Source organism: Bubalus bubalis, chromosome 2 (assembly GCF_019923935.1).
Source record: "Bubalus bubalis isolate 160015118507 breed Murrah chromosome 2, NDDB_SH_1, whole genome shotgun sequence".
In the NCBI taxonomy this organism is placed as follows: domain Eukaryota; kingdom Metazoa; phylum Chordata; class Mammalia; order Artiodactyla; family Bovidae; genus Bubalus; species Bubalus bubalis.
In genome coordinates, this window is record NC_059158.1 from 1,702,167 (window position 1) to 1,767,749 (window position 65,583).

Below are 65,583 nucleotides of genomic sequence, written 5' to 3' on the forward strand. Positions count from 1 at the left end.
ACAGATTACCTGGTGCGTCCCCGTCCTCATCCAGGGAGCAGAAATCGGGAGCTGACGCAGGACCCGGAGCGGGGCTGCCAGCCTGCAGGCCCTGCGGCTTCGCGCCCTTTCCTCGGGCTCACCTGCTTGTTTCTCCCACGTCGCTATCTAGGACTGACGCTGCTTTCTGTTGAAGAACTGGGGATCTCTCAGCTCTCATCCCTTCCCACCATGCACAGAAAGGCCCTGAACCCTCGCGCACTCCCTCCCCTCCCCACAGTGTCCTGTTCTGGACCGAACGCCCTCCGTGGCGGGGCTGTTGACCTCTGAGGCCGGGCCCTGGAGGTGGAAGTGGGCACATCCCAAGCCTTGTCCTGAGTGGGGTGAGCAGGCCCTGGGCCTGGGCACGGGGCCCTGGATTCGGGCTTTGGCACAGGTGGAGATCCCATAGGAGGAGGCCTGGGCGTCCGGGGGTTTGTCTTTGAGGCTTTCATGCTTCTTTGTACGGGATATACTTGTCTTTTATCTCAAGGCTGGGGTCTTTCTCTCTCTTTACATAATGTTCAACTTGTGTAACTGTGCTTTTGGATTGATCATTTTGAATGATTCTTGTTATAAAATCGTACCTATAGGCCCCAAACACACCGAACAACCTAGAAATGGGAGCAAAAGCCAACAGCTCCTTCCCGACCCTCCCAGGCCGTGTCCCAACACACTGTCTGTGTCAGCAGCGGGACTCAGCCGTGTTCACGTGTTAGAAGTCCACACGGGGGTCTGAGGCCCTGAGGAAACCGAGTTTTGTGCGTGTACCTGTTTGCTCGTGCAAGCAGAGCGTCAGTGCTAACAACAGTTAAGAGCAGAGTGAGACGTGGTCGACCTGTGGCCTGAATTTGTGTGACACTGATTTTAAATCCATCCTTTCAGCCTCGCCACCATGGATGTGCTGTCAGAAGCAAACGGCACCTTTGCCTTGACCCTTCTGAAAAAGCTGGGTGAAGACAACTCGAAAAATGTGTTTATCTCGCCCCTAAGCATCTCCTCTGCCCTGGCCATGGTCCTCATGGGGGCCAGGGGCAACACCGCAGCCCAGATGTGCCAGGTACATTCGGGAGGCTGGTTCTGGGCGGCGGCCAATGCTCTTTCTTTGGCCCGTGAGCCGGTGTCCGTGATCTGAATCCCAAAGACCTCGCTCGACAGACAGGCCTCGCTCTCCTGTAGTCAGGGCGTACTGCACTTGTGCGTTTTTATCTGTTTTTTTTTTTTTTTCAGACACTTTCTCTAAACAAGAGCAGTGGGGGAGGTGAAGATGTTCACCAGGGTTTCCAGAACCTTCTCAGCGAAGTTAATAGGACGGACACACAGTACTTGCTCAGAACCGCCAACAGGCTTTTTGGAGAGAAGACTTACGATTTCCTCTCGGTAAGTCATACTCCCGATTGCCCGAAGCAGATAGAGACCGAGGTCGTGTGGAGACGGGAGGCGGGCCTTGTGATGCAGACAGGCCTTGTGGGCTGAGACCCACACTGAGGGCGGGGTGTGGGACCCCAGTCACGACCTCACGCTTCCTGGAACCATTTGGTCATTGCCTGTAGGACCATATATATACGTTAGTATACTGTGTCAGTGTTTTTCTTTCTGGCTTACTTCACTCTGTATAATAGGCTCCAGTTTCATTCCCCTCATTAGAACTGATTCAAATGTATTCTTTTTAATGGCTGAGTAATACTCTATTGTGTATATGTACCATAGCTTTCTTATCCATTTGTCTGCTGATGGACATCTAGGTTGCTTCCATGTCCTGGCTATTATAAACAGTGCTGCGATGAACACTGGGGTACAGGTGTCTCTTTCAATTCTAGTTTCCTTGGTGTGTATGCCCAGCAGTGGGATTGCTGGGTCATATGGCAGTTCTATTTCCATTCTTTTAAGGAATCTCCACACTGTTCTCCATAGTGGCTGTACTAGTTTGCATTCCCACCAACAGTGTAAGAGGGTTCCCTTTTCTCCACACCCTCTCCAGCATTTATTGCTTGTAGACTTTTGGATAGCAGCCATTCTGACTGGAGTGAAATGGTACCTCATTGTGGTTTTGATTTGCATTTCTCTGATAATGAGTGATGTTGAGCATCTTTTCATGTGTTTGTTAGCCATCTGTATGTCTTCTTTCGAGAAATGTCTGTTTAGTTCATTGGCCCATTTTTTGATTGGGTCATTTATTTTTCTGGAATTGAGCTGCAGGAGTTGCTTGTATATTTTTGAGATTAGTTGTTTGTCAGTTGCTTCATTTGCTATTATTTTCTCCCATTCTGAAGGCTGTCTTTTCACCTTGCATAGAGTGTCCTTTGTTGTGCAGAAGCTTTTAAGGTTAATTAGGTCCCATTTGTTTATTTTTGCTTTTATGTCCAAGATTCTTGGGGGTGGGTCATAGAGAATCCTACTGTGATTTATGTTGGAGAGTGTTTTGCCTATGTTCTCCTCTAGGAGTTTTATAGTTTCTGGTCTTACGTTTAGATCTTTAATCCATTTTGAGTTTATTTTTGTGTATGGTGTTAGAAAGTGTTCTAGTTCCATTCTTTTACAAGTGGTTGACCAGTTTTCCCAGCACCACTTGTTAAAGAGATTGTCTTTTCTCCATTATATATTCTTGCCTCCTTTCAAAGATAAGGTGTGCATAGGTGCATGGATTTATCTCTGGGCTTTCTATTTTGTTGCATTGATCTATATTTCAGTCTCTGTGCCAGTACCATACTGTCTTGATGACTGTGGCTTTGTAGTAGAGCCTGAAGTCAGGCAGGTTGATTCCTCCAGTTCAATTCTTCTTTCTCAAGATTGCTTTGGCTATTCGAGGTTTTTTGTATTTCCATACAAATTGGGAAATTATTTGTTCTAGCTTTGTGAAAAATACCGTTGGTAGCTTGATAGGGATTACATTGAACCTGTAGATTGCTTTGGGTAAAAATATGGAATGCTTCATGAAATTGCGTGTCATCCTTGCTCAGGGGCCATGCTAATCTTCTCTGTATTGTTCCATTTTACTATATGTGCTGCCGAAGTGAGCACTCAGTGTTCTTTTGATGAATTAGTGGGGGAGAAAGTGGTCTCCCCATCCTATTCCTCTGCCTTCTTAGGAAATCCCAAGAAAAGCATTGATATTTAGAACATTATTTTGATATGGAATATAAACTCAAAAGATGAGAAATATTTGTCAGTTATTTCATACTGATCAAGTATCCAAGAATCCAATACCAATCGCAGTGTATAATTAGATATTCCTTTAGTTTGTTTTTTGACTGGTCATTACTTACTAAATAGTATTTTAAGAAGCAGGCACTTGTTTTCAGATGTGTTTAAAAGCTGTTGAAATCACCAAGGGTATGATGAGGTATTGACTTGTAGGTGACCACTTTGCTTCCAGACTATTTTCTTAGACTGAGAGACTGACATCTTTTTGAAAAGCCCTGATTAAGAAGTGGAGCAGTAGGTTGGCAGAGCCTGAATGATGTGAAGGTTCTATGAAATGAGGCACCGGGACCACAACATGCAGGGTCCACGGTGTGTGGAGAAATCAACCATGTGACATCGGACAGAGCCAATTCTCCTGGTCCTCAGAGCACCTCTGAGACGTAGCTACTGCTGCGTCCTTGCTTCCAGGGGGCAAGGAAGCCAGAGAGACGCAGCGCCTTTCCAGGGTCACACAGCAGTGAAGCCGGGACGTGTGCTGGCGGCGGTGTTGCCGCAGTGCCTCTCGTGAATGGCTGTGTTGTTGTTGTTTGGTCGCTAAGTCGTGTCTGACTCCTTGTGACCCCGTGGACAGTAGCCCTCCAGGCTCCTCTGTGCATGAAATTGTCTAGGCAAGAATACTGGAGCGGGTTGCCATTTCCTTCTCCCGGGGACCTTCCCACGAGATCAAACCCTAGTCTCCAACATTTGCACGTGGATTCTTTACCACTCTGCCACCTGGGAAGCCTGTGATTTTACTCAGTTATTTATTCAATGTAGCTGAAAACTAAGAAACCAGATTGAAGGTTAATTCCACACATTCGTTTGTACATTACACAAGTAACCGTCAAATGATCAGTGTTGAGGTCGGCGTGGTGAAGAAGTAAGCTCTTGGTGTTGTCTGTTTCTGTAGCCATGTGATTCTGTCATTCTGTCTCTCCTAGTCTTTCAAAGATTCCTGCCGCATATTCTACCAAGCAGAGATGGAAGAGCTGGACTTTGTCAGCGCTACGGAGGACTCCAGGAAGCACATAAACACCTGGGTAGCCGAAAAGACAGAAGGTGAGGACGTGTCACTACTTCTGTTTGCACAGTATTTGAATCGGTCTAATTTTCCACAAGTTCCTTCCCAAGACCATCAAATGTAAACAGAAATGGCTTTTTTCTCTAAAAAACTGGAAACTTTCAAATCCACTTCTGAAATATATTCAGTAACTAATCAATTTCTCTAGCTTCCCCTCCTCATCAGTATTTGGTGCACCTCTTCCAGAGCAATCACACTTTGACTTTTGGCTGTTGCTGTTAATGTTCATATAGTCTGCCTTTTCACAAAGGGTGGAAGGAAGGCTCTGGATCGGGCTCCACCTCCCTGCCTGTGCAGCAGAGCGTGTGCTCTGAGGGTCGCTGAGCATCACTGCAAGACACGCGGTCAAGCCCTGGTCCACCTGCGCTTCTTCGTTTTCATGCTCTGCATGCTGGCTTCGGCCTCTCCCCTTCAGGACAGTCCCCTCACGTTGTAGATTGAACATTCCTTTTTCTGTCGCTGTGAACTATTCTGCCCTATTATTTGCTCATTGTATGTGTTTTATGCAACTCATGGTATTTTCTGAGCAGAGACTTTAAGGTTTTTGTTGCTGATTTTACTTTAGGGGCCAGGCTCCCTGTATGAGTTTCCCTGGTGGCTTGGATGGTAAAGAATCCACCTGTCAATGCAGAAGAGACAGGCTGGATCCCTGGGGCAAAAGATCCCCTGGATAAGGAAATGGAAATCTGCTCCAGTATTCTTGCCTGGGGAACCCCATGGATGCAGGAGCCTGGTGGGCTACAGTCCACGGGGTCACAAAGAGTGGGACCCAACTTAGCGAGTAAACAGACAACTCCCTGTTCGTGGTTGTCTGGGGGACGGGGAGCCCTCTGGTCTGTGCACTGACTCCTCCAGGGGGTGGACCAGTGAGTACTGTGCCCAGCAGCTCCACCAGGAAACCCTGTTAGCTAACTGGTTCTTTAAATCTTCTTTGCAGATAAAATTAGAGACTTGCTCTCTGCAAATTCAGTTAACCCCATGACACGTCTCATTCTCGTGAATGCCATCTACTTCAAAGGAAACTGGGACAAACAGTTTAACAAAGTGCACACCAAGGAAAGGCCATTCAAAGTCAGCAAGGTGAACAAGAATGTGTCATAAAGTGAAGGAGGTTGTTGGAAATGGTCCCTGGGGTCCCGTTGGTTTACAGAGCGTGCCAGGAGGCTGACCTCAAGGAACTTGTGCCTCTTGTGGCCTTGGTGGCCCAGATGTGGATGCGGGCACACCCTGGCTTCCTCTCCCCCTGCTCCTCCTCTGCTGTATCATCAGGGGCGGTCTGTGTGGCCGGTGTTCCGTCTTGTATCACACATCCCACGGGGCAGCTCGCAGGTGTCTGGGCCTTCTAGAACCCCCAAGATCCAGTTCAAACTCCAGACCGTGGCTGTGACGCTCCATGGGCCTGGATCCTACTGTCTGTCCCCCTCCTGTCAGGAGCTACCTACACAGACGCCTTTCTCTGCAGGGCCGTCCAGAAGCCTCTCTAGTGGTCTCCCCAGACCAGGTTCCTGGTTCCTGTGTCCCTCCTCTGAGCTCTCACAGAGTCCGTGGCCTCTCACAGTGGCTCTGATGTCCCAGAGCCCCTCGGGCCCATGTGCAGGATCAGGGACTTTACTTGGAAATTTTCCTGAGGACCGTGGCTGGGCTGAGAGTGGTGGGGGTCGGAAGCACAAGTCAGATTGTTTTGTATTTTTTTTAAATAATTGTATGTATTTATCTTGGCTGTGCCGGGTCTTCTTGCCGCGGAGCCTTTCCTGCAGCTGCCGTGGCGGAGGCCCTCTTGGCTCAGTGCTCGGGCTTCTCCTGCCGGTGCTCCTCTTGGTGCAGAGCTCGGGCTCCAGGCCCGTGACCGCGGCAGCTGCGGCTCCCGGGCTGTCAGCCCAGGCTCGGTGCTTGGGCCCGTGGGCTTAGAAGCCCCTGGGCCGTGGGTGTTCCCGAGCGGGGTGGGGCCTGTGCCTCCTGCACTGGAAGGCGGGTTATTTACCCCGAGCACCAGGGCAGCCCTGTTGTCTTTAAAACTAGAGCCAACACGGTGGTTCGTGGGTCAGCTGTGGGGCGCGAAGGACAGGGGCCCAGGGCTCTCCAGGGTGTGACGGCGGGATGGGTGGTGTCGCCATGAGCAGAGATGGGAAGGTATAGATGGAGCAGGTGGAGGGGAACACGAGCCGCCAGTGTGGGAGCCGACGTGGAGGCTCCTTTGCGTCCAGATGCAGATGTCAGGTAGGCAGGAGCCGGGGGAGAGGTCCTGCTGGGTAAGTCAGTGTGGAGCCCTCCTGGGTCAGCAGGAGAACAGCAGCCTGAGGCCTGAGTGCTGGGAACCAGGGGTGGGAGCTGGAGCCGTGAAGACGAGCTGACGACGCGGAGTTGGGGTGGGTCTGGTAGACAGGACAGAGTGTGTGGGTGCAGGTGGACGGCTCTGATGACTCGTCCAGCGTGTCCACAGGTCTTGTTTCAACTTAACATTTATCTATTTCTTTTATAGAACGTGGAGAAACCTGTGCAAATGATGTTCAAGAAGTCCACCTTTAAATCAACCTACATTGGAGAAATAAGCACCCAGATTCTGGTGCTTCCCTACGTAGGCAAAGAACTGAACATGGTCATCCTGCTGCCCAGTGAAAGCACGGACTTGAACACGGTAACCAGCCAGCCGTGGCCCCATGGGGTCTCATCGGGATTCCTGCTGGGCACTGGGCTCTGGGAACTCGTGTGCAGCCGGCAGGCTGCCCTGGGCCCACAGGGCGCAGTGTGTGGGTCACAGTGGAAGGTCCCTGGGGCAGCGCTGCTGCAGACCCTGAGATCTTCTACCTTCTCCAGGTGGAGAAGGCCCTGACCTACGAGAAATTCGTTGCTTGGACGAAGCTGGATGTGATGGACGAGGACGAGGTGGAGGTGTTCCTGCCCCGCTTCACGCTGGAGGAGAGTTACGACATGGAGTGTGTCCTCCGAGACCTGGGCATGACTGACGCCTTCGAGGCAGCCCAGGCTGACTTCAGCGGGATGTCGTGCCAGCAAGACTTGCACCTGTCCAAGATCGTGCACAAGTCCTTCGTGGAGGTCACTGAAGAGGGCACGGAGGCCGCGGCCGCCACAGTGGCCAGGATCACCCCAAGAATCCTGAGGATCGTGCCCCGGTTCTGTGCCGACCACCCCTTCCTCTTCTTCATCCAGCACAGCAAGACCGGGGCCATCCTGTTCTGCGGCCGCTTCTGCTCGCCGTGACGAGGTGGTGGGGCCCCCAGTGCTCCTCACCGCTCTTCCCGATCTCTGCGAAGAGCTGAAACCCAGGTGACCTTGGTGAAGGTCCACAAATAAAGGGCTGATAGAGACCGCCTGTGTGTTTGTCTGTGTTGTGTGTGTGTGTCTGTGTGTCTGTGTGTGTGTGTGTGCGCGCGCCCGTGTATTCTCGTGTCCCGTGCCTTCTCGGAGATAAAGCTGCCATTGGAGGCGGGCGCTCGGTGGTCCCGTCAGTGGGGAGCACTGGCTGCCTGCTCTCTGGGTCCTCCCTCCGCCCGCCCCGTCCAGGCCCTCAGGGAGAGCGCTGTCTGCTCCGGGCCTGGAAGGATGAGCGGGGCTGCACTGTCTCCTCTGCTCAGTGGCCCTGCTCCTGAGACCAGAGCGAAGCAGAGGCTATGACAGCCGTGGGGAGGGGGAGCGGGCCTCAGAGACCAAACGTGAGCCCTCCATAAAGCAGCAGAAGAGGGGAGGGCCGTGGACCCAGACCAGAGAAGTCCATCCCCAAGCCACTGTGTCTGCACTGGGGGTCTGTGGTCAGAGGCATGTTCAAGTGCTTGACCGTGCACATTCCTGAGCATGCTCAGTTGCCCCCAGGGTCAGAGATGAGCAGACAGGTCCTGTTCACGAGATGGGGGCGTTTCGGACCACGTCATGGATGTACACCGGGTGACTTTCCATCTTGCTGCTGGTACTGGAGATAAAGAGGCAGCTAAGGTTTCAACCAGTTCATTCTAAAGGAGATCAGACCTGAATATTCATTGGAAGGACTGATGGTGAAGCTGAAGCTCCAATACTTTGGCCACCTGATGCGAAGAACTGATTCATTTGAAAAGACCCTGATGCTGGGAAAGATTGAAGGTGGGAGGAGAAGGGGACAACAGAGGATCAGATGGTTGGATGGCATCACCGACTCAATGGACTTGGGTTTGGATAAACTCCGGGAGTGTGTGAAGGACAGGGAGGCCTGGCGGGCTGCAGTCCATGGGGTCACAAAGAGTCGGATATGACTGAGCAACTGAACAACACGAGAGACAGAAGCTAAACACATGGTCACACATCTACAAACTACTTTTATGAGCAGAGGAAAACAATACTTTTATGTTTAAAAACCATTTCTTCGCTTATTACCTAGTTCCTCTGTCAACTGTGAAATAAATCTCCAAACACTGAGTACCACTTACTAAGATCCTTCTTATTAGTCCTGAGCCGTGAATTTGAAAATAACCTGTCACATAATCATAAGCTGACTTTTATGATCACTTTGTAATAACATAAAAATCCTTACTGCTGCTGCTGCTAAGTCACTTCAGTTGTGTCCAACTCTGTGCAACCCCATAGACAGCAGCCCACCAGGCTCCCCCCTCCCTGGGATTCTCCAGGCAAGAACACTGGAGTGGGTTGCCATTTCCTTCTCCAATGCGTGAAAGTGAAAAGTGAAAGTGAAGTTGCTCAGTCATGTCCGACTCTTAGCGACCCCATGGACTGCAGCCCACCAGGCTCCTTTGTCCATGGGATTTTCCAGGCAAGAGTACTGGAGTGGGTTAGGGTTAGGGTTAGTCAATCATAAAAAGATTAAAGAAGTCTTAATCCTAAAAAAGAAAAAAACTTGGGACCAAATTTAAGCAGTTTATCGTAAAGACATTGCAGGTATCAAAGAAAACGATAAACAATCTAGTGGGACTTTTACATTAAGGGACAGCTCTTCTGCATTGCATGCACATGCCAGTAAGAAGCATACGCATTGCACCAGGACCGCGAGCGGGCGCGGGGATCCAGGATCCACACTCACAGCGTAGTGACGTCTGCCTCGGCCACCGGGTCCGAAACGAAACCCAGCCCAGCGCAAGTTCCCGCCCGCCTTCCGCCTCGCGCAGGCCGTTGCCGCGGCCCCACCTCCCCACACATATGCTACGGAGTGCCCACCGCCCCACATATATGCTACGGAGTGCGACAGGAGCCGGCTAGGCAGGGATCGCGGCTCTGGGGCCCAAATACCGCGACCAGAGGGGCGGGGCGGGCCGGGACGACCGGGGGGCGGGGCAGAGCGGGAGGGGCGGGGAGGACCCGGCCAGGTAGGAGGGCGGGGCAACAGTTAGACCTGCACAGGGAGCAACAGCATCTTCCTACCCCCGAAGCCCCACTAGGTAGCAGAGCTGGAAACCCCCACTCTCTATGGGTTGGAAGCTGATTGTCTGGAAGACTCTATATGGTCACAAAGGAGGTGAGGGATAGAACTGATCAAACACGCTCTTCCTCTTCTGTGGGTTCAGAGGGACAGGAAAGAGTTGTGTCTCTGTGCAGCGGGTGGCGGCTCTGATGGGCACATAACCGGCCTGATGGGGCCAGAAGTTCGGAGCTAGTGATGCGGTGGGGCGTGGGCTGGGCTCCCCGGGTGACAGAGGAGCCGGCCCGTGGGAGGGGTAAGGCCCAGGGGCGGCTGGAGGAGGAACAACCAGGCAGAGTCACTGGTGGGAAAGGGCTCCCGCTCCCAGAAGGTACACTCAGGACCGGGCAGAGGGTGTGGGCCAGGGAGCAGCCAAGGTGAGGCAGGCAGGGCTGGAAGGATTGAGCAGGGCTGGACTGCAAAGAACCTGGAGACCGTTCTGAGGAATTGGGGTTTTATCTGTCAATCACGGTGCTGTGGTGTTAGAAAAGACTCTTGAAGTCCCTTGAACCGCAAGGCAATCAACCCAGACAATCCTGAAGGAAATAAATCCTGAATATTCATTGGAAGGACTGAGCAGATCAGATCAGTCTCTCAGTCGTGTCTGATTCTTTGAGACCCCATGAATCACAGCACTCCAGTCCTCCCTGTCCATCACCAACTCCCGGAGTTCACTGAGACTCATGTCCATCGAGTCAGTGATGCCATCCAGCCGTCTCATCCTCTGTTGTCCCCTTCTCCTCTTGCCCCCAATCCCTCCCAGCATCAGAGTCTTTTCCAGTGAGTCAACTCTTCGCATGAGGTGGCCAAAGTACTGGAGTTTCAGCTTTAGCATCACTCCTTCCAAAGAAATCCCAGGGCTGATGTCCTTCAGAATGGACTGGTTGGATCTCCTTGCAGTCCAAGGGACTCTCAAGAGTCTTCTCCAACACCACAGTTCAAAAGCATCAATTCTTCAGCGCTCAGCCTTCTTCACAGTCCAACTCTCACATCCATACATGACCACTGGAAAAACCATAACCTTGACTAGACGGACCTTTGTTGGCAAAGTAATGTCTCTGCTTTTGAATATGCTATCTAGGTTGGTCATAACTTTCCTTCCAAGGAGTAAGCGTCTTTTAATTTCATGGCTGCAGTCACCATCTGCAGTGATTTTGGAGCCCAAAAAAATAAAGTCTGACACTGTTTCCACTGTTTCCCCATCTATTTCCCATGAAGTGATGGGACTGGATGCCATGATCTTCGTTTTCTGAATGTTGAGCTTTAAGCCAACTTTTTCACTCTCCACTTTCACCTTCATCAAGAGGCTTTTTAGTTCCTCTTCACTTTCTGCCATAGGGGTTGTGTCATCTGCATATCTGAGGTTATTGATATTTCTCCCAGCAATCTTGATTCCAGCTTGTGTTTCTTCCAGTCCAGCGTTTCTCATGATGTACTCTGCATATAAGTTAAATAAACAGGGTGACAATATACAGCCTTGACATACTCCTTTTCCTATTTGGAACCAGTCTGTTGTTCCATGTCCAGTTCTAACTGTTGCTTCCTGACCTGCATACAAATTTCTTAAGAGGCAGATCAGGTGGTCTGGTATTCCCATCTCTTTCAGAACTGTCCACAGTTTATTGTGATGCACACAGTCAAAGGCTTTGGCATAGTCAATAAAGCAGGAAGGACTGAGGCTGAAGCTAAAGGTCTAATAGTTTAGTCACCTGCTGTGAAGAGCTGACTCCACCCTGATTCTGGGAAAGATTGCAGGCAGGAGAAGAAGGGGATGACAGAGGATGAGATGGTTGGATTCATCATTGACTCAATGGACATGAGTTTGAGCAAGCTCCGGGAGATGATGATGGACAGGGAAGCCTGGCATGCTGCAGTCCATGGGGTCGCAAAGAATCAGAAAGGACTGAGGGACTGAACAAGAACATCGGGAACCTTTGTAAGATTGAAGCTGGACGAGTAACGTGATTCCTTCGTTCATCCATATCCTCCCCTCCCTCCCTCCCGTTTCCTTTCTGACTCCAGCACCGGCCCTCAGGGTGGACTGGGTGCGGGGGGAGAGGCCCCAGGGGCCCCTAGGACTCGGCTCTGGGGACCAGGGCTCAGCCAGGCGGGCCTGAGCCTGGGCAGTGCAGCAGTGATGGGGTGCTGCCCAGAGCTGATGAGGGCGGGCATCACAGGATGTGAAAACCAGTGGACTGGGGGCAAGGGGCCAGGAAAGGAGTGGAGGTGCAGGTGCCAGTTACTAGTGTAACTCAGGTATCTGTACTCATTGTGATGTGATTAAGTGAAAGAGAGCCTACTGGGGAAGGGGAGGGTCAGGGCTGTAACATAGCATTGCTGTGCTTAGCCGTCAGTCGTGCTGGACTCCTTGAGACCCTGTGGACTGTCGCCCACCATGGACTGAAAATCCGCCCGTAGGATTTTCATTTCCTGCTCCAGGGGAACTTGCTGACCCAGGGGTCAAACCCGCATCTCCTGTCAAAGAGGACTCATGGTGCTTGTGGAGCATTAGGTGAAGGTGTCCAGGAGACAAGTAGGAACAGAGCAGGATACGGGCCGTGGGTGCAGGAGCTGCATGCGGGATTCACCGGCCCAGCTGCACCTGTGTGTCAGGGTCATGGCTGAGGACAGAAGCTGAGGCCCCGCCAGAGTGCATGTGAAGGTCGCTCAGTCGAGTCCAACTCTGCAACCCATAGACTGTGTGGTTCATGTTTAGAATTCTGCAGGCCAGAATGCTGGAGTGGGCAGCCTTTCCCTTCTACAGGGGATCTTCCTGACCTAGGGATTGAACCCAGGTCTCCCGCACTGCAGGCGGATTCTTTTTCAGCTGAGCTAATCAGCAGTTAAAAAGCGAAAAGGGCACCTAGCCAGGAAGAGGAGAAGGGCAGGTGGAAGCTGGACCGTAGTGTCCAGAAGGGGCCAGTACTGTCTGCTTTGATTGAGAAGGAAGTGGAGAGTTAGGAGGGTGAGGGGCTGCTCCTCACCGCAGATCAACACTGCCCTAACAATCCCCAGAGTCAGGGGGAATCCGAGGGAGAGGGAGGAGGAAGAGGGAGGAGGGAGAGGGAGGAGGGAGAGGGAGGAGGGAGAGGGAGGAGGGAGAGGGAGGAGGGAGAGGGCACATGCTGGCCGGAGCCGTAGGAACTGGAAAGAAGGTTGTGTTCTAAGGACAGAATGGAAATGAGCGTGTCACTTGCCTTCTGAATGGTGACAATCAGAAACAACTATAAAATATTAGGAAATTAGGAAAATCTAAACCGGAAAATGATTATTTTGTCAAGAGTACAAGAGCGAGGGTTCCCTGGTAGCTTAGCTGGTAAAGAATCTGCCTGCAATGCAGCAGACCCTGATTTGATTCCTGGATTGGGAAGATCCCCTGGAGAAGGGAATGGCTACCCACTGCAGTATTCTTGGGCTTCCCTGGTGGCTCAGCTCGTAAAGAATCCACCTGCAATACGGGAGACCTGTGTTCCATCCCTGGGTTGGGAAGATCCCCTGGAGAAGGGAATGGCTACCCACTCCAGTATTCTGGCCTGCAGAATTCCATGGACAGAGGAGCCTGGCTGGCTACAGTGCCTGGGGTCACAAAGAGTCAGACACGACTGAGCAACTTCCACTTTCACAAGAGCGAAGCAAAGTAACCCTGCTTTTTCTAGCTTGGTAAGTATTTGCTATTATTTTAGGTCTTTAATCTAGTGGCTCAGATGAAATTTGTACTTTCCAGCTGTACATGTCAACCCAGCATCTGAAAGACAGGTGGCTACAGGTGAGGTCTGTGAGGCACAGAGGGGCTTCCCCTAAGCCTGAATCGCCTGAAACCTGGAAAAGGTTCTTCAGAATCTGAGTCTCAGTCATTTTACTGGATGCAGTTATTTAATTGTCATTTATTTTGCAGTTATGCTCTCACTTAAAATCTGAGTTAAATTAAGGGAATCTTGTTACTCAAGATTTTTTAACATTGCTGATCATAAAATTTTAAGAAATAGTGAAATAACTGAATAGAAGTTCCCCCACCCTTACTTTTTTCCTCTTTCCTTTTCTTATCTAGAGACACTCACTTTCTCTGGAATCACCCGGGTGACTAATGTCACAAGAAGTGAAGAGCAAGATGAGCCAGGGCCCGCTGTCCGGGATGGGGCCTGCCACCGGGCAGCATCATGGAAGGGAGCTGGGTGAATCTTCATGAGAAGCTCCGAGAACTGCCTCCTCAAATGCCAAGAGAGACCTAGTGGCTTGATCAGAGCAGTCCTCACCGGGCCCTGCGGCAACGAATCTGCCAAAACTAAACGAGCAAAAACTGTGGCAAGCAGGGCTCAGCTGTTACGAGGCCGATTTCCGCCAGGACCGCCCAGATGCTGCCACCCCAGCAGGTGGTGCCCTGGGGAACCGGGCCTGAAATGGGACCTGCTCTGTAGGGCATGGCCTTGGAGGTTTAGGGGGGTGCCTTCTTGGCTAGGCCTAGTGCTCCAGGAGCGGGATGGCCTTGAAAACGTGCTGGGTTTCCCACAAAGGGCAGGGGGTTACATTCCAAAATGCAAGCTTGCGTCTGTTGACCTGAAGCAAACAGACTGCAGGTGTTTCTGCAGCAAAGTTGGGTTTATTCAATTCGGGATCAGCAGGGAATTGCAGTTAAGGCTCTCTGCCCTGGCGGCCACATGCAAGACCCCACCCGGCAAGGGAAGGAGCAGCTTCATAGAGGGGACACGGGACGGACCGGCTGGGTAAACAGAGCCTGGGCTCCTCCCCGAGTCCTGGCGGGGAGGAAGGGGACTCTCCCTTCCACTGTGGGGCTCCGCTGTGGCTGCAGGGGCGAGAGCGCCCCCTGCTGGACCCCTGTCTGTCTACCCAGGGTTTCCATTCGCTCATGTTTCACAGGCGTCCGGACGAAAGCCAAAAGGGACACGAGATACGCATTTTTCCTTATTCCTGCTTGGGGAGGGTGCTCAGAACATTTTCCTTCGTTCTAAAGAAAGCAAGCACTTTCAGCACATTCTAGGTGTCCATGCGCCCGTAGGTCGCCCACCCGCCAGCCCCTCGGCAGGAGGGGACAGAGCGCTACGCGGGAGGGAAGTGCTCTGCCTTCGCCGCTGGCCGCCCTCCGCTCCCCGCCAAGTCGCAGCAGCGCACACACTGCCCCGCTTCCAGGGCGCCCCGACTCCAAAGGCAGCGTGGGACCTGCGCGAGGACCTGGGACCGCTCCTCCTGTGAGCCGTCTGGGCCGCGCGGCCGGCCCAGCCCTGGGCTCGTCTACAGAGTGTTCTCAGATGACGTGGTGAGTGCATCACCCTCGATGACTTTTTACCTGAACACCCAGAATTCATGAAATGCCCACGGTGACGACACCAGCCGCGCGACAGCTAATTATTTCATTCATTCCACAAACTTTTTTTTTTTTAATGTGTAACTTACAGAACTTCTCTTTTATTCTTTTTCATTTTATTTATTTATTTATTCGGCCGCATGGAGTCTTAGTTGCTGTGTGCAGGGTTGCCCCTGAGGTGGGTGGGATCTTAGTTCCCCAACCAGGGATTGAACCCGAGTTCTCTGCATTGGAAGGCAGATTCTTCACCACTGGACCCCCAGGGAAGGCCCCCTTCCACAGCCTGCTACTGAGCACCCGCTATAAGCCAGGAGCTGCCCTGGGGTCTGGGAACATCATGGTAGGAGACACAGTCCCGGCCTCGGGATACCAGATAGATATTGTGAGAGTAGAAAAAAAATGTGATTCGTGTCTGCCACCAGCCCCTGGCACAGAGTCCCTGAAACTCTGGTAATTTTCTAAGTGATAAGAACACTGGGAGTGTCTTTTGTTCTAGAATTTGGTCTCTGACCCCAGCTGCTGACACGGAGCTCCTGGAACCCATGTAATTTCCTGGTTGATGGGAGTGTCTTCAGTTCTCATGAGATGACTCTGGGTGGAGCTCCTACATGAGGACTGCTCCCCAGAAAGACCAACCCATGATGAGAAGCTTGGAAACTTCAGCTTCACCCCCACATTCTCTTGAGAAGGGAGGTGGTCTGAAAATGGAGTTAATAACTGATCAAGCCTCTGTACATAAAATCCGAATAGTGTGGGGCCTGGAGAGCTTCCAGGTGGATGAACACATTCACACGGGGAGGGGACACGCCCTAAGTCCATGGGGACAGAGACTCTCGGGACCCACCCAGACCTCGCCGTGGGTGGCTCTTTATTAGTGTCCTTTATCACATCCTTTAGTAAACAGGTAAAGATGAGTAAGCCTTTGAGTTCTAGGAGCCATTCTAGCAAGTTAATCAAACCTCAGGAGGGGGTCGTGGGAACCTCTGATTTGTTGTCATATCAGACAGGAGCTCTGGGTCACCTGTGACAGACTGGCACTTGGGGGACAAGCGAGTGGGCTTGTGGGGCTGAGCCCTTAGTCTCTGGGATCTGACCCTGTCTCCAGGTACAAAGCGTCGGAATCGACTTAAACCGTAGGATGCCCAGCTGGTGTCGTGAGAACTGACTGGTATGGGAAAGCCTTCCATGCATTTGGTCACCAGAAGAGTCAGCAGGGAAGTGCTTTGCGTGAGGAATAAGGAAGAGAGACCCCGGGAGGGAGGAACTGGGTTCTTCCCCATTTAGGGAAAGACTGAACTGAGGTTTTTCCTTGCACAGACATGCAAATAAACGGCATTTGACGTGGTGTGGCTCAGCAACTAAACCGCAGTGCTGTGATGGCGCTGTGTTTGCGGGCAGTGTGAGGAGACACAGCAAGAAGCCTGGCTGGAGACTCAGCGAGGGGGTCCCGAACCCACTGCCCTCAGCGGAGATGCCAAGAGGAGGATGAGCCCCGAGGACCGCAGGAGGAGGGGCTTCCAAACCAGCGATGGGAAAACGGAAAAGTGCACGTGGCTGGGGAGACACAAGTCACTATTGCTGGACCACAAACACGAGGCAGTTCGGGCCGGACACCTACGAAGGGCCTCGTCTGTCAGCCTACACGTGTGTATTTTATCTGACGGGCAGCGGGAGTCCCTGGAGGATTCCGAGCGCTGAGGTCACACAGCAGAGAGGTGCATCCGGAAGATGGCTCTGCAGCAGCGCAGGGTGGGGAGCCGGAGGTTTGCTCCCTGGACGCGGGGTGTCCGTGCAGCGATGCTTCAGAGGAAAGGCGGCAGGCGGAGAGCAGGGCCGTGCCTGGGGCCTGGGGCCTGGAAGGAAGAGCTGATGAGGGCGACCTGGTCAGGCCCCGGAGTTGCTGGAAGGAGGGAGGGGAAGGAGGCTCCAGCGGGACTTTCAGCCTGCCGACACACCGGCAGATGAATGGCGCAGACACTACACTGAACTCGTTTCACTTCTCCCTGGGAACAAAAGGCGTTCGCAGAGCCTGATCATTAGCTTCCGTTCCTAAGGTCTGGGAAAAACACAGGCAATGTACATTTGCACTGAGACAGAACATGTAACATCAGCATACGCGTCTCCACTTAAAGCCTCTTTATTTAAAAAGCCCAACATGAATTAAAAATGCACACATATGTACCTTTGGGATGACTGCTCAAGATCATGGCTTATAATTGGTAGGGCTTTGCTCTTAAACACTTCCTTATTTCAGGTTTAACCAGAAAGAAGTAGTTATGAAAGTGAGAATGAATGAACCAGTCTCCCTGGAACACAGTTCCCATAAGGGCAGGAGAAGCAGCTTATTTAGAGGTTAGGTGAGAAAGAGTCAGAAGGAAGATTGAGTAGAATGCTAAAATTTTTTGAAATTATTAATAATTCTACAATTATTTACACTTTTAAAATTATTAATTTGAATTAATAAGTTATCTGTTTAAAATTCATGAAATTTTAAAAATTATGAATAATTCTACAAGCAACAGGAAGACATTGTGTGACAAGGAAAAGCAATGATTTAGGAAACATAATTACCATAATATTTGGAATGACCAGAATATGGGAAAGTCTATCACAGGAAATAAATTAAGAAACTGTTACATCATTATGAGGTCGTATGGGCCTGAATTAAATTATATATAATTCTTGACTCCTCAAGTTCCCTCACTGACTCCCCACAAACCAAATATCTCACTTTAATGTTAAGTTTTTTTAAAAAGGAAAAGGAAAACCTCCCAACAGATTCCAGGACCAGGTAGCCCACTGGCAAATTCTCACACTAACCCTTCTCAAATTCTTACAGGAAACTGAGTGGGGAGGACTTGTGAACTCATAGGCCAAGACCAAAGTAAGACACAGACACCAAAGGAAAATACAATTACAGGACAATATTCCGTATGAATATTGATGCAAAAGCCTCAGCAAGATACTAGCAAATTGCATCCAACAAGATATTAAAAGGATTACACATCATGACCAAGAGGGACTTAGTCCAAGATACAATGGAGACCCAACATAAGAAAGGCTACCACTGCCACACATCCATGAATAGTATGAAGAGGGGGGAAAACCACACATGATCATTTTGTGAAAACAAATAAGAGAAACCTCGTTTAAAACATCTATGGTCAACTGATTTCATTCAATGGGGGACGGATAGTCTCTTCCGTAGGTGATTCTGAAAAACTGGATTTCCATACTCAAGGATGAAGTTCTCCCCTTACAAAAAAAACCCTCAAAATTGATCAAAAACCTAAATATAAGAACTAAACTATAAAACTGTTAGAAGAAAACATAGGAGTGAATGTCCAGGACCTTTGGACTTGGCAATGGGCTCTTAGATATGACACCAAAAATTCAAGATAAAAACAAAAAAATAGATAAATTGGATTTCATCAAAATTGAAAAGCTGTATGTGTCTAAGGACATTATCAAGAAAGTAAGAGACACCGGAAACCAAGCTTGAATTAAGGGCCACCCACGAGGCACACAGGCACAGGAGTGCTGCGTGCTCACTGCTCTCAGTCGCGTTCATGAGCGTCAGAGGCTGCTCCAGCCCCTACGAGGCTCTACTGTTGCAGGGAATGTGGTCTGGGCTGATGTTCTTTTTTTTAACCTTATGAGAAATGAACAACCTCCTATGTCCCTGCACCCCCTTTCAGCCCTATCACTGGGGACACTTATCTTTAATTCAGTATCATAGTTTAAGGTGGGCTCTCGAGCTAGGGTGCTTTGCACCTTTACTAGACTATTTGGACCTCAGTTTTCTCATCTGTGAAATGGAAATAACAATAGAAACTGCATTACGGTGCTGCTGTTGGGACTAAGTCAGCTAACCCACATGAAGAACGTAGTACGCTGCGGGCATTCAGTAAGCGCTGTGTTGGTGCTAATGGCACGAACCCACACTACTCTTATTTGTGGTAATTACCCAAAAATATCAAGTGCCACTCTAGCTTGTCCTTGTATAGCAGAGGGACTTATTCAATTCACATCCTCTTATCCAACACTCATGACTGAGTCATGAAGTAGGAAGACAAGTCATAGAACAGAATTCTGCTCTAATATCTTTGCAATTCCAGTAGTACAGGCTTGAAAGTACCCTTTACTTCTAATTTTCAGTCAAACTCTCACCCACCATAGATCACTGTGTACCGTAAGAGCCTAATATCTCTATTCCCACAGTTGCCAAAACACGATTGGTTTGGGGTAGAAACAGGGAGTTATAGGTTTGCTTGGGTCCAAGCACATGCAAAAGTAATTTCAAAAAGCATGTTGAATTTGCCAGTATTTGATTGTCAACTAACTGCTGAATTGTTGTTCAGTAGCTCAGTCATGCCCCACTCTTTGCGACCCCATGGACTGCAGCATGCCAGGCTTCCCTGTCCTTCACTATCTCCTGGAGTTTGCTCAAACTCATGTCCATTGAGCCGATGATTTAAAATAAGTTAAAATATGAGATGCCTGCGTTCTCGTTTTTAATGAGTCAATTATTCATGGCATGACTGGCCATTTAACATCAAAAACCTATTAGTCACAGAGTTTTTTACTTGAATCTGGTCTCAAGATTACCATTTTGTTAGGACATTATCCAAGTACGACTTATTAATGAAAAAGCCAGTTCATGACATGTTGCCATTAGAATCCCAGCCACAGCATTTGAGGAATCAAGATGGATCACTCTTGACAAGCAGCAGGTCTTCCCAAAATACCACAGGAAGTGAAAGTTCTCAGAAACCAGGGGTTTTGTAAGGGAATCATCATAATAGCTAATTTCCTAACGAAACTGGCCAGGTCGATGTCTTCTAGTTACATTTGAGAAAAGCCACTATGTTGCTTCTTGAAATTTCCGGGTTTGGATGATCTTCAAAGGGAGACAAGGGATACCCTGAAAACACAAGACATCTGCTCATCCTGAAAGGTCCAAAGAAACCTGAAGAGATTCAGACAACCAGCCTGTTCCCTGAGCAAAGACAATGCCTCCAACCATCTTCCAAGTCTTATCCTGGGGAACTCGGCAGCAAGCTAGAAACAATTATCAGTTCAGTTCAGTTCAGTCGCTCAGTCGTGTCCGACTCTCTGCGACCCCATGAATCGCAGCACGCCAGGCCTCCCTGTCCATCACCATCTCCCAGAGTTCACTCAAACTCACATCCAACGAGTCGGTGATGCCATCCAGCCGTCTTATCCTCTGTCGTCCCCTTCTCCTCCTGCCCCCAATCCCTCCCAGCATCAGTCTTTTCCAATGAGTCAGCTTTTCGCATGAGGTGGCCAAAGTACTGGAGTTTCAGCTTTAGCATCATTCCTTCCAAAGAACACCCAGGACTGATTTCCTTTAGAATGGGCTGGTTGGATCTCCTTGCAGCCCAAGGGACACTCAAGAGTCTTCTCCAACACCACAGTTCAAAAGCATCAATTCTTCGGTGCTCAGCTTTCTTCACAGTCCAACTCTCACATCCATACATGACCACTGGAAAAACCATAGCCTTGACGAGACAGACCTTTGTTGGCAAAGTAATGTCTCTGCTTTTCAATATGCTATCTAGGTTGGTCATAACTTTTCTTCCAAGGAGTAAACGTCTTTTAATTTCATGGCTGCAGTCGCCATCTGCAGTGATTTTGGAGCCCCAAAAAATAAAGTCTGACACTGTTTCCACTGTTTCCCCATCTATTTCCCATGAAGTGATGGGGCCAGATGCCATGATCTTCGTTTTCTGAATGTTGAGCTTTAAGCCAACTTTTTCACTCTCCTCTTTCACTTTCATCAAGAGAAGTAACTATAGGAGGGAACTAAGAAAAAGTCTGGTTAATTGCTTTTAGAGGAATAGGACCCTCCCCCCAAAAGTGAAAGACAACCTACAGAATGGGAGAAAATGCAGATTATAAATCTGATAACATCCAGAATATATACAGAGCTATTATTCAACAACAAATAGACAAACAACCCAATTACATAATGGACAAAGGATTTGTATAGCTATTTCATCAAAGGTAAACAAGTGGCCAGTGAGCACAAGAAAAGATTCTGAACATCATTAGTCACCAGGGAAAAGCAGAACAAAACCACAGTGAGACAGTACGAAAACCACTAGGGCAGCTACAACAATAATAAAAAAGCAACATAACAAATGTTGGGGAGAAATGTAGAGAAGTCAATCAGAATGTAAAGCAGTGGACGTGATGTGTTAGTCTCCCGGTCGTGTCTGACTCTTTGCAACTTCATGGACTGTAGCCAGTCCATGGAATTCTCCAGGCAAGAAACTGGAGTGGATTGCCAGATCCTACTCCAAAACAGTGGAACCACTGTGAAAACCAGTTTGGCAGTTCCTTAAAAAGCAAAACAGTTACTACATGACAGTGCGATTTCACTCCTTGGCATACACCCAAAAGATTTTTTAAAAGGGACTCAGACACTTGTGCACCAATAATTATTTCAGCATTATTCACAACAGCCAAATGACCCAAGTGTCCATCAACCTGTGACAGGTTAAAACAACATGAACAGATAAAACGTGGTATATGCATAAATAGGATATTAGTCAGCAGTAAAAGGGAGTGAAGTTCTGATACATGTTACGATATGGATGAACCTTGAAAACATTAGGCTAAGTGAAGGAACCCAGACACAAAAGGCCGCCTGTTGTATGATTCCACTTGTATGAAATACCTAGAAAAGGCAAATTCACAGAAAGCAGAAAGATTATTGGTGTAGAACCTGGGTGGGGAGTGGGGAGTTTGGAGTTACTGCCTAAGGATTAGTGAGTTTCTGTTTGGAGTGATGAAAAATTTTCAGAAATAAAAATAGTGACATTGCATAGCATTATGAATGTAATTAATGCCACTGGATATAATTAATGCCATTGTGTACTTACAATGGTTGAAATGACAGATCTTTTGTTACAGAGATTTTACCACCATAAAAAAAAAAAGATTAACTAGAGGGACTTCCCTAGTGATAGGGAGATAGGATTCCACATTCCCAATGCAGGGGCCCGGGGTTTGATCCCTGGTGGGAGAATTAGATCCCACATGCCCAGCCAAGACCCAGTGCGGCCAGGCAGAGAGGTGGATAAATATATTTATAAACACAACCTGAGTTCTCAGCAAGTTTGTTTCCCAAAAGAAGGCGGATGCTGTTCGTAGAGGAAAGAAAAGCCATTAAATAAAATCAAAAGGAACTACTTCTCTAGGAAAACGTTCAAGCTACTTTGATTAGTCTTAAGGTAACCCTTGATATTAATTTTCATCTGAAACACAAAATAAGGGGCAGCTGAGGGAAAGAAGTATGCAGCTGGCTTAACTGCCTCCCCCGCCCCCCACCTGCCGGAAAGCCTAAGCCTACTTCTCCACTGCAAGGGGTGAAATGAACAGTCCACTCATGACCCTTAGAGGTCATGCTTGCTGCATCTACATTTTTATAGCACCGCCTCCTCCTTAGTCTCATGGTAGGAATGTCTTGTTTGCAGTAAATGCCAGATTAGCAGGGAATCATATTTCTCTTCGCCAGAGGGGCCCCTATCCAATCCACCGCTGGCGCTTTCACCATCCTGAAGACCCAGGCGAGGGCTGGCCTGCTGGCCAGCTGACCTTGTCCGGAGGGCGACGTCCCCTCCGCACCTGCGATTCTCGCGCGCGGCCGCCAGATGGTGCTGCCTCGTCGCGGACTAGGATCAAAGCGCGGCTGGACCCAGAAGCTCCCCGCACCTGCGAGTTTTCAGAGGCGGGGTCGCACGTTGGTCTCCTTTCCGGCCCAGCACTTCCACCCACACACCAGGGTCTAGACGGCTCCCGGGCTGGTTGCCTGCGGCTCCACAGTCACCGGGAGGTCTGGCTGTTTTCCTTATTGGTCCTCACAGCACCCTGGTGGCTCAGTGGTAAAGAATCTGCCTGCCAAGTGTGAGATGCAGGTTCCGTCCCTGGGTTGGGAAGATCCCCTGGAGGAGGAAATGGCAAACCAATCCAGTATTCTTGTCTGGGAAATGCCAGAGGAGGCTGGCAGGCTACACAGCCCATGAGGTCGCAAGAGTTGAACACGACTTTGCATAAACAACCACAACCTCATGGCACCAAAGACGTGAACAACCCCCCTCCCAAGGGACGACAGCGTCAGTCACCCCACCTTGGAAGGTTGCCCCAGAGTCCCTGCATCCGCCTGTCTTAGTCGCAATCATTTCACATGACTCAAGGGTGATTTGTGGACATCATCTCAGCCTGACAAGAAAGAGGGAAGAAAACTAAGCCAGATCTCATCTTTGAGGACATTCTGGAACATTTGGAAATGTCTCCACAACTTTTCCCTCAGGTGAAGGTCATTCTAAAACGAAAACGGCCTCCAGCACCTCCCAGGCTCACAAGACAAGGTGGCCTGTCCACTGCTGGCATGAGGGCATGTCACGCATAGAGAGGCCACGTCCTCACTCTGAACCCAAGAAAGACAGCAGCCTCGGACAGACCACCCAGACGCTGCGGACGCTGCAGCTGTTTGCATCAGGAATGTTATTTTCCAAAGGGAACCAGCCTTCGCTCTCTAGGCCCATCCTGAAGGTGAAAGTTAGTCGCTCAGTGGTGTCCAACTCTTTACAACCCCATGGACCCTCTGTCCATGGAATTCTCCAGGTAAGCGTACTGGAGTGGGTTGCCATGAACATCTCCAGAGTATCTTCCTGACCCAGGGATCAAACCTGGGTCTCCTGCATTGCAAGCAGATTCTTTACCGTCTGAGCCACCAGGAGAGCCCCAAGGGCCATCCCGGGACACCAGAAATCAAGGCAGAGTTTGGGAGGGTCCTCGAGTGAGTCCCAATGGCAGGGGGGGTCTACAAATGAGGTGGTGCAGGCCATAAAGTGCTGGAAAGAGAGAAAAGAGACAATTGGCCCAAAGTGCCCACCAGCAGCCCTCCCGCACACGTCTGCAGGCTCCAGTTCGGTGCCTCTCTGCCTTCCGGGCATCTCCTTGGCCTTGAACCTGCCTGTGTGCCCTTTACCCCCAGACTCCCCAATAAGAACGTCAGGCCAGACCACAGAACAACGCCACCGCCTGAACGATCACACACCGCACATTCCCATCAGCACAAGGTCCCTCTTAGAATCACACCTGCCCACCAGAAACCCGGCAACAACTAACCTGTTCTCCGTTTCTAGAATCTCATCTCAAGCATGTTACATAAACGTGATCGTTCAGAGGGGACCCTCAGGGATTGGCGATTTTCATGCAGCGTATTTCTCTGCAGATTCGCCCCAGCTGCTGGGGCCCCGATCGTTCATCCTTTTTACGGCTGAGTGTTTTGACCCTGAGTGGGCCTAGGGGCGGAGGCGGCGGGAGGGGCGGGCACGGCGCCCCCCCTTCCCAGAACTAAAACTGCCATCCCTTCAGCCGCCGCGGCGCGGTGCCACCCGGTCCGGCTCCCAGGGGCGGGGACAGGGCAGGGGCGGAGCGAAGGGCGTGTGGGCGGGGCTTATGCCGGGGCGGGACGACGAGCGTGAGGAGAGGTCCAGACAGGTCGGGGGCGGGGCTGCGCTCCGGAGAGAGGAGGGGAGGGGCGTGGCCTCGGCGCTCGCGGGCGGGGCATGGGCGGGGCCCCTGCGGCCGAGCCCCCGCGTCCAGCCCAGAGGAGAGCGTCTGCATTGTCCGCTCGCGACGCTTGCGACTGCGTAGTCCGCGAGGCCGGATCGTGGCGTGGACGCCGGACGTTCTCCCAGAGGGAAGTCTCGTCCTGCCGGTCGTCTCGGGCGTTTTGGCCGAGGTGAGTGTCCGCGCTCTCCGGGGGCAGCTTCCCGGGACCAGGGTCTCCGCGGGCTTCCACCCCCGCGTGCCCAAGCTTCCCCCTGCACTTGCGAGGCCTGGGGCGCAGGTGTGCGCAGGCCCGTCGCTGCCCCCAGCCGCTGCCCTCCGCCCTGGACTCGGCCCACGCTGACCCCCCGCGCGGACGGCAAGGGGCCGCCTGGGGTCAGCGAGCGGGCGGCGCGGAGACCAGGCCTGGGCCCTCGGGGTTCCAGCTCGGCCTTTGCCCCGGGTGCCAGGACCCGAAACTCAGCTTCTCCAACCTTAGTCCCTGAGAATCTCAGCCAGAAAATCCAAGAAGTGGGACGTGTATGTGGTGTGTGCTTCCTGCGCCGCTGTTTATGGTTCTAGGGGGGATGGAGGGAACACGAGAGGAGAGGTCGAGGAGGCTGGAACGAAATAGAGTGCATAAAAGGTGTCAGCCCGTTTGGTGTGGCCTGATGTATGCAGTTTAACAGCCGCACGCTTCTGTTTTCCTGTCGGCCTGATAAGGGCACCCTCTCCACGGAAGGAGACGGCTCTCCCTGCTGTGGCCCAAGGTCAGTGGGGGTGTGCTGGGCAAGTGGCCTGCTTCTTGGGAAAATTGGACCCCACGAGGAGTCAGAACTCCAAGGCCTCCAGCGGCCTGGCAGGTGGCGTGACCAGGTACACTGGACCAGGCTGCGCGATAAGGGGATGCCTCCCCTGCTGTCAGCACTGAAATGAAAGCTTTTCTTCCTAAACCAGACTGTCTTTGGGCCCTGACCCTCGGCAATTCAGGACCAGGTGCTCCCTGAGTCTGCAGCCCATCACTCTCTGGACATGCTCCGGGGGCTTCTGCTAGGCTCAGGATCAAGTCCTCACCCCTGCATTACTGACCCACCCAGCCCTTGGATGGAATCCCCCACCACCCAGCTCTGTTGTAACCACATGTCCACCGTGTAGGCTCTCTGAGCACCCCAGGCCAGTCCCAACACTGCCTCACGCTTGCTGTTCCCCTGCCTCAGCCTGCCCACAGCTGCCCTCAGCTGCCCACAGCTGCCCTCAGCTGCCCACGGCTGCCCTCAGCCTGCCCGCGGCTGCCCTCAGCTGCCCGCGGCTGCTCTCAGCCTGCCCACGGCTGCCCTCAGCTGCCCACGGCTGCCCTCAGCTGCCCACGGCTGCCCTCAGCTGCCCACGGCTGCCCTCAGCCTGCCCGCGGCTGCCCTCAGCTGCCCATGGCTGCCCTCAGCTGCCCACCGTGTCTCCCCACCTCCCTCAGCATTTGTTTCCTCTTCTAGGTCATTGGCATCACTGAGCGTGACCGTGCCTGAGAGCTCAGGGCCCCTGCACCCAGGACTCACAGCACACTCTCCTCTCAGCAGGATTCAGACAGAAAAATACCCATCTTCCTGGGACATGGCAGGTGACTATTAGCTATGGGGGAGTTAAACTTTGTTAAATGAAAAATTTATTAGAAATTGAATGCTTTGTTATAAAAACTCCAGACAACACTGGTGTATAAAACTTGTTTATAATGTGGATTGCTACCTGGAATTATCTTGTTTTGTATTTTCTTTCTTGTTTTATTGTTCATTTCAGCCCCACTAAATAGAATGCTTACCTTGTCTTTGCTTTGCCTCCAGCCTCTGGGATGACCCCCTGGGACATTACAGCCGCTCAGTCAATAGATATGGAGTGACTAAGCCCCGAGAGTGACCATGGTTAGAAATACCGCATGACGCATGCATCCCATCGTGACATCTTTTTGTTCAACACCATAGAACGAAAATCCTTGAATTTCATAACATAAACATCCACGTTACTTTACGCGTATGTTGTACATTAGGGTTTCTCAACTGTGGCGCTGCTGGCATCGGCGCTCTGTTGGGGGCCTGTCCCCAGCTGTGTTCCGCAGCAGCCTTGCACTCTGTCTTGACGTCCCAGCAGCGCCTCCCTCCAGATGCCACAACCGAGAAATGTCTCCAGATGTTGTGAAACACTCCCTAGGAGGTAGCACTCCCTGGATGAGAACCATCAGTGTGGATATTTCATTTGTATCCTGTTTCCTGTTAAGCCCCCAAGTTCCTTTATAACAAATGAGTCTGAGAAGTTAAAACTGTTAATAATTAATTTCACTCGTGCAGTTCAACCTTTACACTCTGCTGAGTGCCCCAAAGCTCTTTGCTTCAAACTAACATTTATATTTTCTCCTTAAGGGCCTAAACAGAATAATATGGATCAAGAGTTTAAATATCTTAGTCTTAAGAGGTTCCCACAGAAAATTTAAACACATTCCCACAGCTGCCTTCTAGAAGGAACTGGTACGTGACCTTGGAGAATGTCCTGAAGGAGGACAGTGCGGCTTCAGCTGCTGCTGCTGCTAAGTCGCTTCAGTTATGTCTGACTCTATGGGATCCCATAAATGGCAGCCCACCAGGCTCCACCGTCCCTGGGGTTCTCCAGGCAAGAACACTGGAGTGGGTTGCCATTTCCTTCTCCAATGTGTAAAAGTGAAGTCGCTCAGTCGTGTCTGACTCTTTGTGACCCTGTGGACTGCAGCTTCCTAGGCTCTTCTGTCCATGGGATTTTCCAGGCAAGAGTACTGGAGGGGGGTGCCATTGCCTTCTCCGTGCAGCTTCAGAGATTGTTGGTATGAATGACACCGCCGGGCAGTGGATGGAGCCTCTGTTGTTAGGCTCTCCACTGAAGCCGGGCTTCATACAGGCCCTGCCTCCCCATGGGACTCAAGATCTGATTTTTTTTTTTTAAATACACCTTATGTGTCAGTTTTCAGCGGAGACAAAGGAAGCAGAGCTGTGTGTCAGTGACTGACCTGCCAACAAGGGGTTAGCACAAAAGATTGGTCACAGTGGTTTCTTATTCTGAGCCTAGGCAACGTGGCTAAAGCGTCTTCTGGTGGATAACCAGAGTAGATTGGGCTTTGAAAGAATGCAGTCGTGTCATTCTTGGGGAGTCGTAACTGGACTCCTGTGTTAGTAAACTCAAGTAGCGGTGAACTGATACAACCAGGTTCCTAAAATGCTCCTTGTTTTACAGCCATCTCCCGTCAAAAGCGTGGTCTTCCTTACTTAGCTTCAGCCGTTGTGTGCGCCCTCTTGTCAGCTTGGTCCTTGTGGAGCTTTGACAGAGAGGAATTATTCTTCAAGACAAATGGTTTCTTGTCTGGGTTTAGGGAAGAAAGTGCTCATTGTCTACGCACACCAAGAGCCCAGGTCTTTGAACGGGTCCCTGAAGGATGTGGCGGTGGCTGAACTGGGCCGGCAGGGCTGCAGCGTCACCGTTTCAGACCTCTATGCCATGAACTTTGAGCCCAGGGCCACAGGGAAGGATATCACTGGTGAGTCATAAATGCTCTGGGTTTTTTTTTAAACTTTCTTGGGGAATCTCCACACTGTTCCGCACGGTGGCTTCACTTTACGCCAGCCGCACGAGGGTCCGCCGTCCTCCACGTCCTCACCAGCACTGGATGTGTCTTGTCTTGCTGACGGCCGTTCTGACCAGCGAGAGGTGGTATCTCGTCGTGGTTTTGCTTTGTGTCCCTGATAATCAGTGATGTTGAGCGTCTTTTCACATGCCTGTTGGCCATCTGTGTTTTCCTCAGAAAGATACCTGTTCAAATCCTCTGCCCATTTTTAAATCAGATTGTTAGGAGTTTTTTTTGCCGTCTTTGAATTATTTAATTAAAAAAAAAGTTTGTAAACAAAACTCATCATTGGACGTGATGTACAATTCTCATGTGGAAAAGGTCTGCAGCGCGTGGCTTTTCGCGCACGCCCAGCCACCAGCTTCTCTGCTCCCACGGGAAGCAGGGTCTCCCACCGCCTCTGCATCTTTCTGGGGCGAGTTTGTGCTGTCTCTGGGTGTACCTAAAGCAATTCACACTATAACAGCTTTTCTCTCCGCTTTTTAAAAATGGGAACATGCGTTCCCACGTGTTGTTTTGCATGTTGCTCTCTCTTTCTGCCTCAGAACCCCCCGTTGTCTGGAGGCACCGAGGTTTCAGTAGTGCACACTCAGGCCGTGTTGGCTGCTCCTCACTTTGGCTGTGATAACAGGACTGCGGCAAGAACGGCGGCCGGCGCTTTCCTGTGTGTGCGAGTAGACGGAGATGCTGGGCAGGGGGATGTGTGTCTTGAATGTTCATAGACAATATCAAACTGCTTTCCGTGAGTGCTGTACCAGCTCACTCTCCATCCCACAGTGTTCGCAAGCGCTCGTTTCCTTGTTTTACCGAGCTTTTGATAACTGCCAATCAGGTGGAAAATGGTCTCTGGTATAGGGTTTGAAATGTGAATTGTAAATGCATTTTTACCTAATTTATTTTTGTTTTGGCCTTGCTGTGGTGCTTCTCTTAATTTAGGCCTGTGCATTTTGTGTCATATAAACTCTAAGCTTATTTTTTTTAAGGTGCTATAGTATTTGGCAGGTTCCACTTTTTAAAGTTAAATACTTTCTCTACTCAGAATTTATTTCAATGTGTGATGTGAGGTGTGGATTCAGTTTTTCCCAAGTACGTACTCAGCTCTCATCCCCATTTATTACATTATCTAGCTGTTTGCCTTGACTTAAAAGCCGCCCTTGTTGTGACGTGAATTCCCATGTTTTGGCGTCTTCTGCCTTTGTGCTCTGGTTTGTTTTCCTGTCCATGACTCAGCACCACATGACTTTCATTATTTTGGCAAATCATTTAATATCTTATAGAGTTAGGTCACCTTCATTTGTCTTACTATTTTTTACAGCTACTTTGACTTTTCCATAAAGATTTTTTGAATTATCTTTCCAGATTGTTGACTGAAAAAATAAAAGCACACCATGCCAGCTGTGCTGTGCTTAGTCACTCAGTCGTGTCCGACTCTTTGTGACCCCATGGACTGTACCCCACCAGGCTCCTCTGTCCATGGGATTCACCAAGCAAGAAGACTGGAGTGGGTCGCCATGCCCTCCTCCAGGGGGCGCTCCCAACCCAGGGATCAAATCCAGGCCTCCCGCATTGCGGGCAGATTCTTTATTGTCTGAACCACCAGGAAAGACAGTTGTGAGTTACGTTTTGTTTGGGATAAAGTGAGGACTATGGCCCGGGAGACAGCCTCTCGGCTATCTCTGAAACTGCTCCAGAGAGGTGGAGGGAAGGTCAGGATGTGTGGGATTTTGGTGAAGAGGGGTCATGTAGTCATCAGGCACTCATTTTGGCAGAAGATTGCTGCTAGTCATGAGGAGCAGATGTCACCATTAATGATTGTAGTGCTTTAAAGATATGAGGACTTACAAGAATTGGGCTCATAAAATCTTCCGAAAATACCTATCTGAAGGCATGTTTTTCTAGTTTTTCCCGGAGCACAGAGCACCTCATTCCTGATCTCCACCCTGAACTCCTTCCAGGGGGATGTTGAAGATCAATGGCTACAGCAGCTTGTGACTTAATCCCTATAGAGCAGATGGCAAGCTCCAGCCTTTAGTTGGCAAGATTCTAAAGGTAATGGATTGTTTACAGCAGAACTTCAGTGCCACTTCTTTCTGTTCCAGCAACAGGCGTGGTTCCTCATGTGATCACATTCTTTTACAACCCTCCAGGTGTATTTATGAGTTCTCTTCATGCAGATCTTGCATAAATCTTACTTACTGGGTTTTGTTCCTCTACATGAAGAGGACTGATCTGTGCATGTCTGTGTGCATGCGTGCATGCGGCTGCTACGACTTTCTCACTGTTTGTAGTTTTAAGCCAATTCTCTGGGTCTTTCCTGATACACAGTCAAACCATCTGCAAGTAATAATTTCACCCGTGCCTTTCCAGTAATTCCCAGTAAATTAAATACCTTTAGGTCCCTCCTGTTTGCAATTGTGTTAACAAGACTCCAGATTTAGCATTTAGTACTGGTGGTAATGGTTGTATCCTTGCCTCTCCTTGTCTTTCTTCCCTTTTAATAAACCAAACAGCTCTTTTCACTGAAAAGCAACAGAGCGGGGGCTGGGGAGGCAGAGAGTATTGTGTGCTGGGGCCACTGGCGTTTCAGGGAATCAGGTAAGACACGGGCTCTGCAGAAACAGCATTTTAAGTGTGGTGGACAGTGGGCAGAGGGTGAACACTAGCAGCCCCTTCACACACCCTCCTTGTCCTGCGGCCCCAAGGTCAAGCAGGCAGAACTCTTTGCCGTGGCTCATTGTAGATCTTACTCCAGATGTTAACAAAGCGCACATTCCTGTAGAGCTTAGGAGCTCTGTAGATACAGGTACAAACGGGGATTTGCTCCTTCAGTGGAGCTTTCAGGAGTCTTATTAACGACTGTGTCACTTCAGGGTACATGTTATAACTTACCAGTTCCCATGTTGATTTAGCTTTGTCTCCATCTTTTGTTTCAATCTGTGAGTCAATATGTCTGCATGACTCTGGATTTCCTGTCTTACTAAAAAAGTGCATCCACACCCACACATATAAAAATATCCCCATTTCCCTGATACTTGCACACCTTTGCTCTGCTCTGTACCTTTAAACTCTACCTGGAGTACATGTGGCCCACACACACGTGTTATCGTTTACCACTCTCAGCAGCGCACAGAGGCCGCGATGGGCTCCACACCTGGGGGTGGCAGCCTGCCTGAGACACAGGCTCTCCTCCTCGGGGTCTCTGGTCAGCACACAACCTCACGCACAGAAGGGTCCCAGCTGAGCTTTTGGGTGAAGGTGAGGCCCAGGGAGTCTGGGCCCTGGGATGCTCTCGGCCGTGGTACCCAAGGGTGGGGCCGGCTCTACTTGGGCCACCCTGAAGGCCTGTGTGCTGGGGGGCCACCCTGAGCCCCCCCACTCCTCTCTGGTCGCTTAGGAATTACCTGGCCCCTCGTGTTGTTATGAAAGGTAGAAACAGCCTATTATGATGAGGTTAGAGCCCAGCGAGGTACGAGGAGACCCTCAACCACCAGTGACTGCTGTTAACACTGGGCAGTGCTTAGGCAAGTCGTGCTGCTGGACGGGAATCCACTGAGGCCTCGTCTTTCCGTTTAACTGTGGGGGTCCTGCCTCAGGGCCCAGCCCTGCTGCTGCCTGAGCCCACCCTTGCAACCAGGCCTGCTCCAGAATCGCTGAGGCCACAGCTTCTTCAGAGCTGAATCGAGAAAATGGCTATTTCCTGCATAAACCATGTGCCCCCTCCGCAACCCATGTGCACGCAGAGCTGAGCCCCCGTGGCCGAGCTGCAGCCCTGCAGCCAGGCCACCCGCAGCCCCCGGCCTCCTGCCCCGGCCCTCGGCAGCTCCCCGAGGCCCTCCTCTGGCCAGCGCTGCGGTCCCCTCTGTATCACGCACTGGAGCCCCCTCCCCTCCGGTCCTCTACACCGCCTGCAGAACTCCTGCTCCATCGTCAAATCCCCGGGACGCTCTGCTCACCTGCTGCCCATGTGGGTGAGGCCCCCGCGTCCGGGCGGTGAGGTCCATGTGCCACGGGGCTGCCCTGAGCTCGCTGCCCTGTCGTGCTCCATGTTAATCATGTGGTTATTTGTCCCTCCTGGACTCTGGCCCCTCGAAGGTGAGGACCCTAGCTGTTCCTCTGTGTCCACAGTCTGTCCCCAGGGCCCACCCCCCGGTCAGGTCTCAGTGATCTTGCTGGGGGCGTCCAGGCAGCAGCGTCGCTGCGGGGCTGGCGGGCCGTGGATGTCCCGCTGAGTGGGAGCCTTTGTCCTGCTTCCCAGGCACCCTCTCCAACCCTGGCTTCTTCAACTACGGCGTGGAGACCCACGAGGCCTACAAGAAGCAGTCTCTGAGCAGCGACATCATTGAGGAGCAGAAGAAGCTTCAGGAGGCCGACCTGGTGATATTCCAGGTTGGTTTTCCCTTTCGTTGCTGTACCGGCTCTGTGTGCAGACCCTGTCCGGAGACGCTGCTGGCCGCGGTGTACGGCCCCCAGCGCGGGTTCCCTTCCCCCTCTGGGAATGGATTGTTGCCTGTGTTTGTCTCTTTTCCCTGACACTGTCATTGGACGCGGTGTTGGGGCTTCTGTGGGGACCACAGTGGCTCCAGGGAGACCTCCCTACTGCGGTGTGGAGTCAGGCTCAGCTCCTCAGAACCTCCGGGCCCGACTCCCAGACGTCACGTCTCACCCCAGGCGGGGAGGAGGCAGGCTCCTTCCCGCACCCTCCCCCTGGCCCCGTGGTTCGGGTCATGGTTCTGCTGCCCCAGAGCGAGCTCAGTCAGGGGCCCGCAGTCGCGACGTCAGGGGGACCCAGAGCCGCCTGCGGCAGCCACCAAAACACTGTCAGCCCTGCCCGCCCAGCCCGCCACCACCGCCACCGCCACCCCGCATGCCTCAGAGCAGGGGGAGGAGCTGCCCACGCGCGTGGCCCCAGGGGGCACCTGCCTGCCCAGGCCGGGGAGGGGGTGGCACCCCCGAAGCCCCAGGCGGACGGACACCCCAGCTTCCCCTCCTGCTCCCCCACAGTTCCCGCTGTACTGGTTCAGTGTGCCTGCCGTGCTGAAGGGCTGGATGGACAGGGTGCTCTGCCAGGGCTTTGCCTTCGACTTCCCCGGCTCCTACGATGACGGCTTCCTCAAAGTATGACCCCCACCCCCCGGGATGAGGGACCCTTGTCCATCAGAGAAGGAAGGGGCATCTCAGCAAGTCACCTCTGGTTTGCCTTTGTTAACCAAACTCCCACGGAGCACCATCTGTGTGCAGGGCTTACATGGGTGAGAAAGCACGGTTCCTGGGGTCACGGCCCTTTCCTCCAGCAAAGGGTGCAAGGTGTCCACGTCTGGCAGTGTGCTCGGCCAGGGGTCTGGGGCACCTGCCCCGCAGCGTGGACTCATGCCTGGCCGTGCACCTGTTCGCCTCTGAGCGCCTGGACCCACCTTGAAAGCAGGATAACCCGAGCAGGTGGTGGACCCAGCCACTGCACAGGATGTGGTAGCTGTGGATTTCCCGTGGAAGCAGACGATGTTCAAGTTCCAAAAGCCTCAGAAAACAAGTGTGCACAAACAGAGCGCTGAGATGTGAGAGGCGTCTCAGGCCATGAAGAGACGCCGCCCTTTGCTGACCGGCCCCGGGATCCTGGCCCCGCTGGCCGCAGGCGTCATGCACCCTCCCAGCCAACCCCCTGCACCCGCACCCCCGAAGCCTGCTCCCCCAGCATCAGGCCCGTCAGCGCTGTCCATCCAGCCCACTCCCTCTGGCTGCCCCTCCCCCGCCCCATCAGATGTCGCTGTCGCCTGCCGCTGGGCTGGACAGAGATGGGTGTGTGTGTCCGTCCATTAGGGAAGGTGGGGCGGGGGAGCTGGTCTCAGTTTCCCTCCAGTCACTATAGACGACCATCCCTGGGGTTCACGCCCAATCCCATGCTGTCCTCCACAGGGTAAGCTGGCCATCCTGTCCTTAACCACAGGCGGCACGGCCAGCATGTTCTCCAAGACTGGGGTCAACGGAGACTTCCGGTACTTCCTGTGGCCCCTCCAGGTATGCGCCCCCCACTCACAGCTCTCCTAGCTCCTCCCGGGTGAGAGGGGGGCCTGAAGGCCAGGCCATGCTGACTCCCCTGGAAACAGGATATCATAACCTCTTAGCCTTTTGGATGTTTTACTTGGCAGCCCTGAAAAGGCTGCCTGATGGAGAAAACGCTGTGATTATGAGAACCTTTGATGCTGTTTGGCCAGAGGCCAAGCCGAGCCTGGTTGGCCGGTATCCGCTCTGGGTAAACAGGAGCCCTGAGGTGGCTCCGTGTGTCATGAGCTTCACTTCTTCCTGCTTTTAAAAACTCTTCACATTTGTTTCAGTTTGCAAAAGTACATATGGGAACAAAGAGACTGTAAAAAAAAGAAATTCAGTTCTCTTAATGCCTTTGAAAACAATCACTTTCAATGATTTAATGTATTTCCTTACAGCCCATATATATTGTTTTTAAAAAACATTTATCCACGTATTTATTGGGCTGAGCCAGGTCTCCACCAGGGCATGCAGACTCCTCAGCTGTGGCATGCTCACCCTCAGCTGCAGCACATGGGATCCAGGTGCCTGCACAGGGCTCAAACCCAGGCGCCCTGCACGGGGAGCATGGAGTGCCGACCACTGGACTGGCTGGACCAGGGAGGGCCCTGTGTTCTTACACACATACATTTGATGACTCAGCTTATCGTATTTCTTTCTTTTTTTACATGAACAGTGCACCACAAATACTGCTTCACATTTCTTGTTTACACCTAACGCGTATCTTGAGCAGCCTTCCATGGTGGCACATTTAGCTGGAATAACCTCACTCAGGGCTCCCTGGTGGCTCAGTTGGTAAAGAATCCGCCTGCAATGCCAGAGACCCTAGTTTGATTCCTGGGTCAGGAAGATCCCCTGGATAAGGAATAGGCTACCCTATTCTACCCTATACTACCCTACAGTATTCTGGCCTGTATAGTCCATGGGGTCACAGAGTCCGGCATGACTGAGCAACTTTCACTTTCATGAGTTGCCATAATTTACCTAAGCAATCAAAACAATAAAACTTAGTGTGTGACTCAGCAGCAGAGATTAGAGAGCTGTGTCGGAGCCGCCCAGCACTCGCTGCCCCCCCAGGAGCGGCCAGGCCCTGAGGCTGCAGGGCAGCGCCCGCATTCTCGGCTCCCTGGTGGTGGGAGGTTCTCTGAGCTCCCTGGAGGCCAGCTGTGCACGTTCCCCAGGTGACTGAGCGGCGGGCAGCTTCTCACCGTGCTCCCCTCTTTGCACTGTAGCACGGCACGCTGCACTTCTGCGGATTTAAAGTCCTTGCCCCTCAGATCAGTTTTGGTCCTGAAATGGCATCTGAAGAAGAAAGAAAGAGGATGGTGGCCTCCTGGGCGCAGAGGCTGAAGACCCTCTGGGAGGAGGAGCCCATCCAGTGCTCGCCCCCGTGGTACTTTGGGCAGTGACGGAGGCCACACCACACTGCGGGGGCCACACGGGAGGTGTGACACGTGTAATGCCACGCAGGCGCATGTAATAAAGGATGTCACGACAGCCAGGGTGTGACTAGGTCTCCAGGGTCCTGCGGGCTGGCTCCCATCCCCCATTGGCTGTCCCAGATTCTCTGCTTAGGGGTGGCAGGTCCTTCTCCCAGGCTTGCTTTTTGTTTCTAATATCTTTCCTTCTCCTTTATTCAGCCTTCGCAGGTAGTGTTTGTCTGTAGTTTTGGCACGAAACTGGATTTGTTAGATATTTGTTTTATTCTGCAACTCGACTTGAATTTCTGTTTTTCAGAGGAAAATGTAATCTGTTCACAGCTTGTGTTGTAGTGCTCTGTTTAAACTTCTTGTGCATTTTTCTTTTTATATCATGAGTGTTAAGTTTTAATTGAGCACTACTCAGCATCTCGTTACAATTCCTGAGGGCCGGTTACTAAGTGAGGGCACCGGCCTTAGTGAGAAGGCTTCCGTCAGTGTGCACGAGTCCGGGAATGGGACTGGCCGTGGCCCCGAGGTGCGGGCACGTGTAGCCAGAGCATCTCCCCGCCCCCCGCCCCTCCTCTTCATGGTCGTCACTGCCCAGGACGGGGCCCTTCTCCTCAGCAGCCCCACCCCCACCCCCACCATACCCCCAGCTGCGCCTCCTGGTCACACGCCCCCGCCTGCCTCCTCCCTGTCCACCCCCTGGCCCCACAGGTGTCTTCAGACTCTCCTCCACCCTCATTTTCTTTCTCCTCTTCACCTGATCCACCACCAGACGGTGTTCCATGTTCTTAGCTTCCCTTCGCATCTTCATCCCTCTCTCAGAGCTGTCATCTTCAAATCAGATTGATTTTTCAGGGTCATTTCTTTCTGCCTTTCTCAACACCATTTTCTTCAGGCTTTTTCAGAGCATCCCCGCGTTTTCTTTCAGCGCCACCATCCCAGACCCTCTCTGGGGCTGTCCCCCCAGGTGCCTGCTCAGGGTCCCCTCCAGACTGTCTTTATCATCTCTTTTGAGCCTCAGTTCTCTCGAGATCGTTCTTTTCAAACCGTTGGAACTGGCTTCTTCAGACACTCTTTGGGCCCTCTTTTTGAGCAACTTTTTCAGACGCATCTTCTTCAAAACCTCCCGTCTCCTGTGCTTTCTCTTTCATGTGTCAATTCTTTAAATGCTGTGCTTGCTGCAGCTTCTTCAGCCTTCATCCTGGTGTGCTGGGATGTTCAGGCAGGACCTTACATAGGAGACCCTGTGCTTTGAAGCAAAGATGGGGTTTGAACACTGACTGCCCGTGTGGCCTCAGGACACTGAAGTGACTCTCGTTCTCTTGGGGTCTCCTCAGCCTGGTCCCATCCTGGGACAAAGGTGTGAGAACAACCAAATGTCCTTCCCATGGAGGGTTTGAATCTAGCCACCAGTCTCCTCTGTGCCCTTGGGACACAGGTTGTATCTGGACATCTGTCCAAGAGGAGGAGCTTCCTAACTGGCCCAGACCTTGGACACACTCCTCGGAGGTTTCCTCTGCCCCCTTCAGCACGTGTGGACCATCCTCAGAATCCACACAACAAAGCATCTTTGATGATGTTGGCTCAGTCACAGCTCAGTCACAGCTTGCTCAGGACAGTCCTGCAGCTTTTATTCAGAGACCACTTCCTGGGGAGCTTGCACCTCTCCTGAGCCTTGTTCTGCCCTTCAGTATCCAGGCCCTCTCTTGATTTCTTCTCCATGTGGAGATGTTCACACATGATCCACAGATCCCCTCTTCAGAAAATGGCAGTGCCATCTCCTGTTAAGATCATCTCCTTGGTGGTCATGCTGCGTTGGCTAGAAAGGGCGTGGAAGGCTTTGCTGCGATGTCTGGGGACAAGCCAGCCATCAGCCCAAGGCTTTGCTCCCCTGCTTCTGAGGTTGGGGGTTTGGGGTTTTCTCTGCAGAGGTGTCTCGGCTTTGCTAGCACCATCGTGTGTGTCTGCCGAGGAACCTGACCGACACGCCATCATGGAGAAGCCAGGTAGCCTGATGTACGGAGCTGATGTCTTCAGCAGTGTCAGGGAACCAGCCTTCTTTCCGGGGGTGTCATTGGCTGCTGCCCAGGAGATGGATTTCTCTGCTGGGATCTCCTGGGCTCACAGCAGGGCACCTGGGCTCACAGCCACTCAGGTTCAGAAACCTGGCAGAGGTTGGGGCAGCACTGAACAGAGGCCCTTTTTGAGAAATGGTGTACAGAGACCCCATGGCGAGTTCATCATGGGGAAAGAGGAAATCTGAGCCGAGTGCCCGGCCCAGCAAGGGCCCCATGTTTGTGGGTCATACGGGTGCTTCTGCAGTTTCTGGTTGAGACTGAAATCCTACTGAGACTTCCAGTTCCCTCTCCTGGCAGATGGCAGATGAGATTTCTCAAAAGGCCTCCTGCAGCACTGCCCCCACAGCCCATTTAAGTGCAAGAAACACACTCCTAAAAGCACATTGTGGGAAACGGGGAAATGTCCAAGTGTATCCCCAGCTCTGTCCACCACCCCCCCCCAACACACACAGCAGCCTTGTTCCATAACACCACCACCTAACGAGCTGCTGGCAGCAGAATGGACAGAAATACGGACCTTCCGGGTCACATGCTGACGCCAATACCCTGTGTTACGAGTACTCTCTATTAGCAGTGCTCTACGATACCAGTATTCCAGCACAGAAAGAAATGAGACACCAGACCCTGGGTGTGTGCACTGGGGGCAGCTCAGTTGAGACCTTGCATAGAGAGGGCTGCCCACCTGAGAAGGAGGCCCTTCTCACAGGAAGACAGGACGCTGAGCTGTCTCCGTCTCAGCTCTGGGTAGAAGAGTCTCTCTCCTGCACTGTGGGGCCCTGGAGTGGGACAAATTCTGCCCGCATCTACAGAGCAAGGGGAAATCTAAAGAAATTAAGTGGGCCCACTTAATTGGTAAAGAATCTGCCTGCAATGCGGGAGACCCCGATTCGATTCCTGGGTTGGGAAGATCCACTGGAGAAGGGAAAGGCTACCCACTTCAGTATTCTGGTCTGGAGAATTCCATGGACTGTATAATCAAGTGGGCTCACAAAGAGACACGACTGAGTGACTTTCACTTCACAATGTCCTCAGTAGAGGAAGAAGTCAACAGATTTGCTCCAGAGAAAAACATCATCTTAGGCCTGTGAGGATGCTCCCTGAGCAAGTCAGCCTCACAGAAACCCCCAAATGGCCAAATACATGCAGAGACCGCACAAGATGAGAATCAGCAGAAACACCAGGTGGTAGATTTTACCATGCAGGAGCTTCAGATATCGGTGCTAGGAAATAGATAACACAAAGTAACAGCCTATAAGGTATTTAAAGAAATGGAAATGGAATCAAGCCAGAGCAGCAAACAAGAGATGCTCAAAAGTGACCAAATGGGTTTGAAAAAATAGTGACTAGGTGAAGCAGTAGGTTAGACACAGAGAGAGAGAGAGTGGATGTACGCACTTCAGGCATAACGTCGAGTGTCACAGAAGATCGCGTGACTAACTGTACAAACACGCCAGATACAAACTCATCTGGAGATTCTACTGAGGTGGTAGAATGAAAATGAAATATTCAGAATAGGAGTGTGATGGGAGGGGCACAAAGGTCTTCACTGACCTTTGAGAAATCAGTCTATGACAGCTATACATTCAAAATCATTTACGAAAGTAACAAGAGTCAGTCTAGGTATTTACTGTTGTAAAGCCTTCTGAGGGAATGAGCTGAGAGAGTTGCTTTTTTGGAGCCTACCATGGGGGCCCCGGGGGCTGGGTGGGCTCTGAACCATCTAAGACGTGACTGTCTCAGTGGACTAAGTCCAGAGGCTGTGCTAAGTCCAAACCTGACAGTGACCCCCAGATGGCCGGGTCAGAGACACAGTGCTGGCAGGCAGTTCAGACTTCTAAGCCCTTCACCTCTTAGGGGTTATAAGTGAAAACCCCTAGAAAAGAAGAATTTTGTGCAGTTTGGGTAGAAGTGGAGAGCCCAGTGAATAAGGGCATTTAAGGACCCATGGGATTGACTGGAGGAACACGAAGGATTTGTGCCCGAAGCTGGTGTTGCAGGTGGCCCGAGCTGCTGCTGGAGCAGGGCCCTGCCAGCCCAGGCCTTTCTGTCCACCCCTCCTCTGAAGACCGTCCCCTCCCAGCCCACGGCCCTGGGTTTGGGGCCAGCAGACAAGCCAGAGCTCACAGAGGCCCCCTTTGGCAACATCCATTTGGGAACCCTGAATAAATTCTTCAGGAAGAAGAAAACCATCTTTCCAAGAGGTGGCAGGTTTAGAAGCACAGGCTGTTGGAGATGAGGATGAAAAGCCTTGACAAGAATTTTACTTAATTCTCAAACTCCTTGGAAGAATGACCTAAAACATTTTTGGGTTATGTATGTATTATCTTTTTAAGGTCTGATGCAGAACAAGAATTGATAATGTAATTGCATTGCTCTGTCCCCCGGCCCAGCATTTGGCCTTTGGTGCTGCCCCCTGGCATGGGGGGTATTTCCCATTCCACCTCCCAGGAGGACGAACATCCTTACAGGGGCATCCAAGAGTCCAGAGCTCCTGGCCTGGGACAGCGAGGCACAGGACAAGCGAGCCTGCAGGCCTTCCCAGGTCCTGTGCCTCTGTGGTCACCCTGCCATCTGAGTGTAATGGGTCTCAGTCTCGGGGAGCTTAGGCCAGCCCTTCACACTGTGGGTTGAGGCCAGGACTGGAGGAGAAGACAATACAATCAGACCGATACTTGTCGGGGTGTGGCTGTGGCTGAGGGCAAAATCAGTGCCCCATCAGCCTGGGTCTACAACGTGAACTTCTTTTATCTTCAGAAGAGCACAAAACTGATCACCTAAAATAACAAAGTTAGACGAGATTTCTAATGGTTTGCTTGTTTCATCATGAGAGGACGTGATTTACGCTGTCCTATTTTCCAGGTGTATGTGTTGTGAAATCGAGTGACAGTGAACAGTGCAAGTTACCGCTGAGTGTGAACAATCTCTGTGTTAAAGAGTGTGCCCTGAGCAAGCCTTCCTGCTCAGCTGGGCTGCAGTGAGGCTGCTGATGCTTTTCTTCTTCCTTGAATTACCACCGAGAGGAATTTTTTCCCAGGAGGATTTCTTTCCTGTCCAGATTTAGGTAAGGTGGTGGTTACTGTCTGTGTCTTTCAGTGGATCCCTGAAGTGCCCCGGAGGTGGCTGAACTGAGCTGGCAGGGCCGCAGCCGTACCGTGCCATCTCTGTGTGGTGGACGCTGAGCTGAGGGCTGCGGGGAAGATGCCTCCGGTGAGTTTACGGTTGATATTTACACCCATTCTCTAAAGGTTTCCCTTCTTTTTCTTCATAAGAAATTATCCAGCTGTGACCACGTGTTGAATGGCAAAACAAGATCCAGGAGTGGGGTTTAGGGAGAGCAGCTGGTGGTACCCCCTTACATTTCAAAGCCACGAACATCCGTTTCCAGTCCAAGTGCAGACAAATGAGCCCTTTGAGCTACCGACTGACCAAGCTCATGGGCCTGAGATGGGCTTTCAGCGCTGCTGGACTAGACCAGTCTCATCTGACCCGACAGCTTGTACTGGTTCTGTTTGCTGTCCTCAAAGGATGGAGCATCTAGCACAGACGTCTGCATGAAGTATGTGTACGCACACGACATTGTTCATTAACACAGCACTACCTGATACCATAAGCCTGTAGGTCACAAGTGACTGGAAGCTCTCACAAGGGCAGGTTTTCTCATAAATACAAGACCTCATGCTCCGTCATTCTCCCTCTTTCCTATCCAAATAACAGGTCCAAAAAAAAAAAAAAAAAAAGGACAGCAGAGTTTTAAACTTAGGATATCAGAACAGGTTCGGACCTTCCCCACTCAAGACAAAGCATGCTCATGAACTCTTAGGCACGTGCTCCACCAGTAACGGTTCTGCCCTCCGACTCTGCCGTCCTGGTCCTGCCAGATGCTGAGTCTGGGATGATGAGCAGGTCATCTTCCCAGCAGCTTGGTGTCAGCGTCTGTAGGATGGAGATAACAAGCTTCAAGCTTGTGTATTTTACAGAAAAAAATGTCTATGCAGCAAGCATTCCGTGTCGTACACCATCTGGTACTTCACACGCGTTCCACACTTAGTTGTTATTGATGTCCGAGTCCATGGGAGGGTGGTCCTGGGGACACAGTCAGAACTGCAAGGACCACAAAGTTGATGTTCTGAGTCTCCAAGCCAAACACAGCTGGGGCTTCTCAGTCAGCCGCATTCCTTCCACCCAGCTGCGGCCAGCTTGGACCTGGCCTTGCCACCGTTGTCCTGGTCCCTGGGATCCCAGGACCCCTGCCCAACAAGGCTGGAGGATTGGAGGAGAGTCCCCCTTGCCTCTGTGCACCCTGACACTTGTCCCCTGCTCGTGATCTTCACACATGGACGCTGGCCTGGGAGAGTCAACACCTGCCCACATATCAATTCTCATCTGAGGTGCGGCCACCCTAAGCCATGGAGCCCCCCGTGGTAAGCCCCCTACCGTACGTCCTGGCCTTGGGCCTGTGGAAGAGCAGATGAGCCCCAGGGTGTCTGGGTCTCCAGTGACTCAGAGGGAAGGAAGCCCTGAGCCTGGGCCTCTGACCCACTCCCCAGCACCAAGGGGGACGGGCTGGGCTGGGCGTTTGCTTCCCTCTGGTGGCGGGTGCTGGAGGGAGCAGGGACCAGGTGGCCTCCCTGGAGGGGCTCCGTGACTCTCCCCCGTCCCCCGGGTTCCTCCCATCCCAGTCTATCATGAACACTCTGTGCTGGGTGTCACCACGGCTCTTCCCCCAACTGTTCCCTCCCCTTCTTCATTCCCAGGGGTGCAGCATGACAAACACCCCAGCCCAAGCAGGTCCCACTGAGGGACCTCCTCAGTGGTCCTGGCCCTGCTCCCCGCGGCAGGGGTGTGAGCTGGCCCTCCCCCAGAGCATGCATCTGGGCTCTGACCTGCCCTCCTCCATCAGCCCTGACAATCAGTCAGCCTGGACAATCAGTCATCAGCTTGAAGAGCTGAATCTGAACATAGAGACGAAACTCCAGTTGGGACATGATCACCTACTTTGCCCTCGTGGCCTCCTCTCTGGCACTGTGTGAAGCTTTGTCCTAAAGCAAGGGTCCCCAACCTCTGGGGTCCAATGCCTGATGATCAGAGGTAGAGCTGATGTAGTAATAACTGCACAATAAATATAATACACGTGAATCATCCAGAAACCATCCCCTGCCCACACCATCCAGGGAAAAGTTGTCTTCCACGAAAGCAGTCCCTGGTGCCAGCAAGGTTGGGGACTGCTGTGCTAATAAAGGACAGCGCCTTCCAGCGATGCCCGCGGAGCACTGACCCCCTGAATCCTCGGGACGGAGCCCAGGGCAGCCCTTCTGGGCGCGTTCTCTGACGTGCGGTGCACCAGGAACCCCCAGGCTGAGGCTGCAGCGGGGTGACACGTGCCAGCATGGTGTCCCCAGGGCATCTGGAACCAAGCGCAGCCGTCTCATGCTGCTCCCTGCAGGATGCAGGACGTCTATGTGGAGCAAAGGCCAAAGAGAAGACCGTCTCCAGGAGGAAGCGTGTCTGCTCAGAAAGGGGGTGGCTGGAGGCTCTGAGAGTGGAAATCTGAAGTGTGATGGCCACCATGGGAAACTGCCTTCTCGCTCCATGGGACCTGGACCATAGCTGGTCTCAGCCACAGGCAGAAGGCAGAAAAACTGCAGGCGTCACTCCAGGACATCCTGTGCACTGGGCCTGACCCCGCTCAGGGTCTGCTTGGCGAGGCCGCATTAGGGCATCTGCTTTGAGCTTAGGGGCATTCAGCCTGTCTTGAAGGGGCTTTGGGATGCTCATTTCTCTGAGTGAACGTGGCGGGGGCGGGGGGGGGGGGTTCCAGCTGACAGTCCTGTGTGATGTCCGTGCTGTGGGCTGCACATTTGTGCGTCTGAGGTCCTTGCCATCACATGAGTTTTGCTCCCAAGGCCGCCTCAGAGAAAGGAAAGTGACGGGCACTGTGGGCCCGGGGCTGGAAGTCCTCTGAGGACAATAACCAATAACCTGGGCAGTAACTGGCTGGGCACTCAGCCCACAGAGGGGGCCACTGGCTCTGGGGCAGTCTCCAGGGAGGCCAGGGGTCCACGGCACAGTGTCAGGACACCCACTGGATCCTACCCAGCAGGGGGCCGAACACGCCACCAGCACAGCCCCCTCCACAGGGGAACCAGACCCCCGGTCGCACCCAGCCACTTGCGGCTGGGAGAGAGGGTCTATGCAGCCCATGCGTGGAGGCCTCGGCCCTGCTCACTTGGGGTTTCGGGGCTGTTCCCCAGGGTGGCCTCTTGCTCGCCCAGCAGCTCCAGAGCCACGCCGGCCTGAGGCGCACCTTCTCCACCAGGCCTGAACCCCCTGCCAGCGGTGCTCTGGCGGGCTGTGTCCCTCGGCCCGGGGGCCCCTGGAGAGTTGCTGAGGGCTTCCACGCACTCTTTCATTGCTCCCCGATACATTCCTCATGTTAAACTCCTATTTAACCTGCTATGTGCCTTCTACCTCCTCAGTTCAGTTCAGTTGCTCAGTCGCATCCAACTCTTTGCGACTCTATGGACTGCAGGACGCCAGACCCCCTGTCCTTCACCAACTCCCGGAGTTTACTCAAACCCATGTCCATTAAGTCAGTGATGCCATCCAACCATCTCATCCTCTGTCATCTACTTCTCCTGCCTTCAATCTTTTCCAGAATCAGGGTCTTTTCTAATGAGTCAGCTCTTCACATCAGATGGCCAAAGTATTGGAGTTTCAGCATCAGCATCAGTCCTTCCAATGAATATTCAGGAGTGATTTCCTTTAAGATGTACTGGTTGGATCTCCTTGCAGTCCAAGGGACTCTCAAGTCTTCTCCAACACCATAGTTCAAAAGCATCAATTCTTCGGCACTCAGCCTTCTTTATGGTCCAACTCTCCTGATAGCACCGGGACAGCTCCATTTCATGTTGCACATAAAGGCTTCGTGATCAATAACCCACATGGTCAGGAACTTCCATGAATTAGGGTGACTGATATTTTCCAGTCAAGTCGAGCCTTTCCACATCTTCAGAGGCTGTTCCAGAGACCCCTGGATTCACGCCCCATGATGCTGTCTGGTGCTTTCACGAAGCTCGTTCTCCACTACGGTGATTTTTCCTCACAGATACGTGTACAGAACCGTGTTTTCTTCTACCCTTGCTGTTTCTCCTTTCTGGAAGTAATGAGAATTTATGAAGAAAATATTCAGTTTAGTTCAGTTCAGTCACTCAGTCGTGTCCAACTCTTTGTGACCCCATGAATCGCAGCACACCAGGCCTCCCTGTCTATCACCATCTCCCGGAGTTCTCTCAAACTCACGTCCATCGAGTCGGTCATGCCATCCAGCCATCTCATCCTCTGTCGTCCCCTTCTCCTCCTGCCCCCAATCCCTCCCAGCATCAGAGTCTTAACTTCATTCTTGAGGACTTATCTGAAGAAAATTGTTTAAAAATCACCAAGTTACTTTTTTTTTAATGAAGAAAATTCTAAGTATTATTTGATGAAGCAAGTTTCACTGAATCACACTGACATAACGGCACAAACTGAGAGGAAAAATACATGGTGTTACTCATGGCCTAGAAACCTGCTCACTGTGAGTTGGAATCAGGTGAAGCAGGATTATGCAATCATTAAGAATGGGCTTCATGTTGATGTAGGAACAAACACAATATTGTAAAGCAATTATCCTTCAGTGAAAAAGAAATACATCAAAATAAAAAAAGATGAAGAAGAATGAGCTTCCCTGGTGGCTCAGACAGTAAAGAATCCGCCTACAATGCAGGAGGCCCAGGTTCAATCCCTGGGTCAGGAAGATCCCCTGGAGTAAAGGAATGGCACCCCACTCAAGTATTCTTGCCTGGAAAATTCCATGGACAGAGAATCCTGATGGGCTACAGTCCATGGGATTACAGCGAGTCAGACACAACTGAGTGACTAACACTTTTACTGTGTTGTTTTTTTTTTTACAAGAAGGGGCAGCTCCTAGGGCTGACAAGCCAGCTTGTCACATCCTATTTTGGCAGAAGTTGTGAGACTCTGGGCAAGACACAGGACGCTGTGACCCACAGCGAGAGCAGTGCGAGAGCTTATCCTTCTTTTGTGGTGGGTCCCCCTCCCCCTCCCCAAGGCCCTCCTGAGGATGCCTTCATCGGCAGAGGGTAGCTCTACAGAAGCAGAACCCTAGCTTATGCTTCCTAAACAGGGAAAAATGAGAAGTCACTGCATTTAGAGGAAGCCAAGGCGAGCCTGCTGTTTCCTGGACAGGGATGCTAGCACCTCCCTGGCAGCCGCCCACTGCAGACACGGCCCTGGGAAGCCCCTGGGTGAAGAGAAGGGACTCAAGTGCGGGGAACACTCAGCAGGCTCAGTGCCCTCGGGGCCTCGCCCTTCTCAACAGCAGAATGTAAAGTAGGCATGAAGCACGGAGACAGAAGGAAAAAGGCATGAAAAACTAGTTTTGTTGATGTGGTACTGTTTCCTTTGGCATTGTTCTGTGTGCAATGTGTACACGTGTGTGTAAGCATATTTGTGTATGAGGACTGGGCAACAACCACTGTCTGTCTGTTTTCAGAAAACCAAGCAAGAGAGCTCTTCCTGCCAGTGCCACCTCTGCCTCTCTCCTCTGCCAGAGGTGCACGCGGGTTGTCACTGTCCTCGCTGCCGGCCACCGGGAGGACACGTCATCTCCCCACGTCCCCTGTGGTGCACAGCTCTGCACCTCCCGGAGGCACCCTGTGAGCGCCAGCTCTGAGCTGCCCCCGCCCCCACCCGAGGCATCATTCATCATGGACAGGATGGCTTTGTTTCTTCTTTTCCAACTCTTGTCCACTTTCGCCTTCTTGTGTTTTTAGGGAAACTTCCTATACCATAGCTGGACATCCTTATCTTATTACTAATCTTAATGTGAATGCTTTTAAGGATTCACCATTAGTATGAAGAATCATTGATGAATTTCTCCATTATTTGAATAAATGTATTAAGGTAAGCATGTTTTAAACTTCAATCTGTTGACTCAGTAAATTTTAGTGATTGCTTTCCTGATTATAAACTAACCATGCTTTCTTGGGAAACCTACTTGGGCCATTGTGTATTATCTTTTTTATATCTCCATGAATTGTTTGCTAATAGAGGATTTTGCATTTATATTGATGAGTTAAGATTAGCCTGTAATTTTCTTTCCGCTTTCCTTGTCAGATTTTAATATGAAACTTAACCTCAAAAAATGAGTTGGGAGTGCAGCCTCTTTCTCTATATCCTGGATTAACTTGATTAAGAGTGAAATTGTTTGTTCCTTGAATGTTTGGTAGAACTGTCCTGTAGAACCATCTGGATGTGAAGTTCTGGCTTGATTTTATGGTCCTGAATTAGGTAAGAAAGGCACAGTCTTCTACCTAGTCTTTCCTGCTGAGTGCAGCCGTAAAGCCTGGAGAGATGCTTGAAGTGAAGTGAAGTCGCTCAGTCGTGTCCGACTCTTTGCAACCCCATGGACTGTAGCTCACCAGGCTCCTCCATCCATGGGATTCTCCAGGCAAGAATACTGGAGTGGGTTGCCATTTCCTTCTCCAGGGGATCTTCCTGACCCAGGAATCGAACCCAGGTCTCCGACATTGCAGGCAGATGCTTTAACCTCTGTGCCACCAGGGAGAGATGCTTAGAGAAGCTATTACAGGAGTGTAGCACGTGAAATTGCAGACAGATTGGGGATGGCCAGTGCTTGAAGTCCTACCAGCCTGGCAATGGGTTTGCCATTGTTTCCCTCCAGAATCCCCCTGAACTCAGCACAGCCCCAGACCCTGAAGTAGGTATAGGTTGAAGGACAGAACATCTCCAGGAGAAGCACTCTGGTTCTGGGTTGAATGGCAAGAATGAGAATTGCTCCTTTTCAGGGAAGTGTGAAATATTCCATTCTTTTTCTTTAGCAATCCAGCTTGCAAGTAATCCTGCCATGGCAATTAATGAAGCCTGGGATATCCCAAAGCCTTCCTCTCCAGTCAGTGACACCATGGCCCCAGGACGCTGGGATCAGATCCCATGACTCTTTCCATTTGTCTCCTCCCATCTCTTGACTCCAGACAGGGGTGCACTTAGTGGGGCATGTGTCAGAGTCTGTGAAAATTAAAGTCCCAGCTTTCTCTCTGCACGCTGGAAATAAGGTCCCATAGTACCACAGAGTACTGGGGAGACCATGGAGAGGCAGAGAGAGGGGCACAGGAAATTCATAGCCTCAAGTTGCCTGTGAACTCCTGGGCTCGCCTGCAAGCTACCACCATGTAGCTCTGACTCCCGTCCCCTGACCCAGGACTGAGAGCAGAGCACGGCTCAGGTTCCAGACTGGACACTAGGTGGCACACACGAGCTGGGTCAGAACAGCCCGGCCGAGGTTTTAAGACCTGCACCGCCTGGGAACCACAGCCCACTGATGGCCTCTGGGACTACCGGGCTGAACCTAACCAGGTTTAAAGGGAAAGTAAAAGTCACTCAGTCATGTCTGACTCTTTGCAACCCCATGGACTACACAGTCCACGGACTTCTCCAGGTGAGAATACTGGAGTGGGTAGCCTTTCCCTTCTCCAGGGGATCTTCCCAATCCAGGGGTCAAACCCAGGTCTCCCTCATTGCAGGTTGGTTACCTGCTTAAAAAAAAAAAAAAAAAAAAAAAAAAACCAACTAACAGAATTCTCCATGGGATTTCAGTAAGACCCAGGGTTTCATGACATAATATGAAACTTAGCTAGAACACAGTTCAAAACTAACTACTTGGAGTTCAAAGAACCAGGAAGATCTCAAATTGCATGGAAAAGAAAATCAAGAGATGCTAACACCAAGAGGACACAGATGTGAGGATGAGCTGACACAGAGACTTCACCTGGGGAAGAGCCCACACGCTGCAGGGCAACCAAACCCATGTGCCACAACTACTGAGCCTCTGCTCTGGAGCCTGGACGCCACAGCTCTGAAGCCCCCCAGCCCTAGAGCCTGTGCTCTGCAGCAAGAGAAGCCACCACAATGAGAAACCTGCGGACTGCAATGAAGAGTAGGCCCTGCTTGACAACTAGAGAAAGCCCGTGCAAAGCAAGAGACCCAGAACAGCCAAAAATAAATAAATACAGTAATAATTCATGGGTCAAAGAGGAAGTCTTGAGAGAAATTAGAAAATATTTTGAACTAAGTGAAAATGAAAATACAACATGAAAATTTGTGAGATGCAGCTAGAGAAGTGCCTAGAGAGAAATTTCAGAGACGGCAATGGCATCCCACTCCAGTACTCTTGCCTGGAAAATCCCATGGATGGAGGATCCTGGTGGGCTGCAGTCCATGGGGTCGCGAAAACTCAGGCACGACTGAGCGACTTCACTTTCACTTTTCACTTTCATTCATTGGAGAAGGAAATGGCAACCCACACCGGTATTCTTACCTGGAGAATCCCAGGGACGGAGGAGCCTGGTGGGCTGCCATCTATGGGGTCGCACAGAGTCGGACACGACTGAAGCGACTTAGCAGCAGTAGCAGCAGCAGAGAGAAATTTATAGCATTCAGTGCTTATATTAGAAAAGAAGGTCTTGAATCAATCTAAGCATCCACCTTAAGAAGTAAAAATAAAAAGAGCGACATACACCCAACAGAAACAAAAGGAAGGAAATAATAAAGAGTAGAAGTGACATTAAAAAAAAAAACAATGGAGAAAATCAATTAAATTCAAAGCTGGTTCTCTAAAACAATAGTGAGACTGATAAACCTCTAGAAAGACCGAGAAAGCAACAAAGGAAAAGACACAGATTATTGATATAATTATTAAAGACAGGATGTCACTACAAACCTGCAGACAATAAAAAAACTAAGATGCCAATAATACCATAAACATCTTTACACACATAAACTTTAGATGAAATGGACCAATTCCTTGAAAACTACAAACCACTAAAATGTGCCCAAGTTGCAATAGACAGAATTAATAGTCCTATGATTACTGAAGAAACTGAATTTATAACCTTTCAAAAACGAAGTCTCTAAGTCCATATAGTTTTGCTGGTGAGTTCTACCAACTATTTAAATGAGGAAAAAATCAATTCTACACAATCTGATCCAGAAAATAAAAGAATATTTCCCAACTCCTTTTACAAAGCTAACATTACCATAACAGCAATTAAGTAAATAAATAATAATTCTATCTCACTCTACCTGTGGCATATCACTATACCACTGTGTGTTTTTAACATAAAAGCAAAAATTGTCAGCAAAAAGTTTGCAAATCAGACCCAGTAACTTATCAGTTCAGTCTCTCAGTCATGTCCAACTCTTTGCGACCTCATGGACTGTAGCACACCAGGCTTCCCTGTCCATCACCAACTCCCGGAGCTTACTCAAATTCATGTCCATCGAGTCAGTGATGCCATCCAACCATCTCATCCTCTGTCATCCCCTTCTCCTCCTGCCTTCAATCTTTCCCAGCATCAGGGTCTTTTCAAATAAGTGAGCTCTTCGCATCAGGAAGCCAAAGTATTGGAGTTTCAGCTTCAGCATCAGTCCTTCCAATGAATATTCAAGATGGATTTCCTTTAGGATGGACTGGTTGGATCTCCTTGCAGTCCAAGGGACTCTCGAGAGTCTTCTCCAACACCACAGTTCAAAAGCATCAATTCTTCAGTGCTCAGCTTTTTTATAGTCCAACTCTCACATCCATACATGACTACTGGAAAAATCATAGCTTTGACTAGACTGACCTTTGTTAGCAAAGTAATGTATCTGCTTTTCAATATGCCGTCTAGGTTGGTCATAACTCTCCTTCCAAGGAGCAAGCGTCTTTTAATTTCCTGGCTGCATCGCCCTCTGCAGGGATTTTGGAGCCAAAAAATCAAGTCTGTCACTGTCACCATTGTTTCCACATTTATTTGCCATAAAGTGATGGGACCGGATGTCATGATCTTAGTTTTCTGAATGTTGAGTTTTAAGCCAACTTTTTCATTCTCCTCTTTCACGTTCATTAAGAGACTTCGTTCTTCTTTGCTTTCTGCCATAAGGGTGCTGTCATCTGCATATCTGCGGGCGTGCTTAGTCGCTTCAGTAGTGTCTGACTCTCTGTGACCCTATGGACCATGGCCTACCAGGCTCCTCTGCCCATGGGATTCTCTGGTAAGAATAATGGAGTGGCCATTTACTTCTCCCGGCATATCTGAGGTTATTGCTATTTCTCCCAGCAATCCTGATTCCAGCTTGTTTCATCCAGCCCAGTGTTTCTCATGATGTACTCTGCATATAAGTTAAATAAGCAGGGTGACAATATATAACCTTGACGTACTCCTTCTCCTATTTGGAACCAGTCTGTTGTTTCATGTCCAATTCTAACTGTTGCTTCCTGACCTGCATACAGATTTCTTAAGAGGCAGGTCAGGTGGTCTGGTATTCCCATCTCTTGAAGAATTTTCCAGTTTGTTGTGATCCACACAGTCAAAGGCTTTGACATAGTCAATAATGCAGAAGTTGATGTTTTTCTGGAACTCTTGCCTTTTCGATGACCCAATGGATGTTAGCAATTTGATCTCTGGTTCCTCTGCCTTTTCTAAATCCAGCTTGAACATCTGGAAGTTCACAGTTCACGACTGTTGAAGTCTGGCTTGGAGAATTTTGAGCATTACTTTGCTAGCATGTGAGATGAGTGCAGTTGTGTGATACTCTGAACATTCTTTAGCATTGCCTTTCTTTGGGATTTAAATGAAAACTGACCTTTTCCAGTCCTGTGGCCACTGCTGAGTTTTCCAAATTTGCTGGCATTGAGTGCAGCACTTTCACAGCATCATCTTTTAGGATTTGAAATAGCTCAACTGGAGTTCCATCACCTCCACTAGCTTTGTTGGTAGTGATGCTTCCTAAGGCCCAGTTGACTTCACATTCCAGGATGTCTGGCTCTAGGTGAGTGATCACACGATCATGGTTATCTGGGTCATGAAGATCTTTTTTGTATAGTTCTTCTGTGTATTCTTGCCACTTCTTAATATCTTCTGCTTCTATTAGGTCCATACCATTTCTGTCCTTTATTGTGTTCATCTTTGCATGAAATGTTCCCTTGGTATCTCTAATTTTCTTGAAGAGATTTCTAGTCTTTCCCATTCTATTGATTTCCTCTATTTCTTTGCATTGATGACTGAGGAAGGCTTTCTTATCTCTCCTTGGTATTCTTTGGAACTCTGCATTCAAATGGGTTTATTTTTCCTTTTCTCCTTTGCCTTTCGCATTTCTTTTCTCAGCTATTTGTAAGGCCTCCTTGGACAACCATTTCGCCTTTTTGCATTTCTTTTTCTTGGGGATGGTCTTGATCCCGGCCTCCTGTACAGTGTCACGAACCTCCATCCATAGTTCTTTGGGTACTCTGTTTATCAGATCTAATCCCGTGAATCTATTTGTCACTTCCATTGTATAATCATAAGGGATTTAATTTAGGTCATACCTGAATGGTCTAGTGGTTTTCCCTACTTTCTTCAATTTCAGTCTGAATTTGGCAATAAGGAGTTCATGATCTAAGCCACAGTCAGCTCCCGGTTTTGTTTTTGTTAATTGTATAGAGCTTCTCCACCTTTGGCTGCAAACAATATAATCAATCTGATTTTGGTATTGACCATCTGGTGATGTCCATGTGTAGTCTTCTCTTGTGTTGGAAGAGGGTGTTTGCTATGAGCAGTGCATTCTCTTTGCAAAACTCTGTTAGCCTTTGACCTGCTTCATTTTGTACTCCAAGGCCAAATTTATAAATGGCATGACAATGTGAGTATATATCTCAGGCATGCAAGGCAGTTCAGTAATTAAAAATCAATGCAATCCATTATACATTAATGGAGAAAAAGCAAATGATTACGTTAATTAGCACAGTAGAATCCTTCATGACAAACAAAAACAAAACTTTCTCAGCAAACGTGGATAGAAAGAAACATCCCTAAGCTGATACAGCAGAGAAGGCAATGGCACCCCACTCCAGTACTCTTGTCTGGAAAATCCCATGGACGGAGGAGCCTGGTGGGCTGCAGTCCATGGGGTCGCGAAGAGTCAGACATGACTGAGCAACTTCATTTTCACTCTTCACTTTCATGCACTGGAGAAGGAAATGGCAACCCACTCCAGTGTTCTTGCCTGGAGAATCCCAGGGATGGGGGAGCCTGGTGGGCTGCCATCTATAGGGTCGCACAGAGTTGGACAAGACTGAAGCGACTTAGCAGCAGCAGCAGCAAGCTGATACGGAGCATTCGGGAGACCTGGGTTCGATCCCTGGTTTGGGAAGATCCCCTGGAGAAGGGAAAGGCTACCCACTCCAGTATTCTGGCCTGGAGAACTCCATGGCCTGTATATGTATAGTCCATGGGGTCACAAAGAGGTGGACACGACTGGGTGACTTTCACTTTCACAAAAACCTACAGCTAATGTTAAACTTTTTCTGATAAAGACTAAGGCAAGGATGTCCACCCACCACTCCTTTTCCACATCACCCTGGAAGACCTAGTCAGGGCAACAAGGAAAAGACATGGAAGTTACACACACAGCAAAGGAAAAACTAAAACTGTCCCTGTTTGCAGATTATATGATTGCTTACATAAAAAAATTTGAGAATATACAAAAAAAACTTCTAGAACAAATTAGAGAGTTTAGTGAGGTCACAAGATACAATAGCAAGCTGTATTTCTATATAATAGCAATGTACAGTTGGAAACTGAAACTAAAATATTTATGAGAGAAAAATGAAATAATGTAACAAAACATGAACACTGTCTCTATGCTGAAAATTATACACTGATAACAAAAAATTAGAGTAGATCCTTAAATACAGAAACACACCATAATTGTGGATTGGAAGAATCAATAGTAAGTCAATTCTCCCCAGCCACCCCCCTTACACATTCCCTTATACATCCATTTAATACAGTTCCAGTCAAAATCCTAGAAGATTTTTGGTAAATACAGAGAAGTTGATGCTCAAATGTATAGAAAAAGGCAAAGAAGCTGGAATAGTTAAAACAGTTTTGAGAAAGCATACATTTGGATTCACACTGCCCAGCTTGAAGACTTACCCTAAAGCTGCAGTAATGAACACAAGATCAACTAAAGAGAAAGGGATACACCCACACAAGTACAGCCGACTGATCTTTTTTAGCATTTTAAAAAGTAATAGACCATTTTAAAGAACAGTTTAGATTTATAGACTAATTGAAAGATAGGGCAGAATTTCTGCATGCCCATGGATACAGTTTCCCCTTTATTCAGTTAAGTTCAGTTCAAAAAAAAAAAAAAGTTCAGTTCAGTAGCTCAGTCATGTCTGAATCTTTGCAACCCCATGAGTCGCAGCACGCCAGGCCTCCCTGTCCATCACAAACTCCCGGAGGTTACCCAAACTCATGTGCATTGAGTCGGTGATGCCATCCAGCCATCTCATCCTCTGTCATCGCCTTCTCATCCTGCCCCCAGTCCCTCCCAGCATCAGGGTCTTTTCCAATGAGTCAACTCTTCGCATGAGGTGGCCAAAGTACTGGAGTTTCAGCTTTAGCATCAGTCCTTCCAATGAACACGCAGGACTGATCTCCTTTAGGATGGACTGATTGGATCTCCTTGCAGTCCAAGGGACTCTCAAGAGTCTTCTCCAACACCACAGTTCAAAAGCATCAATTCTTCAGCACTCAGGTTTCTTCACAGTCCAACTCTCACATCCAAACATGACCACAGGAAAAACCATAGCCTTGACTAGACGGACATTTAAGTAATGTCTCTGCTTTTGAATATGCTATCTAGGTTGGTCATAACTTTCCTTCCAAGGAGTAAGCGTCTTTTAATTTCATGGCTGCAGTCACCATCTGCAGTGATTTTGGAGCCCCCCAAAATAAAGTCTGACACTGTTTCCATTGTTTCCCCATCTATTTCCATGAAGTGATGGGACCGGATGCCATGATCTTCGTTTTCTGAATATTCAGCTTTAAGCCAACTTTTTCACTCTCCTCTTTCACTTTCATCAAGAGGCTCTTTAGTTCTTCTTCACTTTGTGCCAGAAGGGTGGTGTCATCTGCATATCTGAGGTTATTGATATTTCTCCCAGCAATTTTGATTCAGCTTGTGCTTCTTCCAGCCCAGCGTTTCTCATGATGTACTCTGCATATAAGTTAAATAAGCAGGGTGACAATATACAGCCTTGATGTCCTCCTTTTCCTATTTGAGAACCAGTCTGTTGTTCCACGTCCAGTTCTGTTGCTTCCTGACCCGCACATAGTTTTCTCAAGAGGCAGATCAGACGGTCTGGTATTCCCATTTCTTTCAGAATTTTCCAGAGTTTATTGTGATCCACACAGTCAAAGGCTTTGACATAGTCAATAAAGCAGAAATAGATGTTTTTCTGGAACTCTCCTGCTTTTTCGATGATCCAGCGGATGTTGGCAGTTTGATCTCTGGTTCCTCTGCCTTTTCTAAAACCAGCTTGAACATCTGGAAGTTCACAGTTCATGTATTGCTGAAGCCTGGCTTGGAGAATTTTGAGCATTACTTTACTAGCGTGTGAGATGAATGCAATTGTGTGGTAGTTTGAGCATTCATTGGCATTGCCTTTCTTTGGGATTGGAATGAAAACTGGCCTTTTCCAGTCCTTGTGGCCACTGCCGAGTTTTCCAAATTTGCTGGCATATTGAATGCAGCACTTTTACAGCACCATTGTTCAGGATTTGAAATAGCTCAATTGGAATTCCATCACCTTCACTAGCTTTGTTCATAGTGATGCTTTCTAAGGCCCAGTTGACTTCACATTCCAGGATGTCTGGCTCTAGGTGAGTGATCACACCATTGTGATTATCTGGATCATGAAGCTCTTTTTTGTACAGTTCTTCTGTGTATTCTTGCCACCTCTTCTTAATATCTTCTGCTTCTATTAGGTCCATACCATTTCTGTCCTTTATCAAGCCCATCCTAGCATGAAATGTTCCCTTGGTATCTCTAAATTTCTTGAAGAGATCTCTAGTCTTTCCCATTCTATTGTTTTCCTTTATTTCTTTGCATTGATCACTGAGGAAGGCTTTCTTATCTCTCCTTGGTATTCTTTGGAACTCTGCATTCAAATGGGAATAGCTTTCCTTTTCTCCTTTGCTTTTCACTTCTCTTCTTTTCACAGCTATTTGTAAGGCCTCTCCAGACAGCCATTTTGCTGTTTTGCATTTTTTTTCCCATGGGGATGGTCTTGATCCCTGTCTCCTGTACAATGTCATGAACCTCCATCCATAGTTCATCAAACACTCTATCAGATCTAGTCCCTTAAATCTATTTCTCACTTCCACTGTATAATCATAAGGGATTTGATTTAGGTCATACCTGTATGGTATGGTTTTCCCTACTTTCTTCAATTTAAGTCTGAATTTGGCAATAAGGAGTTCATGATCTGAGCCACAGTCAGCTCCTGGTCTGGTTTTTGCTGACCACATAGAGCTTCTCCATCTTTGGCTGCAAAGAATATAATCAATCTGATTTCGGTGTTGACCATCTGGTGATGTCCATGTGTAGAATCTTCTCTTGTGTTGTTGGAAGAGGGTGTTTGCTATGACCAGTGCGTTCTCTTGGCAAAACTCTATTAGCCTTTGCCCTGCTTCATTCCATACTGCAAAGCCAAATTTGCCCATTACTCCAGGTGTTTTTTGACTTCCTACCTTTGCATTCCAGTCCCCTATAATGAAAAGGACATCTTTTTTGGGTGTTAGTTCTAAAAGGTCTTGTAGGTCTTCATAGAATCATTCAACTTCAGCTTCTTCAGTGTTATTGGTTGGGACATAGGCTTGGATTACCGTGAGATTGAATGGTTTGCCTTGGAACAGAGACCATTCTGTCATTTTTGAGATTGCAACCAAGTACTGCATTTCAGACTCTTTTGTTGACAGCGATGGCCACTCCATTTCTTCTAAGGGATTCCTGCCCACAGTAGTAGATATTATGGTCATCTGAATTAAATTCACCCATTCCAGTCCATTTTAGTTCACTAATTCCTAGTATGTCGACGTTCACTCTTGCCATCTCCTGTTTGACCACTTCCAATTTGCCCTGATTCATGGACCTAACATTCCAGGTTCCTATGCAATACTGCTCTTTACAGCATCAGACCTTGTTTCTATCACCAGTCACATCCACAACTGGGTATTGTTTTTGCTTTGGCTCCATCCCTTCATTCTTTCTGGAGTTATTTCTCCACTGATCTCCAGTAGCATATTGGGCACTTACCGACCTGGGGAGTTCCTCTTTCAGTATCCTATCATTTTGCCTTTTCATACTGTTCATGGGGTTCTCAAGGCAAGGATACCGAAATGGTTTGCCATTCCCTTCTCCAGTGGACCACATTCTGTCAGACCTCTCCACCATGACCCATCCGTCTTGGGTGGCCTCACATGGCATGACTTAGTTTCATTGAGTTAGACAAGGCTGTGTCCGTTTGATCAAACTGTCTAGTTTTCTGTGATTATGGTTTCAGTGTGTCTGCCCTCTGATGCCCTCAAAACACCTACCGTCTTACTTGGGTTTCTCTAACCCTGGACGTGGGGTAACTCTTCACGGCTGCTTCAGCTAAGCACAGCCACTGTTCCCTACCTAGGACAAGTCGCCCCTCCTGACCTTGAATGTGGAGTAGGTCCTCTCGGCCCTCCTGCGCCCGTGCTCCTTGGACATGGAGTTGCTCCTCTCAGCAGCCGTCCCTGACCTCGGACGTGGGGTTGCTCTTCTCAGCCATCGCCCCTGACCTCGGACGTGGGGTAGCTCCTCTTGGCTGCTGCCCCTGACCTCGGACGTGGGGTAGCTCCTCTTGGGCACCGCCCCTGACCTCAGACATGGGGTAGCTCCTCTTGGGCACTGCCCCTGACCTTGGACGTGGGATAGTTCCTCTCGGCAGCTCCTGCGCCATCGCAGCCTGGCGCTCTTGCCTTTATTATCTTACATTAATATGGCATGCTTGTTACAATTAATGAACTAACAGTGATACCTTATTATTTTTAAAAGTCCATAGTTTATCCAGATGATCTTGGTTTTTACCTAATGTCTCTTCTTCTGTTCGAGGGTTCCATTCATGATACCATGTTGTATTTAGTTGTCATGTCTTCTTAGGCTTCTTTTATCTGTGAGAATGCTGAGATTCTCACTTTCAATGACCTTAAAGGTTTTGAGGAATGTTGGTCAGCTGTATTGGATGTCCCTCTAATCAAATGTGCATGATTTTTTTTTTTTTTCTCGTCACTAGGCTGGAGTTATGGTTTGAGGAAGATCAGAGGGAGAATGCCATTTTCATCTCATCATGTCGAGGGTACCTACTCAGAATAGGATTTATGATGACTAGGATTTATTGAACCTGATCTGATCAGCTGGCTGAAGCCATTGTATTCTGTATGCCACCTTTCCATGGTGTGTGCTTTGGAAAGAAGTCACCTTGTGGATGACACACTTAAAGAGTGGGAGTCATGCTCCCCCTTTGCTAGCCTAGGGGGCTAAAGTATGTAAATACAGTAAGTTTGTAAATAATTTATTTGGAATTTATAATTTATAGTTATAAATACATTTATAATTTATTTGGAATTCTTCTGCATAGGAGGTTTATTTCTTCCCTATTTATTTATTTAGTAATTTATCTGTATCAGTATGCATTCATGGATGTTATTTTCTACTTTAGGTTATAATCCAATGCTACTTTAAAAAAAATAATTTTATTTATTTACTTATTTTTGGCTGCTGGATTTTCGTTGCCGTGCGGGCTTTTCTCTGGCTGTAGAGAGCAGGGGTACTCTCTGTTGCAGTGCACGGGCTTCTCCTTGTGGTGGCTCCTCTTGTTGTGGAGCACAGACTGTAGGGAGTGTGGGCTTCAGTAGTTGCTGCTCCCAGGCTGCCAAGCCCAGACTCAGTAGTTGTGAAGCACAGGCTGGGTTGCTCCTTGGCATGTGGAATCTTCCCCAACAAGGGATGGAACCCATGTCCCTGCATTGGCAGGTGGGTTCTTTACAACTGAGCTACCAGGGAAGCTCCGACACAACTTTTAAGTTATCTTGCTCAATGTCTTCCAGCTTTGGCCACTGAGAACCGTTTTGGAAACAAGTTCTGGTCACTGGGTCTGCTGGTTGCTCTTTCAGGCTCCCTCAGCTGGCAGAGTAAAGAAATGTGTGTGCAGCCAACGTATGTGTATGTCTGTAAGTATTTCTCTGTGCAGCCATCTGTATCCACATTAAGTTCTTACCATCGTCTACTCTGTCCCTTCCATGTGGATTATTCTAGCTGCCCCCTCTTTCTTATCTGTAAATTCTCTGATAAGAAAACTGGCTCCAACCATCCACCATCCATCTGCTCAATTGTTCAGGCCCAGCAAACATGTATAATGGCATCAGAACTGTGAAATTGGTGCACCGCGGGAACTGACTTTATCAACTGAAGTGCTGACTTGTGTGAACTGGTGCACCATGGGAACTGACTTTATCCCCTGAAGTACTGTCCTGTGTGAACCGGTGGACTGTGGGAACCGACTTTATCCACTGAATGGCTGTCCTGTGTGCACCAGTACATCGTGGGAACTGACTTTATCCCCTGAAGCGCTGTCCTGTGTGAACCGGTGCACCGTCGGAACAGACTTGATCCACTGAAGGGCTGTCCTGTGTGCACCGGTGCATCGTGGGAACTGACTTTATCCACTGAAGGGCTGTCCTGTGTGAACCGGTGCACCGTGGTAACCGACTTTATCCCCTGAAGCGCTGTCCTGTGTGAACCGGTACACCGTGGGAACTGACTTTATCCCCTGAAGCGCTGTCCTGTGTGAACCGGTACACCGTGGGAACTGACTTTATCCCCTGAAACGCTGTCCTGTGTGAACAGGTGCACCATGGGAACTGACTTTCTCCACTGAAGGGCTGTCCTGTGTGAACCGGTACACCGTGGGAACTGACTTTGTCCCTGAAGCGCTGTCCTGTGTGCACTGGTGCATCATGGGAACTGACTTTATCCACTGAAGGGCTGTCCTGTGTGAACAAGTGCACCATGGAAACCCAACTTTATCCACTGAAGGGCTGTCCTGTGTGAACCGGTACACCATGGGAACTGACTTTGTCCCTGAAGCGCTGTCCTATGTGCACTGGTGCATCATGGGAACTGACTTTATCCACTGAAGGGCTGTCCTGTGTGCACCAGTACATCGTGGTAACCAACTGTGTCCCCTGAAGTGCTGTCCTGTATGAACTGGTGCACAGTAGGAACCGACTTTGTCCCCTGAAGCGCTGTCCTGTGTGCACCGGTGCATCGTGGGAACTGACTTTATCCACCGAAGGGCTGTCCTGTGTGAACCGGTGCACCGTGGTAACCAACTTTATCCCCTGAAGCGCTGTCCTGTGTGAACCGGTACACCGTGGGAACTGACTTTATCCCCTGAAGCGCTGTCCTGTGTGAACAGGTGCACCATGGGAACTGACTTTCTCCACTGAAGGGCTGTCCTGTGTGAACCGGTACACCGTGGGAACTGACTTTGTCCCTGAAGCGCTGTCCTGTGTGCACTGGTGCATCATGGGAACTGACTTTATCCACTGAAGGGCTGTCCTGTGTGAACAAGTGCACCATGGAAACCCAACTTTATCCACTGAAGGGCTGTCCTGTGTGAACCGGTACACCGTGGGAACTGACTTTGTCCCTGAAGCGCTGTCCTATGTGCACTGGTGCATCATGGGAACTGACTTTATCCACTGAAGGGCTGTCCTGTGTGAACCGGTGCACCGTGGTAACCAACTGTGTCCCCTGAAGTGCTGTCCTGTATGAACTGGTGCACAGTAGGAACCCACTTTGTCCCCTGAAGCGCTGTCCTGTGTGCACCGGTGCATCATGGGAACTGACTTTATCCACTGAAGGGCTGTCCTGTGTGAACCGGTGCACCGTGGTAACCAACTTTGTCCCCTGAAGGACTGTTCTGTGTGAACTGGTGCACCGTTGGAACTGACTTTATCCCCTGAAGCGCTGTCCTGTGTGCAGTTCCTTCTGCTTTAGTCTTAGGGACTCCTCTCCTTTCCACAGAGACTGAGATCAGCACTTCCCCACCCCCAGCTCTCCTTGGTGTGGTCGTTTTGAACTTTTGTGATAGTTAGGCTCTCTTGTCACAGTCTACCTTTTTTTTTTTTGAATCTCCAGACCTCTTAAATTATTAGGAGCATAAAGTTCATTCTTGGTGTAGTCAAGTTCTGTGCGTTTTGACGTCTGATCTTATGTACTCATCATGACAGTGTCATATAGAATAGTTTCACTTGACTGAAATTCCCTGTGCTTCACCTGTTCATTCCTCCCCTTCCATGCCCACACTTCTGGCAACCACTGATTTTTTTTTTTTTTAACCACTGATCTTTTTATTGCATGTATAGTTTGCCTTTTCCAAAATGTCATAGAATGGAAGCAAACAGTATGTGGCCTTTTCAGACTGGCCTTTTACTGAGAAATAGTCACTTAAGCTTCATCCATGTGTTTCTGTGGCTTGATAGCCCACTTCTCCCTATTGCTGAATAGTCCATTGCATGGATGTACCATAGTTTATCCTTCACCTATTAAAGGACATCTTGGTTGCTTCCAGTTTGGGGAAATTATGAATAAAGCTGCTATAAACATCTGTTTTCAGGCTTTTGTGTAGACTTGACTTTTCAATTCATTTAGGTAAACAAGGAAGGAGTATAATTGATGCTAAGACCGTGTTTAGCTTTTTAAGAAACTGCCAAACTTTTTCCACAGGAGCTGTACCATTTTACATTTCCAGCAGCGATGAAAAAGTTACTTATTTTCCATATGCTCTTCAGTAACTGGTATTGTTACATTTTATGGCTTTAATTTTAGCCATTCTAAAAGGCGCATAGTGATGGCTATAATAAACAGCTCATGCTGCTTTCATTCCTTTATGACAAAGGATACTAAGCACCTTTTCATATTTTTTTTGCCAGGTCCAGATTTTCTCAGTGGGCTTTCCAGATATTTTGCACATTTTTAATATGGTAGTTTGATTTTGTACTGTTGAGTTTTAAGAGTTTTTAAAGAATATTTGAATAGAAATCCTCTATCAGATACATGCTTTGCAAATATTTTCTCACAATATGTAAAACCTCTTCATTTTCTTAATAGTCTGTTTCCAGAGCAGAAGTTTTTCATTTTAAGAAAGTCTAATTTATCAATTTCTCTATCATAGGTCATGTTTTTGGTATTATTCTAAAAATTCATTGCCAAACCCAGGGTCACCTAGATTTCCTGTTTTCTCTAGAAGTTTTATAGTTTTGCATTTCAAATGTATGACTGTGGTTGTTTAGTTTTGTGAAAGGAATAAGGTCTGTGTTTACATTTTGGGGGGAATATCATTCTAATTATTCCAAGACCATTTGTTGAAAAGAGTATCATTTCTCTATGGAATTACCTTTGCTTCATTGTCAAAGATTAGTTGACTATATATGGGTGGGTCTTTTCCTGGGTGTTCTATTCTGTTCCAGTGATGTATGTGTGTTTTCTTTGATCAGCACAATACTGTCCTGACCTTTGTACCTCTGTGGAGTTTTGAGGTCGGGTGATGTCTGTCCTCCAACTTTATTCTCCTTCTACAGTATTGTGTTGGCTATTCTGAGGTATTCTGCATTTTAATAACATAGTTTTCATACAGAATTAGTCAATTTCAACAGAATAACTTCCTAGGCTTTTGTTGGTACTACATTAACTCTGTAGATCAGGTAGAACTGACATTTTAAGAATATTTATTCTTCCAATCCATGAATTTGAAATATCTTTCCATTTATTTATATCTTTGATTTCATTCATCAGAATTTTGTCATTTTCCATGTTCAAACTTTATCCGTATTTTCTTAGATTTATACCTATTTCATTCTTTGATGCTAATATAAATGATATTAAGTTTCAGTTGTTCATTCTTTTTCTTGTCCTACTGCACTTGCTAAGACTTGCAGTACAATGTTGACTAGGAGTGGTGAGAGGAAACTTGCCCTGCTTTTGTTCTTAGGGGAAAAGCATCCAGTTTCTTACAATTAAATATGATGTTATCTGAAGATTTTGTGTGTGTGTGTTTAGTTGCTTCTGTTGTGTCCAACTCTTTGCAACCCTATGGACTGCAGCCCACCAGGTTCCTCTGTCCATGTCAAGTTAAGGAAGTTCTTCTGTATCCATAGTTTGCTGAGACTTTATCATGATTGGGTGTTAGATTTTCTCAAATGCTATCCTGCATCAATTGATATATCGTTTTTCTTCTTTAGCTTATGGATGTGATAGATTACTTAATTGATTTTCTAATTTGAATAACCCATGCATGGCTGGAATAAATTCCAATTGATCATGATGTATAATTTTTTGTATACATTTTTGGATTGAGAGTTGCAAATATTTTTTTGAGTTACTTTGTATTTATGTTTAAAAGATAGTTTTTTCTTGTAATGTCTTCAGCTGATTTTGGTGTTAGGGTAATGCTGACATCTTAAAATGATAAGAAGTAATCTCTTTGCTTCTGTTTTCTGGAGATTATGGAGAATTAATATATGCCTACTCAGATTATTTAAATTTTTGTTTCGATAGTTTTTCAAGAAATTGGTCCATGTCATCTGAGTGATTAAGTTTGCAGGCATAGGGTTTTTTAGTCTTTGTTTACTGCACTTTTCGATGGACGTGAGTTTGAGCAAGCTCCAGGAGTTGGTGATGGACAGGGAAGCCTGGCGTGCTGCGGTCCATGCAGTCACAAAGAGTTGGACGCGACTGAGCGACTGAACTGATCTACTAGACTTTTCACACACACAGAATCAGTTGTGATAACCTCTTGTTGAATTCTGAAATTAATTTGTGATTTCTCTTTTTTCCCCCTTGGTTGGTGGTTTACTGATTAATGATCTTTTCAAAGGACAACTTTTGATTTCATTGATTTTATCTGATTTTTTATTTCAATGTCATTAGGTTTACCTCTAATTTTTATTATTTCTCTTTTTCTTCTATCTTTAGGTTAACATTGCTTGATCCTTCCTCATGTGCATTTATAACTAAATGGAATGACCCAACCAAAGGCAGTTTAGAATACCAATGGCCATTATGGGGAATTTTTGAAGTCCCCAAACTTAATTTACTTAATTCCACAACAGTAGTTCAAAAATTTCCAAAACAGAATGCTTGTTTTGATTGGTATTTTGAGACTTCCAAACATTATCAGGAGCCTAAAATTGTCTCTCTGCAAAATAAGATTTTAACTGAGGCAGGCAATTAAAAGAAAGACAAAATAGTTCCCAACACCTCAAGTTCTTCCTTGGCTTCTTTGTATCAGACTCAACCCCTGGCACCATCTTGTCTTTCTCCTTCTGCTCCTCCTGCCCAGGGCCTACCACCAGTACCATCTTCCTCCTTCCCTTCTATGCCACCTTCATCTTCTCCATACTCTCAGCTTCCCCATACTAATTCTCTCACCAAACTTCCCCTTTTCTTCTGAACTTATCACAACCTGTCCCTTAAAAATTAAGCCTCTGTGGATCCAGAGACTAAACTCTTAATTTCCTATAGTCCATGGACTAAAGCTGAACTGTAAGCCATAATCAAGGATTTTCCTAAAGTAACTTAAGACCCTCACATATTTGCTGAAGAAATTTCGTACAGACACTCAAACCTATTAACTTGGTTTAGGGTTAGCTCTGGCTTATACCAACTAGTTCATATGCTTGTCAGTGAAGCCAGGCCCAGCACTGGGTTTACCACTAACTGGCAAAATCCTGAAGGGTACCTAGGATTACTACTGCAACACTTGGCCAGTCCCTGGAGGAGGACATGGCAAACCACTCCGGTATTCTTGCCTGTAGAATCCCCATGGACAAAGGAGCCTGGTGGGATACTGTCCATAGAGTTGCAAAGAGTTGGACACAATTGAGGCAAGTTAGAACAGAACAGCACCTGACCACTAACTTATATGATCAGGCTTTGGCAGTCACTCAGTGACTTAACCAGCCAATTTCTGGTGCTTTTCCAAAGCCTGTTGATTAGAACAAAATTCACACTTTCACACAAAAATCTGATGAACCAGTTCATGACTATTAGAATCCACTCTAGATTATTTTTAAAGAAAATTCTAATCTTTCTGCAGATGTTGATTCCATTGAGGTAGCTTTTAACTCTGTTTATCAATGGGCAGAACTGGAATCTGTCCCTTCTATTAAAAAGGACCACAAGAGACTAGAAAACTGTATCCACTCCAGATCTAGTTAACTCTTCTGTCTCACACTCTAGATGAGGCACGACAAAGGCAGACTACCAGATTTCTTACCTTCAACTGCAGTAATGGAAGGCTCCTGCTGCTGCTAAGTCGCTTGAGTCATGTCCGAATCTGTGCAACCCCATAAGACTGCAGCCCACCAGGCTCTCTCATCCCTGGGATTCTCCAGGCAAGAACACTGGAGCAGGTTGCCATTGCCTTCTCCGTGGAAGGCTCCTAAATAAAACCAAAACCCTCCTAGTTTCTGCCAATCTTGCAAACAGTCAAGTTGTTAGAAAACAGGTTATTACAACTTCAAATGCTTTAGGTACCTTCAGCGTGCTAACCTAAGATTGCTGGGAGAAATATCAATAACCTCAGATATGCAGATGACACCACCCTTATGGCAGAAAGCAAAGAACTAAAGAGCGTCTTGAAGAAAGTGAAAGAGGAGAGTGAAAAAGCTGGTTTAAAACAACATTCAGAAAACTAAGATCATGGCATCTGGTCCCATCACTTCATGGCAAATAGATGGGGAAACAATGGAAACAGTGACAGACTTTATTTTGGGGGCTCCAAAATCACTGCAGATGTGACTGCAGCCATGAAGTTAAAAAACACTTGCTCCTTGGAAGA

General features: G+C 49.1%; 2 protein-coding genes, 1 long non-coding RNA gene and 1 other non-coding gene across 7 annotated transcripts in view; 3 read left to right on the top strand and 1 right to left on the bottom strand.

Annotated features, from left to right (window-relative positions):
* Positions 1-7,613, top strand: part of LOC102390131 (serpin B6-like) — a 10,361-nt gene extending 2,748 nt beyond the window's left edge. Inside the window, exons 2-7 of the mRNA XM_006044455.4 lie at positions 904-1,078; positions 1,249-1,398; positions 4,143-4,260; positions 5,220-5,362; positions 6,762-6,917; positions 7,097-7,613. Coding sequence (XP_006044517.2) covers positions 914-1,078; positions 1,249-1,398; positions 4,143-4,260; positions 5,220-5,362; positions 6,762-6,917; positions 7,097-7,501 — 1,137 coding nt within the window. The 5' untranslated portion in view covers positions 904-913 and the 3' untranslated portion in view covers positions 7,502-7,613. The remainder of the gene's footprint in view (positions 1-903; positions 1,079-1,248; positions 1,399-4,142; positions 4,261-5,219; positions 5,363-6,761; positions 6,918-7,096) is intronic.
* LOC112583168 lies at positions 2,934-3,039 on the bottom strand. Its single transcript, XR_003107511.2, has one exon. It is a non-coding gene; the product is annotated as a U6 spliceosomal RNA (small nuclear RNA).
* Positions 7,614-24,611: 16,998 nt separating the features above from the next.
* On the top strand, positions 24,612-36,025 carry NQO2 (N-ribosyldihydronicotinamide:quinone reductase 2). 4 transcript variants are annotated; one of them, XM_044926522.2, is made up of 8 exons: positions 24,612-24,778; positions 25,309-25,461; positions 26,076-26,200; positions 27,971-28,135; positions 32,478-32,608; positions 33,224-33,337; positions 34,133-34,234; positions 35,494-36,025. In XM_044926522.2, exons 3-8 carry the CDS (start codon positions 26,194-26,196, stop codon positions 35,668-35,670), a joined length of 696 nt encoding a protein of 231 aa, XP_044782457.1. In that variant the 5' UTR covers positions 24,612-24,778; positions 25,309-25,461; positions 26,076-26,193; the 3' UTR covers positions 35,671-36,025. The 4 variants fall into 4 exon arrangements, with proteins under 4 accessions (XP_044782457.1, XP_006044515.3, XP_025120726.2 ...); XM_006044453.4 differs by lacking the exon at positions 25,309-25,461; XM_044926524.2 differs by lacking the exons at positions 24,612-24,778; positions 25,309-25,461 and adding an exon at positions 25,474-25,581.
* Positions 36,026-45,597: 9,572 nt separating this feature from the next.
* On the top strand, positions 45,598-60,079 carry LOC112577683. Its single transcript, XR_003103506.3, has 3 exons — positions 45,598-46,727; positions 57,973-58,234; positions 58,787-60,079. It is a non-coding gene; the product is annotated as an uncharacterized LOC112577683 (long non-coding RNA).
* The last annotated feature ends 5,504 nt before the right edge of the window (positions 60,080-65,583 follow it).

Excerpts from the sequence above, each read along its gene's own strand:
- NQO2 (XM_044926522.2), top strand. Across the intron at positions 28,136-32,477 it reads CACAGGGAAGGATATCACTG|GCACCCTCTCCAACCCTGGC; the intron begins GTGAGTCATAAA and ends CCTGCTTCCCAG. Across the intron at positions 34,235-35,493 it reads ACTTCCTGTGGCCCCTCCAG|CACGGCACGCTGCACTTCTG; the intron begins GTATGCGCCCCC and ends TTTGCACTGTAG.